The 72,089-nt window shown below is 48.8% G+C and overlaps 1 protein-coding gene and 1 long non-coding RNA gene across 9 annotated transcripts; both read left to right on the top strand.

Moving 5' to 3' along the window:
* Positions 1-1,077: 1,077 nt before the first annotated feature.
* LOC116233514 (uncharacterized) lies at positions 1,078-16,955 on the top strand. 7 transcript variants are annotated; one of them, XR_016466226.1, is made up of 7 exons: positions 1,078-3,379; positions 11,159-11,258; positions 12,283-12,393; positions 13,394-13,467; positions 15,205-15,603; positions 16,066-16,252; positions 16,435-16,951. It is a non-coding gene; the product is annotated as an uncharacterized LOC116233514 (long non-coding RNA). The 7 variants fall into 7 exon arrangements; XR_016466230.1 differs by having other exon boundaries at positions 1,086-3,379; positions 15,205-15,504; positions 15,582-15,603; positions 16,066-16,955; XR_016466228.1 differs by having other exon boundaries at positions 1,084-3,379; positions 16,077-16,955.
* Positions 16,956-45,683: 28,728 nt separating this feature from the next.
* Positions 45,684-47,756, top strand: LOC149919537 (uncharacterized). Of its 2 annotated transcripts, none has more exons than XR_016463642.1 (3): positions 45,684-46,459; positions 46,543-46,815; positions 47,106-47,756. XR_016463642.1 is itself a non-coding variant. In XM_090134427.1 (3 exons), exons 1-3 carry the CDS (start codon positions 46,333-46,335, stop codon positions 47,279-47,281), a joined length of 369 nt encoding a protein of 122 aa, XP_089990553.1. In that variant the 5' UTR covers positions 45,684-46,332; the 3' UTR covers positions 47,282-47,756. The 2 variants fall into 2 exon arrangements, 1 of the variants encoding a protein (XP_089990553.1); XM_090134427.1 differs by having other exon boundaries at positions 46,750-46,815.
* Positions 47,757-72,089: the final 24,333 nt, after the last annotated feature.

Here is a 72,089-nt window from a genome sequence, read left to right as displayed (position 1 = left end):
ACCTGTAAGCTGATACTTATGATCAGTGCCCATTTGAAGAGCTTTGGGCTCCAGAAAATCTGTGGAAGGGTCAGAATCCATAATTCCTGATTTTCTGTCCAGTCGCACAGAATCCATTTTCCACTCTTCCTCTTCATTTATTTTACAAAGCCTCCAATTTGAACTCATCTTTCATCCATGATTGCTGACATCTGTTATCCTTTCATAAGTATACCATGTCTACCATAACCAAAGACATTGATCTGTATTGTGCTACGTGGCAAGTAGAAGGTCTTCTCAAGGTCAAACTGACAAGACCATCAATTATGAAAGACCAAAAATAAAGATGAGCTTTATATAGCAAATAGGATTTATTTGGATATCAACTATCACCTCAAAATAGCAGAAGGCATGGTTGCTGAGAGAAAGAGATACAAATATAGTTTAGAAACTTTATATAGTTTTATAAATAACCAGATAAATTTATATATAGACAGTTATTAAATAGGTTTGTCACTATAAGGAACTCTATTTTTCTCTCCATATAGATAGTCACATTTGTGAGACTACGAATTAGTATGAGGTATTCAGAAAATGTGATTGACCTTATCTGAAGCACTTTTATTGCTCATTAGAATGCTGGGCTTTAGTGATTTACGTGGCCTTCCCAAATGTGGCACATAAGCTTTCCAAGTTTTCATTATCACAACACAGTTAAGCATGTTGTATGTGTAGTCCTTACTGTTTGAGTAATGGTTGTTATTTTCACTGAAATAAATATATTCACACATCAAATTACTTGTAAGTGAACAAAAATATCTTGATCAACTAAGCCAAATTCCAAAAAGTGTTTAACCTCACTAAAGTAAAGCAAAAAGTATGCCCTCTAAAATTCCTTATTTGGTATCCTTGAGATAACAGAGCCGACAGACTACTGGGTAAAAGACCTGTTGTACAATGCAAATACATTCAATGAAAAGTGATATATTTATATTTTTCAAAAATAAAAAGAAGCAGAGTAAAACATTTGTTGAACAGCAAAACAAATATGATTTTTATTTTTTTTTTCAAAATGAAAAGAAAAACAACAGCTTGAAAATAGAAGTAATACAATGTGAACAGTAACACCTTTCTTTTTATTGGGTGTTAACAATCTACTTTGTATTAAGAGGAATCTCATCAGACTAACACTGTTTAAGAAACTTTTCATTTGGATGGAGGTTGAGACCAAGAGGGGTACAATTCTTAAAGAAATGTAGTATCTCAGTATTGCAGCTACTCACAAGACAAGTGACAAAAACTGCCACTGACTTGGTGGGAACTGATTCAGTTTTGAGAAATTTTAGGGAACAAATCTCTGACCGATATTGGTGGTTCTGAGTAAGGACATTTTCTATTTTCAGTCTGACTGAGAGTGGACCTAAGCACATTTTGAACACAATAGTACAGTTTCTCACATCAATATTCTTCATATTGCCAAAACAGGTGGAAATAAATAGTAGGAAATGTCCCAGGTGTCGTTTTTTAAAAAAATGTTCTGACAGATGAGTGTTATTTCCCATAGCATGTAGTTTCCCTGTTTGTAGATAGGAAGCTATGAGCAATCAAAAATAAGATAAGCTTTATGTTATATTATTGTCTGTGTGTATGTTACAGAAATAAAAACATCATAAATAAGAAGTGTGTATGATAATCTGTGTCAGGACTCCTGTACACATTATAAAGCAAGAGAAGAAGGGGAGATGAAAGCAATCTTAAACTGTTAATGCCACAGTAGAATCTAGCATCATTAGAATAGGACTTTAAGAAAGATCTCACTCCAACACATCAACAGACCTAAGAAATAACAAGGGTGGAAACCATCATTAATTTTTTTTGTTATTTTTTACTCAAAGTGTAATGAACTATTTTCAAATACAGTAATTGTTTGAGATAATTCACTCCAGATCATCCCAGAGGAAAAGCAGACTCACAGAAAGAAAGTGAACATATTAGAATTTCACCAGTCTGGAGATACCCTTCAGGCTGACCCAGAGCACTACCTGTTCTTTTCTAAAATAGGGTCAAATAATAGGCCTGATACTTCTGAGTGGAGTGGCCTTTCTGCTCAATGAAAGCAATCCTGAGCTGTTTGCTTGACACTCTTATTGACTCAAAAGTTTTCAGTTGTGGATTTTTTTGTGCAAATGTAATGAAGATGCTATCACTGATGGTGATGCTACCAAAGTACTTTCCAAACTGACTGGTTGAGATCTTGTAAAAAAAGTGGCTTTTTACTGTCTCTGATGAGTCTGAAGTAAGAAGAACAGAGTGGGGGGGAAAAAAGAAAAAAGAAAAAAAGAAAAAAAGAAAAGAAACCCTAAATTTAATAATGTTAATCTGGATTACTCTTTGTTTCACTTTATAAACTGTTATACCATTTTTGCTGTTCACATTTGTATCTAAATATGTTGTTCATTCTCTTGCTCCAGGAAACCTTTAGAAATTGCTATGCAATTTCTTCACCGTTGATACAGTGAACTCATCTGGGCATGACCTCCATTACAAATGGAAAGAAGGGGACAGAGAATGTGTGAGAAAGTGTGGATTCAGAATCTTACTCACTTCTTTCTGTTTCCTGCACTGACGGCATCCAATCTTTCTGAAAAAGGGAAACATGAAGTTTAAGTCTACACAAGGAACACTATGATTGTCAGATCTGAATCCCTGGAAAACACAGCATCTCATCCAAGGAACTGCTACACGGCCTCGTGCCTCCATGTACCACCAATCACTTGCCAGTGCTGTGTCATAAAGCTGAAGCCTGTGGCAGAAGAACAAATGCCACATTTTGCTTTTTTTTTTTTCAGAGTTCAATTAACTAAGACCAGCAATCACATAAGACCCCGAAAGTAACTCGGATTTTGTTGAACAGGACTCCAGAAGGGCCAAAAAAAGTAGATAAGGGCAAAACAAATACATGCTTGCCTTCCTGATCTGGGTTGGCTAAAGGCGCTGGAGCAGAGTATGTTGGATGTTTAAGTTAGTTGTGTTATCTTTGGGGAGTAACATCATCGTTGCAAATACAGCTCAGGTAAACAGAGATTCAGGTTGTTCTCTGTTCCCCTCAGAGAGAAGAAGAAGCTCTTGATCGCCGAGGTTGGCTGCTTCGGAGCCGCCCTGGGCAGAAGCACAGCGACTGAACGCAAAATACACGGCAGTTTCGGCCGGTCCCCACATCCAGGGCGCCCGGGATAACGGAGCAGCCCGGCAGCTCTCGCGAGAGCGGCTGACGTGGCGTGAGCGTTGCCAAGGCGACGGCGGGAGATTTGAACGGGCACAAACCCAGAAGAAACCCTTGATCACCGAGGTTGGCTGCTTCGGAGCTGTTCCGGGCAGAATCGTAGCGAATGATCGCGAGGTACAGGGGGGATTTCGGTCGGTTCCCTCATCCAGGGAGCCCCGAGATAACGGAGCAGCCTGGCAGCTCTAGCGAGAGCAGCTGGCGTGAGCGTTGCCAGGACAACGGCTCTGCATCCACGCCCCTTGCCTGGAAAAAGCAGCGATTGCTGCTCACCGGGACGGGGAGGAGGAGTCAGGGTGTGCGAATTACGTGGGCCGGTCAAACGTGGAGAAACCGTAAGCCACCCATTTACGGGACTACACAGTGAGAAAGGTTGTTATTAATGTAAAGAGAGTAAGAAGTGCGGGGGCACCTGTTAACAGCCTGGTAATGGGGCAAGGGTGGGTGTCAGCATTGCTGGCAGCAGGGCAGGGCTGATCAGTCACACCCTGTTAAGGCTACCTGAACAGTGCTAATGAGTCTGCTGGGTGAAACACTGGCTGGATGGCTGGGCCCAAAGAGTCGTGCTCAGTGGAATTAAGTCCATTTGGTGGCTGGCCATGAGTGGTGTCCCCCAGGGCTTGGTGCTGTGGCTACTTCTATTTAACATCTTTATTAATGATCTTGACAAGGAGATTGAGTACGCCATCAGTAAGCTTGCAGATAACACCAAGCTGGGAGGGAGCATTGTTCTGCCAGAGGGACTGGACAGACTGGATCAATGGCCCTGGGTAAACAGTATGAGTTTCATTAGGGCCAAGTGTTGGGTCCTGCATTTTGGTCACAGCAACCTCAGGCAACCCTACAGCCTTGGGGTGTGGCTGGAAAGCTGCTTGATGGCAAGGGACTTTGGTGTACTGATGGACAGTTGGCTGAATATGAGCCAGCAGTGTGCCCAGGATCCTGGCTTGGGTTAGGAATGGTGTAGTGAACAAGAGTAGGGAAAATCCTGCCCCTATACTCAACATCGGTGAGGCCTCACCTCGAGCATTGTTTCAGTTTTGTGCACCTCAGTACGAAAAAGAAATTGAGGTGCTGGAGCAGGTCCAAAGAAGGGCAACAAGGTTTGTGAAGGGCTTGGAGAATATGCCCTATGAGGAGCAACTCAAGGAACTGGGGCTGTTTAGTCTGGGGAAAAGGAGGCTGAGGGGAGACCTTATTGTTCTCTTCCAATATCTGAAAGGTGATTGCAGAGACAGTGGGATTGGTTTCTTCTCACTGATGACAAGTGACAGGACAAGGGGAAATGGTCTTAAGTTGTGCCAGGGGAGGTTTAGGTTGGATATCAGGAAAAACTTATTTACAGAAAGGGTTGTTAAGTACTGGAATAGGCTCCCCAGGGAGGTGGTTGAGTCACCATCCCTGGATGCATTTAAAAACCATTTGGATGTGGTTCTCAGGGACGTGATTTGGCAGTGGGTTGTTAGTTAGGGTTGTGGTTGGACTTGATGATCTTGAAGGTCTTTTCTAACCTGAGTGATTCTGTCTGTGAGAGACTGGCTGGCATCTAAAGGTTTAAATTACATATCTGATTTCCTTTTAGCAGGAATTATCGAATTATACAACACCTTCCATTTGCAGCTGTGAACATTTTCCTTTGCGATGGTTTAGTAGATAAAAAAGAAATCAGGATTTCCTGACATTTTAAAATCTTAAAATATACTTTCATTTCACTTCCAAAAAGTTATGAAATATCTCCATGTGCAGCATATGCTTTTTGAAAGTGGAGCCACAGTCTAAAAGTCAAAGGAACATTATTATGTGGGAAGCCTTACATACTCACTAAGCAAATCTCCATACCTAGGAACGCATGTCTCATTTTTTACATCTAGAAGAAGAAAAGATTGTAAATATAAGCCTATTAGATCTTGATACCATCCACAGTATATTATAAAAGAAAGTTCAAGAGATGAGTAATTGGATTATGTTCTCTACTGGTAATTTATATAGCATCCTTTCCATAGCATAGAAGCATGTTAAATATTTTATAAAACTGAGCTCACTGCATATATTCTTAGAGAAGGACATAACATGGCATGTGATCAGAAAATATTTAAAATACTACTGTGAATAGCCACTGAAAAAGCTTGAGCTCATGCTTGACTTAAGAATGTTGCTTTCATTATGACTAATTTATTTTTGGGTCACCTGTTTTCCAAAAGGCCTGCAGAAACATTCTACATCTGATTTTTTTTTTTTTTTTTGAAGTAATGTCTATGGGTAAGTTTCCTCAAAAAACTCCAAGGTCTCTAATACAGCCACATGTTTCTTTTCTTTATGCAATGATTATTCTTTGTCTCCTTCTGCCATGCAGAGAAAGAAAGGTTTTATTTTAAGATTTTATTTCCAGACTTCTGGAAGCTGATGTGATTCTGTTTAGTCACTCTAGGGAATGATCTCAGTTACATAATGTTTGCTTCTCGTCTCACAGGACACTAATCTCAGGTTTGGAAGCATACCTGATATGGTTGAGGAGAACCTGCCACTTCTCTCACACAGTAGTGCAACAACATAATAAAAGGGAGGGCCTTTTGTTATATAGTCATAGCGCTGTCTAATTTGTGAATATATTCTTTCCTATGCTCAGTTGCTCTCTAGCAGGAAAAGGCACAAACTTTTGGGGCTTTTCCATCTTTTCTTTTACTGATTACAATTCTGTTGCTATGCACACGATGGGAAATATCCTGACTTAGCACTATACTAGCTAATTCAGGTACAGGTTGCAGAGAAAATGTTAATGACAATTAAAAACTGACAAATTATAATAAGCAAATTATATGTGTGTAGTTAGGTTTTGCTGAGCTCCATACTGTTACCATCCTACTGACTGTAGGCTATATATCTTAAAATTAATTTTGTTGTATCTGTAATCTATAAACATTATAGCTTAATGGAATATAGGTGGCTGTTGTTTGGAATCACATTTTGGATCAAAAAAGAGTAATTTAACAGGGAAAACTGTGTCACCATATGTTCAGAGCAAAGATAATGCAAACCACTACAAAGATTTTTATTCCTTGTCAAGGCAAGAATGGGAAATTGTAATGGATCTTTGTTCACAGCTGATTTTATAACCTATCATATTAAATGGCATCACATTCACATGACCTGGCTTTATGTAACAGAGTTATAATAGCTCAACTGACTGAGCACAGAACCTGCATTTTGCTATAGAGGTCAATGTTTAGTCCAACCCAATATTAACTATTCTGAGCAGGTTTTAAATTTTCTTGTTTCTGTGAAATTAAATGTAGATTTCTTCACATTAAAAGGATCTATACACCAAAGTGACCCTCTAATTAAGGCCATGCTGATATTGACTCCTGGAGCGTTGTTTTAATATTTCTATTTTTAGCTATATTTAGTAAATAAGATCTTTGAATCTCTCTGTCAGTACCGCATAATAACTGCTTAATTAGTTAGCCAGTTACAATAAGATATGACAAAAAGTAAAGTCTCAAAGATATCATGTTCCTGTACATTTTGTAAAGACTGAGGGCTAGAGAGTAGAGAAGGACCCAGATTGGTGCCAGTAAGGATGGAGCTTGGTCTCAGCCACAAGTGATCAAACTTGCCCTGCTAAAGCACCCATCAGCTCTCCTTTACAAAAAGTCAGTTTGTGGATAGGTCTAAAACCACAACAGCAAGTACTTTTGCCTGATGTGACAGACAAACAGATACCCCTATTGTAGTGCAGGGCCCAAAGGTCCTGAACACAGTAATCAAGTTGCAGTCTCACTAGCACTGTGTACAAGGGGGCAGTCACTTCCCTAACCCTGCTGGCCACAGTATTTCTGATTCTAGACAATCTGACATTGTTGGCCTTTTTGGTAACCTGAGCCCACTGTTGGCTCATGCTCAGCCAGCTGTCAACCAGCACCTCTAGATCCATTTCTGCCAGACTTAGCAGCCTCTCTTCCCCAAGCCCATACTGCTGTATGGGATTGTTGGGACAGAAGTGCAGCACCCAGCACTGAGTCTTTTTGGTGGCCATGGGACTGGACATGACTCACAGATCTGGCCTATCTAAATCCTTCTGAGGATCCTTCCTACCCTCAAGTATATCAGCAATGTTGACTAAATTAGTATCATCCACAGGCTTACTGAGAAAGAACTCAGTATATTATTGTTCACATTGAATAAAAAGGTTACGCAAAAGTAGCTGCAATGCAGAGCCCTGGGGAATGCAACTGGTGAATGTTTACCCAGAGAACTGTACATCTGTCCCAGCTATGAGAAGCCTGTTTCTCCAGGAGAATACCATGAGAAATGGTGTTGAATGCCTTACTAAAACTGAGACAGACAACACAGCCTTTTCCTCACTTTTTTTTTTTTTTCCCCACGAATCTCTCGTGGAATTTTTGCAGCATACATTAGCTCAACAAACTCTGTTCACATTGATACACTGTCTTTGGATGACCACAGGAACTGCACTAGTTCAGTCTTTAATCATTTTCACATGCTTAGTGTTCTTCCAGGGTCTCCTGGTCAAAAATGCTGCATCACTGCACGTCTTTATCCTCACAGTTTAATAAGTAAATACAAGTGAACACTGAAAATTAAGGTAGGTTTAAAAGGGATGATTTTCCCTACCATATTTTTTCAAGACAATGCTCAGACTAAGTTTCATTCTGAATGATTAAATAGTTATGTGCATGATCCACACAGTAGGTTGGACATCAAGTGACATTAAGGCCTTATCACTGAGGCATAATATTATTAATATGTGCAGAACATGATGTCTGACAGAGAACATTAACCACAGTTAGAGAGTCTGAGAGGCTTTTCAGAGAGAAGTATTTTAACAAATGTTCTTATTGACCATAAAAGAATACTAAAGTGAAAAATAAGTCTGGGCACTCAAGTCAATGAGAAAAGGATTTTTTAAAAGTGCAAAAAGGTCTAAATCTACCATTTTGCTCACATTATATGGCAAAGTACATGCATATAAATTGAAAACTTTACATATTCTAAATGTTAACCTCAGTTATCAGTAGCTGCTTGGATCTAGTAAAGCACATTTTCTTCTCATAGGTGCTCTTGACTTAACATTCACTGTCAGTAACAAACATACCTAAAACCTTGGAAAGAGCTCCAGGCCAAACAAAGGGCTGCATTCATGTCCATCAGACATACCTTTCCCCTCTTGCTTTAAAAACCCTACTAGAAAACAAATTATGAAAAGGAGAGAGAGAAAGAAAAAAAAAGGTTGAAATAGAGGGAGAAGGACCAATGAAAGCTGGTCAGGTCATCTGATACTGCATGCAACATTTTCTTTCTTTTCTGGTCTCACATGAGTAATCTTTAGAATTTGGAGTTTAGGTAGCACAAGTTGTCTAACAAAAGTACAGTTACTTATGAATAATTTGGATTTCAATGTGTATGTGAAGAAAATGGCTCATTGCAAGGCTTTTTGTACTAAAGCCATCTGTGACTCAGTATCATCAAGCATGATATTGGGTCATTGTGTAAAAGCAGCGGTGCATGAAGGGCCATGGAAATGGCATATGAAAAGACACTTCAGGATGCCCTGTAAAGTTCTTGGAAATGGTAATCATATGGTGTTTGAGGAACAGTGATTTGTTTACACATCCGGCTGGTACTGGAATCAGATGTCTCTTCCCTAACTATAGTTTAGTGAGATTTTAGTGCAGTGTACAGATGCTATTAGTGCAAGTCTTTTACTTGGGTATGAGAAAGATATGAGTCATGCAGCCTTTACAAAAGAGAGTAGATGAGCTGTTGATGATACACTTACGTTTATGCTGTGTATGTGATACGTATCCCAGTTTAAAAAAAAAAAAAAAAAGCTGATTTGGCATGGTAGAGTGCCCTTAAATACTATGTTGTACAGTTTTTCATAGTTGTGTCTGCCCATTAGCTTTCATAGATGAATTCTGTAGCCCATTAAAATCACATATAACACTCAATGATTTCTGTATCTCCAAATTTAATCCTGTAAGTTCTTAAGCATTGCAGAGATATTAAACAGATTTGAAACCTGAAATAGATTTTCTACACAAAAAGAATAATTTGCATATAAATAAATATTGTCTCCTTCTTCCATAGCCTCTTTCACATGAATTTGAAGAATGCAGTGAGACTGCATAAATATATTCATGAAAGTTTGACTGCAGATTATATAAAGATTCCTCCATTTTGACATAAATCAAATTAATCCTCTTTGAATCTTCACTGAAATGATGATGCTAGGCTAAATAAATCTCTTTGAATTCTCATTAACCGTTAGTACAGCAGATTCTTTGACTGGTTTATTAGCATGCTTGGTGGCATATGCTTAAAAAGGAGGAAAAAAAAGAGAAGAACTATACAACTTAATGCAGAATAGAACAAAGATGTAGATTTCAGCCTTTGCCTTTTACATATTGCAAAGTACATAGAATAATGATATAACTTCAGCTGCACATAAAGCTCTTCTGAATTGCCATTCAAATTGTTTCTTAACTTTAACATAGTATAAATTAATCAGTCAGTTGCATATAGATTTTCACTGTTCAAACACAAAACTACAGAGAAAGAAAGCTTTAAAATATCTACAGTATAAGGTTAACAAAACAGATATCAAATAAATTCCCTACTTTGTAATGGCAAAACATGCTAATTCAGCTCCAATGATTCTTAGAAAGTAGAACAGTGAAAAAAAGAAAAAAAGATTAAAACAGGCCTTTTTTTCCTATGAAAATCTCAGTGATGATGGTCCTGTTCCCTGTCAGTCACACAGATAGGCTATAGCTATTACCTACTAAAGAAAATATGTAATCTGGATAAAGCACTGCTATATTTAATAGTCAGTCATCCACTGTCAAAACATATAACTTGATGAAATACTACTCTGTTTAACAGAATTCAGAAGAAATAAATGTTTCAAGATTTCAAAGAAAACTGAACGACGATCATCAGCCATTTTACATGTTATGCACCAGCAACACCAGAGCTGCACAAAGCTCTTTTCATTCTGTTTCCATGATCTAATAGTGCTCCACAGAACAAGTTCATTTCCTTGTCTTGTGTCAAAGGAGGGTGGGATTTCTGAGAGGTTCCCATTTACACAAAGGCCCTGCACAGCCTAAATTAGTACATACGATTGGATGTGATGGGGTTCAGCCTGTTAGGCAGAGCCACAGGCATCAAACTCTCTGGTTGCTGTTTTAGGAGAACAGGATACTGTATTATTTAATCCATCATTAAATATGTTCCATGTTAAGTATAATGCCTACTGTCATGTTTCTCAAATTTCACAAGCTAATCAAAGTAGCTGCTTCTTATTACATAACTATACTGCAGTGTAATCCTAAAGGCAACTTCAGGATGTTTCTTACAGCTTCCCATTATTTATGTAACATCCCAGAAAATTGCTCCAAAGTCATGTCTAAAGAAGGGGAAGATTTATCAGCTCCTCTCAGCCCAAATGGAGGAAAACTTCTCATTGTACGTGTATCTCCACAGAAAACATGAATCCCTAAAATTCACATGGCAGATAAACTTGTGTTGTTTCTCTTAATAGTATATTGAAAAACTGTTGCTATTGTTTTCTTTTTGTGATAACCAGAAGACTCCCCGTCCTCCCTGTTCACAAGAGTGATGCCATAAATGATCTTCTTTGATGGGGTTGGCATCCAGCTCCTTTTCCTTCTGGGGATGCATGTTCTTGTTAAGCTGCTTCTGTCCACTCCTACTTCAAACACGTTTTGTGCTAGTTACATTGGAAGCTGCGATAAGAATCCTAGAATAACTGGATAAAAGTTTTATTTCACAGATTGTTCCATTCCAAATAGATTCTGAAAATTATCTAATAGAGGAGTTCATTTCTTCTTCTCCTTTCTTTTTTGTCCTTAGGGAAAAGTGAGAAACAGCTGCCACACCTAGGGGAACTGTAAGCAGTGCATCAGGCCTCGTGGAAACAAAAAGGAAGCAGTAGATCATCTCAGCAAGAGCAGTAAGTTTTGGTGTCTTTCTTTGACACCACCCCCGCTATCCCAGCCTCCTCTGCCCCTCCCACACTCACACATCTAAAAAGCAGATGGAAAATATTCTGCCAGAAGACATTGAAACACAGTGTTAGAAAGTTACTCTCTTTAGGCTGGGGAAAGTGATAGAGAACTCTGGCAGGCAAATTAAGTTATTCATAGTCAATGGCATTTTGGAAGGAAAAGCAGGAAGGAAGTAGGAGAAGTTATAGGGATTGTACAAGAACCATCTGGGACATTAGAAACAGATGCTCTTCAGCTAGCTACACTTCAGAGGGAGACCGGTGTGGCTAATACTGGGTGAAGGAGGCATTACTGGCCTTCCCAGTTTGTTTTCAGAGCTGAGCATACTCTAACACTGCCATGACATTAGGAATATAACATTGTCACTGTTGCAAAATATAAATTCCACAAACAGATTTTATTTTCCCTAATGGCAATGATGCTCAGATCCTGAAGGTCCTTATTTTACCCAATTTCATGTTTTTTTATACATCCTAGAAAGTCTATGAGACCCTGCTCTCACAAGAACGAAGCTCTTTACAGTCAAAATGAAAGGTATCTTTTTTGATATGACTGCATTGCATATTTTGGAAAAATAGAATATCCTCAGTTGGGAAGGACCCATAAGGATCATTGAGTCCAAATCCTAACTCAACACAGGAGCAGCCAAATTGCAAACTATATGTCTGGGAGCATTACCCAAACACTCCTTGAACTCAAGGCTCAGGGCAATGACTATTGTCCTGTGAAGATTGTGCCAGGGCCCAACCACTCTCTAGTGAGGAACCTTACCCTACCAGCCAACCTGACCCTTCCTTTGGGCCTTGTTGCTGTCAGAGAGCTCAGCGTTGCCCTCTGCTCCCTGTGAGAAGCTGCAGCCACCATGAGGCCCTCACTCCTGTGCTCTGAGCTGAGCAAACCTAGGGACTCCAGCCATTTTATAACAACTTATAGAAATTAATCCAATTCCATCCTCTAACTCTTGCACAGGAAAAGAAGGAAGAATGAAGAACGATGTGTGAGGGAAAACGGATGCAGCAATGTTCTTGTGAACATACTGAGATACCATGGTGACAAGCACAGGAGGTCAACCTGGAAAGGGTATTTTCCTTTCTGTTATTTCTTTTGAGTTTTAGACATATGATGTAGGCAAATATCTAATGTATTTTCCATTAATTAACAAATTCTACCATGTATGTTTTATACCAAAGATAAAATAGAGATTGAATTTGTCCACATGAATATATAGATGTACAGAGGTGTACAGACATAGATAGATACTAGAAAAATCAGGCAAAAGCATCTCTTCTTTCCATCCTATCACCAATATTTTGAATTTGATTCCATTAACAGTCATATTTTTACTGCCCAGAATTATAATGGACTAGCATTGTACTTAGAGCAGAATAAATACAAAAATCAACACTGTACAAAATTCATCAGAAGCATTTACATTTATATCTTCCATCTCTGTTTCCAAAAACAGTACAATCTGCTATGGGTTCTTCACTTTCTTGTCCAGCTTATGGAAATAAATTATACGACACATGTTGTAGAAATATTCCAAGCACTGTAATTTTCCCATTATTGCAGTTTCACATTGCAGGAAAATAACTTTTTCTTGGAATTTACAGATAAAATAGCACCTGCTACAGTAACCTAAGGACTTGAAGGAATTGTTACACAATTAATCCTTTTGATTCTTATTGTAGAAATCAGTGAAGTGCATCAGTATCCTGCGGCATGTTGTCTCACATTGTTTTCAGCATGCAAATTTTTTAGACCAGGGATCAGACTTTTGGATATAAATCACCTGGGAAATATAGTATAACAATGAAAAGAAAGAAAGAATGAAAAATAATAAAAAAGAAAATAGTAACCAACATAAAGAACCAGAAAGGAATCAGTATGGAAAAGATAAATGGATGTCAGAAGGAATGTTAGGCATGTCTGCCTGTGTGCAGTGACTAGATCTCTTGTTTAAACTTTTTTTTTTTTTTTTTTACTTCCTAAGTTTTTGCCTGAGGCACACCAAATTTTTCTCCTGACTGACTGTAATAAATGTATTTGTCTTGAATGTGTGTTTTTCTTGAGCAAGCAGCATACACATGCAGCCCAGAAGACCAACTGAATCCTTGGCTGCATCAAGAGAAGAATGGCTAGCAGGGAGAGCAGGTAACTCCCCCTCCACTCTGCCCTCATGAGACCTAATTTGGAGTACTGTGTCCAGGCCTGGGGCCTTCAAACCTGGAAGGGTATGAAACAGTTGGAGTGGGTCCTGAGAAGGGCCATGAAGATGATCAGAGGGCTGAAGCGCCTCTCTGACAAAGAAAAGTTGAGGGAGCTGGGCTTGTTCAGCCTGGAGAAGAGAATCTCCTTGCAGTCTTCCTGTACTTAAAAGAAGCTTGTAATCAGGAGGGGACCAAATTTTTACATAGTTTGATAGTGATAGTAGTGGGAATGATTTTAAACTAAAAGAGGGGAGATTTACGTTAGATGTTAGAGAAATTTTTTACTGAGAGGGTGATGAGGTGCTGGCACAGGCTGCCTAGAGAAGCTGTGAATGCCCCATCCCTGGAGGTGTTCAAGGCCAGGTTGGATGGGGAACTGGGCAGTCTGATCTAATGCTTGATGTAGTGGTTGGCTACCCTGCCCACGTCAGGGGGTTGGAACAGGATGATCTTTAAAGTTTTTTCCAATCCAAATGGTTCTACGATGCTATGATATGTGGCATAACCCAGGAAAGCCATTGAAATCATCATTCCAAAATGGTGTTCCATTAACATGAAATACTGAAAAGCATTTTTTGTTGTCTATTGCTAATTTGCACAAATAATTAAATAAATAAATGCACAAATAAAAACAACAGAACAGAATCTCTAAAAACTGCCTAAAATACATCTTATCAGTATACATTTAATACAAATCCTAAATAAACATTTTGTGTAGGAAAAAATAATACATTTAACACTAAAAAATTACTAAGTCCGCAAGGATTTGAAGTAAGAGTAAGTAGTTTTGTCATGTGAATGCAATTAGATATTAATATAGGAGTAAACATCCTAATAATCTTTTTAGATGAGTACTTGGGAAATGGAAGTCACATTTTTAAATTTTTTTTTAATGAAACTTTAATTGCTTGCCTGTCCATTCTATTAAAACAATTTTAGTGCTTACACGTATAGGAGACACGCAGTATGCAAGCCCAGTTAGAGGCTGAATTACAGTTACATTATGTGATTAGTAGAAGGTATTTATAAATCCTATTAATTCTTAATCTGTATGCACATCCAGTGTTACTGACAATTCATGCTTGGAGCTTGTGAAGCAGTCTTTCATCATGTATTTATGCTAGAACATGGCTGCCATTCTCTGTGCAGAGAACACTCCAAAGTCAATCTTTAAACATGTTAACATTATTCTCCTTCCCTCAAAAATGTAATTTTCAGCTAACTAGCATAAATTGCTTACAATGTTTGCAGTAGCATTATTTTGTGTAGGGGTGAACAGAAACATCTGGGTAGATTTCCCAGCTAGACTTCATCCAAAGGGGATAAAAAGGACAGATCTGTGCTTTTGCTTTCCATTTACCAAAACTAGTTATTTTCAAAATCTTTCCCATGAGAGATAAGAAGAAATTCTGCCAAGCTGTGACAGGAAGATTGGCCTCCAGGGAAAGAACTTTGGGAGATGGTGCTCAAGATAAAGCTAGACAAAAAGTCTGTTGAGGATTGAAGGAAAAAATTGCTCAGGGCAAAAAGACAGGATAAGCAGATGGTCCATGTGCTTAGGATGCCCAGAGCAGGTGCTTGTAGTAGGGGCTGAGTAAGAATTTCTACTTGAACGCCTCTTCTTACATCACACCAAGCAGTCTCATAAACACTAACATATTTTTTATTACATGGACGGCAGAAGGCAGCAGCCCCATTCCAGACAGCACCAACCCCACAACGTCACGGACACATTATCAGAGGCAGTCACCAGCTCCAGAAACCACCCTATACTATCAAAGCCATGTCACAAGAACACAAAATTGGGGTGGCTGCGTTCCAGAATGAACTTGGCGTCATAGCAACCTGGAATGAAAACCAGAAGGGAAGCGAGCAAGAGATCACCACCAGGATACAAGAGTAAGCAAGGACTGTGGCGGATAAAAGAAGACGATGAAGATGGATGGAAGCTGCTGCTCCCCTGCCTCACACTTAAACACAGGCAAAAGCATAGCAAGATAGGGACACAGCAGAATATCAAAACACTCCTGTACTTACTCGCTTTTCTCTCCTGAAAAGAGGGCCACGCACCCCACAATAGGTAAGTAACACCCATATTAAAATCCACGTTAATCGTACCATGCAAGGTAAAAAAAAAAAAAAAAAAAAAAACTTCAGTTACACAAAAAAGGATAAGCACTGGTTTGCAGAGCCTCTGCCCTGCAAAGGGTGCTGACACTGGACATACAGAATGTAGAAGAAAATTAAAACAACAGCTATAGAAATGGCTGAAGAGCCACGAAAGGGAGGGCAGCACAGAAATGCAGGGCACTTGGTTACTCCTTCATTCCTTCCCATCTGCCTTGCAGATGGGCATCTGCACAAGATGGAGCCCGAGTAAGAAACACGCCTATCCTCAGATCTTTGAGAGGTCAATATGCTCCACACAGAAAAAATATGTCAGAAAAACCTATAAGAATTCTAGATATAAGGGACCCTTGCAGATCCCCAAAATTTCCCTACCCTCACCCCACTGTTTCATAACACACTGGTGATCCTCTAGCCTAACTACAGGTGCTGGCATTGGACCTGAAGTTTCCAACACACGACGAGGGAAATGGCTGGCACATGAGCAAGCAGGAGAGCAGAGCCACACAGGCGAGGGCATCACAGGGAAGCAGGGCACTTGGCTGCTCCTTCATTCCTTCCCAACTGCCTTGCAGATGGGCATCTTCAAAGACGGTGCCAGAGTAAGAAAGAAACATACCTATCCTCAACACTTTGAGAGGTCTCCGCGCTCCACACAGAAAAGCTATGTCAGAAAAAACCTGTAACATTCTAGTTCTTAAGGGACCCTGGTAGATCCCCGAGATGCCCCTGCCCTCAACCCACCGCTCCATAACACTTGGCTGATTTTCTTGCGTTACTGCAGGTGCTGGCATTGGACCTGAAATTTTCAACACACGCCGAGGGAAATGGCAGTCACATGAGCAAGCAGGTGAACAGGGCCATGCAGGAGAGGGCAGCACAGGGAAGCAGGGCACTTTGCTGCTCCTTCATTCCCTCCCATCTGCCTTGCAGATGGACACCTGCACAAGATGGAGCCAGAGTTAGAAACACGCCTATCCTCAGCCCTTTGAGAGGTCTCCATGCTCCACACAGAAAAGATATGTCAGACAATACCTCTAACAATTCTGGTTCTTAGGAGACCCTCATAGATCCCCGAGATGCCCCTGCCCTCACCCCAATGTTTCATACCACACTGTTCATCCTCTTGCCTTCCTGCAGGTGCTGGCATTGGACCTGAAGTTTTCAACACACGCCGAGTGAAATGGCAGCCACATGAGCAAGCAGGTGTGCAGGGCCATGCAAGGGAGGGCAGCACAGGGATGCAGGGCACTTGGCTGCTCCTTCATTCCTTCCCATCTGCCTTGCAGATGGGCACCTGCACAAGATGGAGCCAGAGTTAGAAACACGCCTATCCTCAGCCCTTTGAGTGATCTCCATGCTCCACACAGAAAAGATATATCTGAAAAAACCTGTTACAATTCTAGTTCTTATGCGATACTTGTAGATCCCCAAGATGCCCCTGCCCTCAACCCACCGTTTCATACCACTTGGCTGATTTTCTTGCCTTCCTGCAGGTGCTGGCATTGGACCTGAAGTTTTCAACACACGCCGAGGGAAATGGCTGGCACATGAGAAGCAGGTGAGCAGGGCCACGCAGGGGAGGGCAGCACAGGGATGCAGGGCACTTGGCTGCTCCTTCATTCCTTCCCTTCTGCCTTGCAGATGGGCATCTTCAGAGACAGATCCTGAATAAGAAGGAAACACGCCTATCCTCAACCCTTTGAGAGGTCTCCATACTCCACACAGAAAAGATATGTCAGACAAAACCTGTTACATTTCTTGTTCTTAAGGGATCCTGCTAGATCCCCGAGATACACCTGCCCTTACCCCACCGTTTCATACCTCTTGACTGATTTTATTGCCTTACTGCAGGTGCTGGCATTGGACCTGAAATTTTCAACACACGCCGAGGGAAATGGCTGGCCCATGAGCAAGCAGGTGAGCAGGGCCATGCAAGGGAGGGCAGCACAGGGATGCAGGGCACTTGGCTGCTCCTTCATTCCTTCCCATCTGCCTTGCAGATGGGCACCTGCACAAGATGTAGCCAGAGATAGAAAGACGCCTATCCTCAGCCCTTTGAGAGGTCTCCATGCTCCACACAGAAAAGATATGTCAGACAATACCTATAACAATTCTCGTTCTTAGGAGACCCTCATAGATCCCCGAGATAGATGCCCCTGCCCTCACCCCTATGTTTCATACCACACTGTTCATCGTCTTGCCTTCCTGCAGGTGCTGGCATTGGACCTGAAGTTTTCAACACACGACGAGTGAAATGGCAGCCACATGAGCAAGCAGGTGAGCAGGGCCACGCTGGGGAGAGCAGTACAGGGATGCAGGGCACTTGGCTGCTCCTTCATTCCTTCCCATCTATCTTGCAGATGGGCACCTGCACAAGATGGAGCCAGAGTTAGAAACACGCAAATCCTCAGCCCTTTGAGAGATCTCCATTCTCCAAACAGAAAAGATATGTCAGAAAAAACCTGTAACAATTCTAGTTCTTAGGAGACCCTCATAGATCCCCGAGATACACCTGCCCTCACCCCAATGTTTCATACCACATTGCTGATTTTCTTGCCTTCCTGCAGATGCTGGCATTGGACCTGAAGTTTTCAACACACGCCGAGGGAAATGGCTGGCACATGAGAAGCAGGTGAGCAGGGCGACGCAGGCGAGGGCAGCACAGGGATGCAGGGCACTTGGCTGCTCCTTCATTCCTTCCCATCTGCCTTGCAGATGGGCACCTGCACAAGATGGAGCCAGAGTTAGAAAGACGCCTATCCTCAGCCCTTTGAGAGATCTCCATGCTCCACACAGAAAAGATATGTCAGACAATACCTATAACAATTCTCGTTCTTAGGAGACCCTCATAAATCCCCGAGATGCCCCTGCCCTCACCCCAATGTTTCATACCACACTGTTCATCCTCTTGCCTTCCTGCAGGTGCTGGCATTGGACCTGAAGTTTTCAACACACGCCGAGGGAAATGGCTGGCCCATGAGCAAGCAGGTGAGCAGGGCCATGCAAGGGAGGGCAGCACAGGGATGCAGGGCACTTGGCTGCTCCTTCATTCCTTCCCATCTGCCTTGCAGATGGGCATCTTCAGAGACAGATCCTGAATAAGAAGGAAACACGCCTATGCTCAACCTTTTGAGAGGTCTCCATGCTCCACACAGAAAAGATATGTCAGACAAAACCTGTAACAATTCTAGTTCTTAAGGGACCCTGCTAGATCCTCGAGATACACCTGCCCTCACCCCACCGTTTCATACATCTTGACTGATTTTATTGCCTTCCTGCAGGTGCTGGCATTGGACCTGAAATTTTCAACACACGCCGAGGGAAATGGCTGGCCCATGAGCAAGCAGGTGAGCAGGGCCATGCAAGGCAGGGCAGCACAGGGATGCAGGGCACTTGGCTGCTCCTTCATTCCTTCCCATCTGCCTTGCAGATGGGCACCTGCACAAGATGGAGCCAGAGTTAGAAACACGCCTATCCTCAGCCCTTTGAGAGATCTCCATGCTCCACACAGAAAAGATATGTCAGAAAAAACCTGTAACAATTCTAGTTCTTAAGGGACCCTGCTAGATCCCCGAGATACACCTGCCCTCACCCCAATGTTTCATACCACACAGTTCATCCTCTTGCCTTCCTACAGGTGCTGGCATAGGACCTGAAATTTTCAACACACGCCGAGGGAAATGGCTGGCACATGAGAAGCAGGTGAGCAGGGCCACGCAGGCGAGGGCAGCACAGGGATGCAGGGCACTTGGCTGCTCCTTCATTCCTTCCCATCTGCCTTGCAGATGGGCACCTGTACAAGATGGAGCCAGAGTTAGAAACACGCCTATCCTCAGCCCTTTGAGAGGTCTCCATGCTCCACACAGAAAAGATATGTCAGACAAAACCTGTTAAAATTCTTGTTCTTAAGGGACCCTGCTAGATCCCCAAGATACACCTGCCCTCACCACACCATTTCATACCACCTGACTGATTTTCTTGCCTTACTGCAGGTGCTGGCATTGGACCTGAAGTTTTCAACACACGCCGAGGGAAATGGCTGGCCCATGAGGAAGCAGGTAAGCAGGGCCATGCAAGGGAGGGCAGCACAGGGATGCAGGGCACTTGGCTGCTCCTTCATTCCTTCCCATCTGCCTTGCAGATGGGCACTAGCACAAGTTAGAGCCAGAGTTAGAAACACGCCTATCCTCAGCCCTTTGAGAGGTCTCCATGCTCCACACAGAAAAGATATGTCAGACAATACCTATAACAATTCTGGTTCTTAGGTGACCCTCATAGATCCCCGAGATGCCCCTGCCCTCACCCCATTGTTTCATACCACACTGTTCATTCTCTTGCCTTACTGCAGGTGCTGGCATTGGACCTGAAATATTCAACACACGACGAGGGAAATGGCAGCCACATGAGCAAGCAGGTGAGCAGGGCCATGCAAGGGAGGGCAGCACAGGGATGCAGGGCACTTGGCTGCTCCTTCATTCCTTCCCATCTGCCTTGCAGATGGGCACCTGCACAAGATGGAGCCAGAGTTAGAAAGACGCCTATCCTCAGCCCTTTGAGAGATCTCCATGCTCCACACAGAAAAGATATGTCAGACAATACCTATAACAATTCTCGTTCTTAGGAGACCCTCATAGATCCCCTAGATGCCCCTGCCCTCACCCCTATGTTTCATACCACACTGTTCATCGTCTTGCCTTCCTGCAGGTGCTGGCATTGGACCTGAAGTTTTCAACACACGACGAGTGAAATGGCAGCCACATGAGCAAGCAGGTGAGCAGGGCCACGCTGGGGAGAGCAGTACAGGGATGCAGGGCACTTGGCTGCTCCTTCATTTCTTCCCATCTATCTTGCAGATGGGCACCTGCACAAGATGGAGCCAGAGTTAGAAACACGCAAATCCTCAGCCCTTTGAGAGATCTCCATTCTCCAAACAGAAAAGATATGTCAGAAAAAACCTGTAACAATTCTAGTTCTTAGGAGACCCTCATAGATCCCCGAGATACACCTGCCCTCACCCCAATGTTTCATACCACATTGCTGATCCTCTTGCCTTCCTGCAGGTGCTGGCATTGGAGCTGAAGTTTTCAACACACGCCTAGGGAAATGGCAGCCACATGAGCAAACAGGTGAGCATGGCCATGCAAGGGAGGGCAGCACAGGGAAGCAGGGCACTTGGCTGCTCCTTCATTCCTTCCCATCTGCCTTGCAGATGGGCACCTGCACAAGATGGAGCTAGAGGTAGAAACACGCCTATCCTCAGCCCTTTGAGAGGTCTCCATGCTCCAAACAGAAAAGATATGTCAGACAAAACCTGTTAAAATTCTTGTTCTTAAGGTACCCTGCTAGATCCCCAAGATACACCTGCCCTCACCACACCATTTCATACCACCTGACTGATTTTCTTGCCTTACTGCAGGTGCTGGCATTGGACCTGAAGTTTTCAACACACGCCGAGGGAAATGGCTGGCCCATGAGCAAGCAGGTAAGCAGGGCCATGCAAGGGAGGGCAGCACAGGGATGCAGGGCACTTGGCTGCTCCTTCATTCCTTCCCATCTGCCTTGCAGATGGGCACCTGTACAAGATGGAGCCAGAGTTAGAAACACGCCTATCCTCAGCCCTTTGAGAGATCTCCATGTTCCACACAGAAAAGATATGTCAGAAAATACCTCTAACAATTTTCGTTCTTAGGAGACCCTCATAGATCCCCGAGATGCCCCTGCCCTCACCCCATTGTTTCATACCACACTGTTCATCCTCTTGCCTTCCTACAGGTGCTGGCATAGGACCTGAAGTTTTCAACACACGCCGAGGGAAATGGCAGCCACATGAGCAAGCAGGTGAGCAGGGCCATGCAAGGGAGGGCAGCACAGGGAAGCAGGGCACATGGCTGCTCCTTCATTCCTTCCCATCTGCCTTGCAGATGCGCATCTTCAGAGACAGATCCTGAATAAGAAGGAAACACGCCTATGCTCAACCCTTTGATAGGTCTCCATGCTTCACAGAGAAAAGATATGTCAGACAAAACCTGTAACAATTCTAGTTCTTAAGGGACCCTGCTAGATCCCCGAGATACACCTGCCCTCACCCCACCGTTTCATACCTCTTGACTGATTTTATTGCCTTCCTGCAGGTGCTGGCATTGGACCTGAAATTTTCAACACACGCCGAGGGAAATGGCTGGCCCATGAGCAAGCAGGTGAGCAGGGCCATGCAAGGGAGGGCAGCACAGGGAAGCAGGGCACTTGGCTGCTCCTTCATTCCTTCCCTTCTGCCTAGCAGATGGCCATCTTCAGAGACAGATCCTGAATAAGAAGGAAACACGCCTATCCTCAACCCTTTGAGAGGTCTCCATACTCCACACAGAAAAGATATGTCAGACAAAACCTGTTACAATTCTTGTTCTTAAGGGATCCTGCTAGATCCCCGATATACACCTGCCCTTACCCCACCGTTTCATACCTCTTGACTGATTTTATTGCCTTATAGCAGGTGCTGGCATTGGACCTGAAATTTTCAACACACGCCGAGGGAAATGGCTGGCCCATGAGCAAGCAGGTGAGCAGGGCCATGCAAGGGAGGGCAGCACAGGGATGCAGGGCACTTGGCAGCTCCTTCATTCCTTCCCATCTGCCTTGCAGATGGGCACCTGCACAAGATGGAGCCAGAGTTAGAAAGACGCCTATCCTCAGCCCTTTGAGAGATCTCCATGCTCCACACAGAAAAGATATGTCAGACAATACCTATAACAATTCTCGTTCTTAGGAGACCCTCATAGATCCCCTAGATCCCCCTGCCCTCACCCCTATGTTTCATACCACACTGTTCATCGTCTTGCCTTCCTGCAGGTGCTGGCATTGGACCTGAAGTTTTCAACACACGACGAGTGAAATGGCAGCCACATGAGCAAGCAGGTGAGCAGGGCCACGCTGGGGAGAGCAGTACAGGGATGCAGGGCACTTGGCTGCTCCTTCATTTCTTCCCATCTATCTTGCAGATGGGCACCTGCACAAGATGGAGCCAGAGTTAGAAACACGCAAATCCTCAGCCCTTTGAGAGATCTCCATTCTCCAAACAGAAAAGATATGTCAGAAAAAACCTGTAACAATTCTAGTTCTTAGGAGACCCTCATAGATCCCCGAGATACACCTGCCCTCACCCCAATGTTTCATACCACATTGCTGATCCTCTTGCCTTCCTGCAGGTGCTGGCATTGGAGCTGAAGTTTTCAACACACGCCGAGGGAAATGGCAGCCACATGAGCAAACAGGTGAGCATGGCCATGCAAGGGAGGGCAGCACAGGGAAGCAGGGCACTTGGCTGCTCCTTCATTCCTTCCCATCTGCCTTGCAGATGGGCACCTGCACAAGATGGAGCTAGAGGTAGAAACACGCCTATCCTCAGCCCTTTGAGAGGTCTCCATGCTCCAAACAGAAAAGATATGTCAGACAAAACCTGTTAAAATTCTTGTTCTTAAGGTACCCTGCTAGATCCCCAAGATACACCTGCCCTCACCACACCATTTCATACCACCTGACTGATTTTCTTGCCTTACTGCAGGTGCTGGCATTGGACCTGAAGTTTTCAACACACGCCGAGGGAAATGGCTGGCCCATGAGCAAGCAGGTAAGCAGGGCCATGCAAGGGAGGGCAGCACAGGGATGCAGGGCACTTGGCTGCACCTTCATTCCTTCCCATCTGCCTTGCAGATGGGCACTAGCACAAGTTAGAGCCAGAGTTAGAAACACGCCTATCCTCAGCCCTTTGAGAGGTCTCCATGCTCCACACAGAAAAGATATGTCAGACAATACCTATAACAGCTCGGGCTCTTAGGTGACCCTCATAGATCCCCGAGATGCCCCTGCCCTCACCCCAATGTTTCATACCACACTGTTCATCCTCTTGCCTTCCTGCAGGTGCTGGCATTGGACCTGAAATATTCAACAAACGACGAGGGAAATGGCAGCCACATGAGCAAGCAGGTGAGCAGGGCCATGCAAGGGAGGGCAGCACAGGGAACCAGGGCACATGGCTGCTCCTTCATTCCTTCCCATCTGCCTTGCAGATGGGCATCTTCAGAGACAGATCCTGAATAAGAAGGAAACACGCCTATGCTCAACCCTTTGATAGGTCTCCATGCTTCACACAGAAAAGATATGTCAGAAAAAACCTGTAACAATTCTAGTTCTTAAGGGACCCTGCTAGATCCCCGAGATACACCTGCCCTCACCCCACAGTTTCATACCACATTGCTCATCCTCTTGCCTTCCTGCAGGTGCTGGCATTGGACCTGAAGTTTTCAACACACAACGAGGGAAATGGCAGCCACATGAGCAAGCAGGTGAGCAGGGCCAAGCAGGCGAGGGCAGCACAGGGATGCAGGGCACTTGGCTGCTCCTTCATTCCTTCCCATCTGCCTTGCAGATGGGCACCTGTACAAGATGGAGCCAGAGTTAGAAACACGCCTATCGTCAGCCCTTTGAGAGGTCTCCATGTTCCACACAGAAAAGATATGTCAGAAAATACCTCTAACAATTTTCGTTCTTAGGAGACCCTCATAGATCCCCGAGATGCCCCTGCCCTCACCCCAATGTTTCATACCACACAGTTCATCCTCTTGCCTTCCTACAGGTGCTGGCATAGGACCTGAAGTTTTCAACACACGCCGAGGGAAATGGCTGGCCCATGAGCAAGCAGGTGAGCAGGGCCGTGCAAGGGAGGGCAGCACAGGGAATTAAGGCACTTGGCTGCTCCTTCATTCCTTCCCATCTGCCTTGCAGATGGGCACCTACACAAGATGGAGCCAGCGTTAGAAACACGCCCATTCTCAGCCCTTTGAGAGGTCTCCATGCTCCACGCAGAAAAGATATGTCAGAAAAAACCTGTAACAATTCTAGTTCTTAAGGGACCCTGCTAGATCCCCAAGATGCCCCTGCCCTCAACCCACCGTTTCATACCACTTGGCTGATTTTCTTGCCTTCCTGCAGGTGCTGGCATTGGACCTGAAGTTTTCAACACACGCCGAGGGAAATGGCTGGCCCATGAGCAAGCAGGTGAGCAGGCCATGCAGGAGAGTGCAGCACAGGGATGCAGGGCACTTGGCTGCTCCTTCATTCCTTCCCATCTGCCTTGCAGATGGGCATCTTCAGAGACAGATCCTGAATAAGAAGGAAACACACCTATCCTCAACCATTTGAGAAGTCTCCATACTCCACAGAGAAAAGATATGTCAGAGAAAACCGGTTACAATTCTTGTTCTTTAGGGATCCTGCTAGATCCCCGAGATACACCTGCCCTCACCCCACAGTTTCATACCACATTGCTGATCCTCTTGCCTTCCTGCAGGTGCTGGCATTGGACCTGAAGTTTTCAACACACGACGAGGGAAATGGCAGCCACATGAGCAAGCAGGTGAGCAGGGCCATGCAAGGGAGGGCAGCACAGGGAAGCAGGGCACATGGCTGCTCCTTCATTCCTTCCCATCTGCCTTGTAGATGGGCATCTTCAGAGACAGATCCTGAATAAGAAGGAAACACGGCTATGCTCAACCCTTTGAGAGGTCTCCATGCTCCACACAGAAAAGATATGTCAGAAAAAACCTGTAACAATTCTAGTTCTTAAGGGACCCTGCTAGATCCCCGAGATACACCTGCCCTCACCCCACAGTTTCATACCACATTGCTGATCCTCTTGCCTTCCTGCAGGTGCTGGCATTGGACCTGAAGTTTTCAACACACAACGAGGGAAATGGCTGGCACATGAGAAGCAGGTGAGCAGGGCCATGCAAGGGAGGGCAGCACAGGGATGCAGGGCACTTGGCTGCTCCTTCATTCCTTCCCATCTGCCTTGCAGATGGGCACCTGCACAAGATGGAGCCAGAGTTAGAAAGACGCCTATCCTCAGCCCTTTGAGAGATCTCCATGCTCCACACAGAAAAGATATGTCAGACAATACCTCTAACAATTCTCGTTCTTAGAAGACCCTCATAGATCCCCGAGATGCCCCTGCCCTCACCCCAATGTTTCATACCACACAGTTCATCCTCTTGCCTTCCTACAGGTGCTGGCATAGGACCTGAAATTTTCAAGACACGCCGAGGGAAATGGCAGCCACATTAGCAAACAGGTGAGCAGGGCCATGCAGGAGAGGGCAGCGCAGGGAAGCAGGGCACTTGGCTGCTCCTTCATTCCTTCCCATCTGCCTTGCAGATGGGCACCTGCACAACATGGAGCTAGACGTAGAAACACGCCTATCCTCAGCCCTTTGAGAGGTCTCCATGCTCCACACAGAAAAGATATGTCAGACAAAACCTGTTAAAATTCTTGTTCTTAAGGGACCCTGCTAGATCCCCAAGATACACCTGCCCTCACCACACCATTTCATACCACCTGACTGATTTTCTTGCCTTACTGCAGGTGCTGGCATTGGACCTGAAGTTTTCAACACACGCCGAGGGAAATGGCTGGCCCATGAGCAAGCAGGTGAGCAGGGCCATGCAGGAGAGTGCAGCACAGGGATGCAGGGCACTTGGCTGCTCCTTCATTCCTTCCCATCTGCCTTGCAGATGGGCACCTGCACAAAATGGAGCCAGAGTTAGAAAGACGCCTATCCTCAGCCCTTTGAGAGATCTCCATTCTCCACACAGAAAAGATATATCTGAAAAAACCTGTTACAATTCTAGTTCTTAAGCGATCCTTGTAGATCCCCAAGATGCCCCTGCCCTCAACCCACCGTTTCATACCACTTGGCTGATTTTCTTGCCTTCCTGCAGGTGCTGGCATTGGACCTGAAATTTTCAACACACGACGAGGGAAATGGCAGCCACATGAGCAAGCAGGTGAGCAGGGCCACGCAAGGGAGGGCAGCACAGGGATGCAGGGCACTTGGCTGCTCCTTCATTCCTTCCCATCTGCCTTGCAGATGGGCACCTGCACAAGATGGAGCCATAGTTAGAAACACGCCTATCCTCAGCCCTCTGAGACATCTCCATGCTCCACACAGAAAAGATATGTCAGACAATACCTGTAACAATTCTCGTTCTTAGAAGACCCTCATAGATCCCCGAGATGCCCCTGCGCTCACCCCAATGTTTCATACCACACAGTTCATCCCCTTGCCTTCCTACAGGTGCTGGCATAGGACCTGAAATTTTCAACACACGCCGAGGGAAATGGCTGGCCCATGAGCAAGCAGGTGAGCAGGGCCGTGCAAGGGAGGGCAGCACAGGGAAGCAAGGCACTTGGCTGCTCCTTCATTCCTTCCCATCTGCCTTGCAGATGGGCACCTACACAAGATGGAGCCAGCGTTAGAAACACGCCCATTCTCAGCCCTTTGAGAGGTCTCCATGCTCCACGCAGGAAAGATATGTCAGAAAAAACCTGTAACAATTCTAGTTCTTAAGGGACCCTGCTAGATCCCCAAGATGCCCCTGCCCTCAACCCACCGTTTCATACCACTTGGCTGATTTTCTTGCCTTCCTGCAGGTGCTGGCATTGGACCTGAAGTTTTCAACACACGCCGAGGGAAATGGCTGGCCCATGAGCAAGCAGGTGAGCAGGGCCATGCAGGAGAGTGCAGCACAGGGATGCAGGGCACTTGGCTGCTCCTTCATTCCTTCCCATCTGCCTTGCAGATGGGCATCTTCAGAGACAGATCCTGAATAAGAAGGAAACACACCTATCCTCAACCATTTGAGAAGTCTCCATACTCCACAGAGAAAAGATATGTCAGACAAAACCTGTTACAATTCTTGTTCTTAAGGGATCCTGCTAGATCCTCGAGATACACCTGCCCTCACCCCACAGTTTCATACCACATTGCTGATCCTCTTGCCTTCCTGCAGGTGCTGGCATTGGACCTGAAGTTTTCAACACACGACGAGTGAAATGGCAGCCACATGAGCAAGCAGGTGAGCAGGGCCATGCAAGGGAGGGCAGCACAGGTAAGCAGGGCACATGGCTGCTCCTTCATTCCTTCCCATCTGCCTTGTAGATGGGCATCTTCAGAGACAGATCCTGAATAAGAAGGAAACACGGCTATGCTCAACCCTTTGAGAGGTCTCCATGCTCCACACAGAAAAGATATGTCAGAAAAAACCTGTAACAATTCTAGTTCTTAAGGGACCCTGCTAGATCCCCGAGATACACCTGCCCTCACCCCACAGTTTCATACCACATTGCTGATCCTCTTGCCTTCCTGCAGGTGCTGGCATTGGACCTGAAGTTTTCAACACACGCCGAGGGAAATGGCTGGCACATGAGAAGCAGGTGAGCAGGGCCATGCAAGGGAGGGCAGCACAGGGATGCAGGGCACTTGGCTGCTCCTTCATTCCTTCACATCTGCCTTGCAGATGGGCACCTGCACAAGATGGAGCCAGAGTTAGAAAGACGCCTATCCTCAGCCCTTTGAGAGATCTCCATGCTCCACACAGAAAAGATATGTCAGACAATACCTCTAACAATTCTCGTTCTTAGAAGACCCTCATAGATCCCCGAGATGCCCCTGCCCTCACCCCAATGTTTCATACCACACAGTTCATCCTCTTGCCTTCCTACAGGTGCTGGCATAGGACCTGAAATTTTCAAGACACGCCGAGGGAAATGGCAGCCACATTAGCAAACAGGTGAGCAGGGCCATGCAGGAGAGGGCAGCGCAGGGAAGCAGGGCACTTGGCTGCTCCTTCATTCCTTCCCATCTGCCTTGCAGATGGGCACCTGCACAACATGGAGCTAGAGGTAGAAACACGCCTATCCTCAGCCCTTTGAGAGGTCTCCATGCTCCACACAGAAAAGATATGTCAGACAAAACCTGTTAAAATTCTTGTTCTTAAGGGACCCTGCTAGATCCCCAAGATACACCTGCCCTCACCACACCATTTCATACCACCTGACTGATTTTCTTGCCTTACTGCAGGTGCTGGCATTGGACCTGAAGTTTTCAACACACGCCGAGGGAAATGGCTGGCCCATGAGCAAGCAGGTGAGCAGGGCCATGCAGGAGAGTGCAGCACAGGGATGCAGGGCACTTGGCTGCTCCTTCATTCCTTCCCATCTGCCTTGCAGATGGGCACCTGCACAAGATGGAGCCAGAGTTAGAAAGACGCCTATCCTCAGCCCTTTGAGAGATCTCCATTCTCCACACAGAAAAGATATATCTGAAAAAACCTGTTACAATTCTAGTTCTTAAGCGATCCTTGTAGATCCCCAAGATGCCCCTGCCCTCAACCCACCGTTTCATACCACTTGGCTGATTTTCTTGCCTTCCTGCAGGTGCTGGCATTGGACCTGAAATTTTCAACACACGACGAGGGAAATGGCAGCCACATGAGCAAGCAGGTGAGCAGGGCCACGCAAGGGAGGGCAGCACAGGGATGCAGGGCACTTGGCTGCTCCTTCATTCCTTCCCATCTGCCTTGCAGATGGGCACCTGCACAAGATGGAGCCATAGTTAGAAACACGCCTATCCTCAGCCCTCTGAGAGATCTCCATGCTCCACACAGAAAAGATATGTCAGACAATACCTGTAACAATTCTCGTTCTTAGAAGACCCTCATAGATCCCCGAGATGCCCCTGCCCTCACCCCAATGTTTCATACCACACTGTTCATCCTCTTGCCTTCCTGCAGGTGCTGGAATTGGACCTGAAGTTTTCAACACACGACGAGTGAAATGGCAGCCATATGAGCAAGCAGGTGAGCAGGGCCATGCAAGGGAGGGCAGCACAGGGATGCAGGGCACTTGGCTGCTCCTTCATTCCTTCCCATCTGCCTTGCAGATGGGCATCTTCAGAGACAGATCCTGAATAAGAAGTAAACACGCTTATGCTCAACCTTTGAGAGGTCACCATGCTCCACACAGAAAAGATATGTCAGAAAAAACCTGTAACAATTCTAGTTCATAAGGGACCCTGCTAGATCCCCGAGATACACCTGCCCTCATCCCACAGTTTCATACCACATTGCTGATTCTCTTGCCTTCCTGCAGGTGCTGGCATTGGACCTGAAGTTTTCAACACACTCCGAGGGAAATGGCTGGCACATGAGAAGCAGGTGAGCAGGGCCACGAAGGCGAGGGCAGCACAGGGATGCAGGGCACTTGGCTGCTCCGTCATTCCTTCCCTTCTGCCTTGCAGATGGGCACCTGCACAAGATGGAGCCAGAGTTAGAAAGACGCCTATCCTCAGCCCTTTGAGAGATCTCCATGCTCCACACAGAAAAGATATGTCAGACAATACCTATAACAATTCTCGTTCTTAGGAGACCCTCATAAATCCCCGAGATGCCCCTGCCCTCACCCCAATGTTTCATACCACACTGTTCATCCTCTTGCCTTCCTGCAGGTGCTGGCATTGGACCTGAAGTTTTCAACACACGACGAGGGAAATGGCTGGCCCATGAGCAAGCAGGTGAGCAGGGCCATGCAAGGGAGGGCAGCACAGGGATGCAGGGCACTTGGCTGCTCCTTCATTCCTTCCCATCTGCCTTGCAGATGGGCATCTTCAGAGACAGATCCTGAATAAGAAGGAAACACGCCTATGCTCAACCATTTGAGAGGTCTCCATGCTCCACACAGAAAAGATATGTCAGAAAAAACCTGTAACAATTCTAGTTCTTAAGCGATCCTTGTAGATCCCCAAGATGCCCCTGCCCTCACCCCACAGTTTCATACCACATTGCTGATCCTCTTGCCTTCCTGCAGGTGCTGGCATTGGACCTGAAGTTTTCAACACACGCCGAGGGAAATGGCTGGCACATGAGAAGCAGGTGAGCAGGGCCACGCAGGCGAGGGCAGCACAGGGATGCAGGGCACTTGGCTGCTCCTTCATTCCTTCCCATCTGCCTTGCAGATGGGCACCTGCACAAGATGGAGCCAGAGTTAGAAAGACGCCTATCCTCAGCCCTTTGAGAGGTCTCCATGCTCCACACAGAAAAGATATGTCAGACAAAACCTGTTAAAATTCTTGTTCTTAAGGGACCCTGCTAGATCCCCAAGATACACCTGCCCTCACCACACCATTTCATACCACCTGACTGATTTTCTTGCCTTACTGCAGGTGCTGGCATTGGACCTGAAGTTTTCAACACACGCCGAGGGAAATGGCTGGCCCATGAGCAAGCAGGTGAGCAGGGCCATGCAGGAGAGTGCAGCACAGGGATGCAGGGCACTTGGCTGCTCCTTCATTCCTTCCCATCTGCCTTGCAGATGGGCACCTGCACAAAATGGAGCCAGAGTTAGAAAGACGCCTATCCTCAGCCCTTTGAGAGATCTCCATTCTCCACACAGAAAAGATATATCTGAAAAAACCTGTTACAATTCTAGTTCTTAAGCGATCCTTGTAGATCCCCAAGATGCCCCTGCCCTCAACCCACCGTTTCATACCACTTGGCTGATTTTCTTGCCTTCCTGCAGGTGCTGGCATTGGACCTGAAATTTTCAACACACGACGAGGGAAATGGCAGCCACATGAGCAAGCAGGTGAGCAGGGCCACGCAAGGGAGGGCAGCACAGGGATGCAGGGCACTTGGCTGCTCCTTCATTCCTTCCCATCTGCCTTGCAGATGGGCACCTGCACAAGATGGAGCCATAGTTAGAAACACGCCTATCCTCAGCCCTCTGAGACATCTCCATGCTCCACACAGAAAAGATATGTCAGACAATACCTGTAACAATTCTCGTTCTTAGAAGACCCTCATAGATCCCCGAGATGCCCCTGCGCTCACCCCAATGTTTCATACCACACAGTTCATCCCCTTGCCTTCCTACAGGTGCTGGCATAGGACCTGAAATTTTCAACACACGCCGAGGGAAATGGCTGGCCCATGAGCAAGCAGGTGAGCAGGGCCGTGCAAGGGAGGGCAGCACAGGGAAGCAAGGCACTTGGCTGCTCCTTCATTCCTTCCCGTCTGCCTTGCAGATGGGCACCTACACAAGATGGAGCCAGCGTTAGAAACACGCCCATTCTCAGCCCTTTGAGAGGTCTCCATGCTCCACGCAGGAAAGATATGTCAGAAAAAACCTGTAACAATTCTAGTTCTTAAGGGACCCTGCTAGATCCCCAAGATGCCCCTGCCCTCAACCCACCGTTTCATACCACTTGGCTGATTTTCTTGCCTTCCTGCAGGTGCTGGCATTGGACCTGAAGTTTTCAACACACGCCGAGGGAAATGGCTGGCCCATGAGCAAGCAGGTGAGCAGGGCCATGCAGGAGAGTGCAGCACAGGGATGCAGGGCACTTGGCTGCTCCTTCATTCCTTCCCATCTGCCTTGCAGATGGGCATCTTCAGAGACAGATCCTGAATAAGAAGGAAACACACCTATCCTCAACCATTTGAGAAGTCTCCATACTCCACAGAGAAAAGATATGTCAGACAAAACCTGTTACAATTCTTGTTCTTAAGGGATCCTGCTAGATCCTCGAGATACACCTGCCCTCACCCCACAGTTTCATACCACATTGCTGATCCTCTTGCCTTCCTGCAGGTGCTGGCATTGGACCTGAAGTTTTCAACACACGCCGAGGGAAATGGCTGGCACATGAGAAGCAGGTGAGCAGGGCCATGCAAGGGAGGGCAGCACAGGGATGCAGGGCACTTGGCTGCTCCTTCATTCCTTCCCATCTGCCTTGCAGATGGGCACCTGCACAAGATGGAGCCAGAGTTAGAAAGACGCCTATCCTCAGCCCTTTGAGAGATCTCCATGCTCCACACAGAAAAGATATGTCAGACAATACCTCTAACAATTCTCGTTCTTAGAAGACCCTCATAGATCCCCGAGATGCCCCTGCCCTCACCCCAATGTTTCATACCACACAGTTCATCCTCTTGCCTTCCTACAGGTGCTGGCATAGGACCTGAAATTTTCAAGACACGCCGAGGGAAATGGCAGCCACATTAGCAAACAGGTGAGCAGGGCCATGCAGGAGAGGGCAGCGCAGGGAAGCAGGGCACTTGGCTGCTCCTTCATTCCTTCCCATCTGCCTTGCAGATGGGCACCTGCACAACATGGAGCTAGAGGTAGAAACACGCCTATCCTCAGCCCTTTGAGAGGTCTCCATGCTCCACACAGAAAAGATATGTCAGACAAAACCTGTTAAAATTCTTGTTCTTAAGGGACCCTGCTAGATCCCCAAGATACACCTGCCCTCACCACACCATTTCATACCACCTGACTGATTTTCTTGCCTTACTGCAGGTGCTGGCATTGGACCTGAAGTTTTCAACACACGCCGAGGGAAATGGCTGGCCCATGAGCAAGCAGGTGAGCAGGGCCATGCAGGAGAGTGCAGCACAGGGATGCAGGGCACTTGGCTGCTCCTTCATTCCTTCCCATCTGCCTTGCAGATGGGCACCTGCACAAGATGGAGCCAGAGTTAGAAAGACGCCTATCCTCAGCCCTTTGAGAGATCTCCATTCTCCACACAGAAAAGATATATCTGAAAAAACCTGTTACAATTCTAGTTCTTAAGCGATCCTTGTAGATCCCCAAGATGCCCCTGCCCTCAACCCACCGTTTCATACCACTTGGCTGATTTTCTTGCCTTCCTGCAGGTGCTGGCATTGGACCTGAAATTTTCAACACACGACGAGGGAAATGGCAGCCACATGAGCAAGCAGGTGAGCAGGGCCACGCAAGGGAGGGCAGCACAGGGATGCAGGGCACTTGGCTGCTCCTTCATTCCTTCCCATCTGCCTTGCAGATGGGCACCTGCACAAGATGGAGCCATAGTTAGAAACACGCCTATCCTCAGCCCTCTGAGAGATCTCCATGCTCCACACAGAAAAGATATGTCAGACAATACCTGTAACAATTCTCGTTCTTAGAAGACCCTCATAGATCCCCGAGATGCCCCTGCCCTCACCCCAATGTTTCATACCACACTGTTCATCCTCTTGCCTTCCTGCAGGTGCTGGAATTGGACCTGAAGTTTTCAACACACGACGAGTGAAATGGCAGCCATATGAGCAAGCAGGTGAGCAGGGCCATGCAAGGGAGGGCAGCACAGGGATGCAGGGCACTTGGCTGCTCCTTCATTCCTTCCCATCTGCCTTGCAGATGGGCATCTTCAGAGACAGATCCTGAATAAGAAGTAAACACGCTTATGCTCAACCTTTGAGAGGTCACCATGCTCCACACAGAAAAGATATGTCAGAAAAAACCTGTAACAATTCTAGTTCATAAGGGACCCTGCTAGATCCCCGAGATACACCTGCCCTCACCCCACAGTTTCATACCACATTGCTGATTCTCTTGCCTTCCTGCAGGTGCTGGCATTGGACCTGAAGTTTTCAACACACTCCGAGGGAAATGGCTGGCACATGAGAAGCAGGTGAGCAGGGCCATGCAGGAGAGTGCAGCACAGGGATGCAGGGCACTTGGCTGCTCCGTCATTCCTTCCCTTCTGCCTTGCAGATGGGCACCTGCACAAGATGGAGCCAGAGTTAGAAAGACGCCTATCCTCAGCCCTCTGAGAGATCTCCATGCTCCACACAGAAAAGATATGTCAGACAATACCTGTAACAATTCTCGTTCTTAGAAGACCCTCATAGATCCCCGAGATGCCCCTGCCCTCACCCCAATGTTTCATACCACACTGTTCATCCTCTTGCCTTCCTGCAGGTGCTGGAATTGGACCTGAAGTTTTCAACACACGACGAGTGAAATGGCAGCCATATGAGCAAGCAGGTGAGCAGGGCCATGCAAGGGAGGGCAGCACAGGGATGCAGGGCACTTGGCTGCTCCTTCATTCCTTCCCATCTGCCTTGCAGATGGGCATCTTCAGAGACAGATCCTGAATAAGAAGTAAACACGCTTATGCTCAACCTTTGAGAGGTCACCATGCTCCACACAGAAAAGATATGTCAGAAAAAACCTGTAACAATTCTAGTTCATAAGGGACCCTGCTAGATCCCCGAGATACACCTGCCCTCACCCCACAGTTTCATACCACATTGCTGATTCTCTTGCCTTCCTGCAGGTGCTGGCATTGGACCTGAAGTTTTCAACACACTCCGAGGGAAATGGCTGGCACATGAGAAGCAGGTGAGCAGGGCCATGCAGGAGAGTGCAGCACAGGGATGCAGGGCACTTGGCTGCTCCGTCATTCCTTCCCTTCTGCCTTGCAGATGGGCACCTGCACAAGATGGAGCCAGAGTTAGAAAGACGCCTATCCTCAGCCCTTTGAGAGATCTCCATGCTCCACACAGAAAAGATATGTCAGACAATACCTATAACAATTCTCGTTCTTAGGAGACCCTCATAAATCCCCGAGATGCCCCTGCCCTCACCCCAATGTTTCATACCACACTGTTCATCCTCTTGCCTTCCTGCAGGTGCTGGCATTGGACCTGAAGTTTTCAACACACGACGAGGGAAATGGCTGGCCCATGAGCAAGCAGGTGAGCAGGGCCATGCAAGGGAGGGCAGCACAGGGATGCAGGGCACTTGGCTGCTCCTTCATTCCTTCCCATCTGCCTTGCAGATGGGCATCTTCAGAGACAGATCCTGAATAAGAAGGAAACACGCCTATGCTCAACCATTTGAGAGGTCTCCATGCTCCACACAGAAAAGATATGTCAGAAAAAACCTGTAACAATTCTAGTTCTTAAGCGATCCTTGTAGATCCCCAAGATGCCCCTGCCCTCACCCCACAGTTTCATACCACATTGCTGATCCTCTTGCCTTCCTGCAGGTGCTGGCATTGGACCTGAAGTTTTCAACACACGCCGAGGGAAATGGCTGGCACATGAGAAGCAGGTGAGCAGGGCCACGCAGGCGAGGGCAGCACAGGGATGCAGGGCACTTGGCTGCTCCTTCATTCCTTCCCATCTGCCTTGCAGATGGGCACCTGCACAAGATGGAGCCAGAGTTAGAAAGACGCCTATCCTCAGCCCTTTGAGAGATCTCCATGCTCCACACAGAAAAGATATGTCAGACAATACCTATAACAATTCTGGTTCTTAGGAGACCCTCGTAGATCCCCTAGATGCCCCTGCCCTCACCCCAATGTTTCATACCAGACTGTTCATCCTCTTGCCTTCCTGCAGGTGCTGGCATTGGACCTGATGTTTTCAACACACGACGTGTGAAATGGCAGCCACATGAGCAAGCACGTGAGCAGGGCCACGCTGGAGAGAGCAGTACAGGGATGCAGGGCACTTGGCTGCTCCTTCATTCCTTCCCATCTATCTTGCAGATGGGCACCTGCACAAGATGGAGCCAGAGTTAGAAAGACGCCTATCCTCAGCCCTTTGAGAGATCTCCATTCTCCACACAGAAAAGATATATCTGAAAAAACCTGTTACAATTCTAGTTCTTAAGCGATCCTTGTAGATCCCCAAGATGCCCCTACCCTCAACCCACCGTTTCATACCACTTGGCTGATTTTCTTGCCTTCCTGCAGGTGCTAGCATTGGACCTGAAATTTTCAACACACGACGAGGGAAATGGCAGCCACATGAGCAAGCAGGTGAGCAGGGCCATGCAAGGGAGGGCAGCACAGGGAAGCAGGGCACATGGCTGCTCCTTCATTCCTTCCCTTCTGCCTTGCAGATGGGCATCTTCAGAGACAGATCCTGAATAAGAAGGAAACACGCCTATGCTCAAACCTTTGAGAGGTCTCCATGCTTCACACAGAAAAGATATGTCAGAAAAAAACCTGTAACAATTCTAGTTCTTAAGGGACCCTGCTAGATCCCCGAGATACACCTGCCCTCACCCCACAGTTTCATACCACATTGCTGATCCTCTTGCCTTCCTGCAGGTGCTGGCATTGGACCTGAAGATTTCAACACACGCCGAGGGAAATGGCTGGCCCATGAGCAAGCAGGTGAGCAGGGCCACGCAGGCGAGGGCAGCACAGGGATGCAGGGCACTTGGCTGCTCCTTCATTCCTTCCCATCTGCCTTGCAGATGGGCACCTGTACAAGATGGAGCCAGAGTTAGAAACACGCCTATCCTCAGCCCTTTGAGAGGTCTCCATGCTCCACACAGAAAAGATATGTCAGACAATACCTCTAACAACTCTCGTTCTTAGAAGACCCTCATAGATCCCCGAGATGCCCCTGCCCTCACCCAGATGTTTCATACCACACAGTTCATCCTCTTGCCTTCCTGCAGGTGCTGGCATAGGACCTGAAGTTTTCAACACACGCTGAGGGAAATAGCTGGCACATGAGAAGCAGGTGAGGAGGGCCACACAGGCGAGGGCAGCACAGGGAAGCAGGGCACATGGCTGCTCCTTCATTCCTTCCCATCTATCTTGCAGATGGGCACCTGCACAAGATGGAGCCAGCGTTAGAAACACGCCTATCCTCAGCCCTTTGAGAGGTCTCCATGCTCCACACAGAAAAGATATGTCAGAAAAAACCTGTAACAATTCTAGTTCTTAAGGGACCCTGCTAGATCCCCGAGATGCCTGCTGCCCTCAATCCACCGTTTCATACCACTTGGCTGATCTTCTTGCCTTCCTGCAGATGCTGGCATTGGACCTGAAGTTTTCAACACACGCCGAGGGAAATGGCTGGCCCATGAGCAAGCAGGTGAGCAGGGCCATGCAGGAGAGTGCAGCACAGGGATGCAGGGCACTTGGCTGCTCCTTCATTCCTTCCCATCTGCCTTGCAGATGGGCACCTGCACAAGATGGAGCCAGAGTTAGAAAGACGCCTATCCTCAGCCCTTTGAGAGATCTCCATGCTCCACACAGAAAAGATATATCTGAAAAAACCTGTTACAATTCTAGTTCTTAAGCGATCCTTGTAGATCCCCAAGATGCCCCTGCCCTCAACCCACCGTTTCATACCACTTGGCTGATTTTCTTGCCTTCCTGCAGGTGCTGGCATTGGACCTGAAATTTTCAACACACGACGAGGGAAATGGCAGCCACATGAGCAAGCAGGTGAGCAGGGCCACGCAAGGGAGGGCAGCACAGGGATGCAGGGCACTTGGCTGCTCCTTCATTCCTTCCCATCTGCCTTGCAGATGGGCACCTGCACAAGATGGGGCCATAGTTAGAAACACGCCTATCCTCAGCCCTCTGAAAGATCTCCATGCTCCACACAGAAAAGATATGTCAGACAATACCTGTAACAATTCTCGTTCTTAGAAGACCCTCATAGATCCTTGAGATGCCCCTGCCCTCACCCCAATGTTTCATACCACACAGTTCATCCTCTTGCCTTCCTACAGGTGCTGGCATAGGACCTGAAATTTTCAACACACGCCGAGGGAAACGGCTGGCCCATGAGCAAGCAGGTGAGCAGGGCCATGCAAGGGAGGGCAGCACAGGGAAGCAAGGCACTTGGCTGATCCTTCATTCCTTCCCATCTGCCTTGCAGATGGGCACCTACACAAGATGGAGCCAGCGTTAGAAACACGCCTATAATCAGCCCTTTGAGAGGTCTCCATGCTTTACACAGAAAAGATATGTCAGACAAAACCTGTTAAAATTCTTGTTCTTAAGGGACCCTGCTAGATCCCCAAGATACACCTGCCCTCACCACACCATTTCATACCACCTGACTGATTTTCTTGCCTTACTGCAGGTGCTGGCATTGGACCTGAAGTTTTCAACACACAACGAGGGAAATGGCTGGCCCATGAGCAAGCAGGTAAGCAGGGCCATGCAAGGGAGGGCAGCACAGGGATGCAGGGCACTTGGCTGCTCCTTCATTCCTTCCCATCTGCCTTGCAGATGGGCACTAGCACAAGTTAGAGCCAGAGTTAGAAACACGCCTATCCTCAGCCCTTTGAGAGGTCTCCATGCTCCACACAGAAAAGATATGTCAGACAATACCTATAACAATTCTGGTTCTTAGGAGACCCTCATAGATCCCCGAGATGCCCCTGCCCTCACCCCAATGTTTCATACCACACTGTTCATCCTCTTGCCTTCCTGCAGGTGCTGGAATTGGACCTGAAGTTTTCAACACACGACGAGTGAAATGGCAGCCATATGAGCAAGCAGGTGAGCAGGGCCATGCAAGGGAGGGCAGCACAGGGATGCAGGGCACTTGGCTGCTCCTTCATTCCTTCCCATCTGCCTTGCAGATGGGCATCTTCAGAGACAGATCCTGAATAAGAAGTAAACACGCTTATGCTCAACCTTTGAGAGGTCACCATGCTCCACACAGAAAAGATATGTCAGAAAAAACCTGTAACAATTCTAGTTCTTAAGGGACCCTGCTAGATCCCCGAGATACACCTGCCCTCACCCCACAGTTTCATACCACATTGCTGATTCTCTTGCCTTCCTGCAGGTGCTGGCATTGGACCTGAAGTTTTCAACACACAACGAGGGAAATGGCTGGCACATGAGAAGCAGGTGAGCAGGGCCACGCAGGCGAGGGCAGCACAGGGATGCAGGGCACTTGGCTGCTCCGTCATTCCTTCCCATCTGCCTTGCAGATGGGCACCTGCACAAGATGGGGCCATAGTTAGAAACACGCCTATCCTCAGCCCTCTGAAAGATCTCCATGCTCCACACAGAAAAGATATGTCAGACAATACCTGTAACAATTCTCGTTCTTAGAAGACCCTCATAGATCCTTGAGATGCCCCTGCCCTCACCCCAATGTTTCATACCACACAGTTCATCCTCTTGCCTTCCTACAGGTGCTGGCATAGGACCTGAAATTTTCAACACACGCCGAGGGAAACGGCTGGCCCATGAGCAAGCAGGTGAGCAGGGCCATGCAAGGGAGGGCAGCACAGGGAAGCAAGGCACTTGGCTGATCCTTCATTCCTTCCCATCTGCCTTGCAGATGGGCACCTACACAAGATGGAGCCAGCGTTAGAAACACGCCTATAATCAGCCCTTTGAGAGGTCTCCATGCTTTACACAGAAAAGATATGTCAGACAAAACCTGTTAAAATTCTTGTTCTTAAGGGACCCTGCTAGATCCCCAAGATACACCTGCCCTCACCACACCATTTCATACCACCTGACTGATTTTCTTGCCTTACTGCAGGTGCTGGCATTGGACCTGAAGTTTTCAACACACAACGAGGGAAATGGCTGGCCCATGAGCAAGCAGGTAAGCAGGGCCATGCAAGGGAGGGCAGCACAGGGATGCAGGGCACTTGGCTGCTCCTTCATTCCTTCCCATCTGCCTTGCAGATGGGCACTAGCACAAGTTAGAGCCAGAGTTAGAAACACGCCTATCCTCAGCCCTTTGAGAGGTCTCCATGCTCCACACAGAAAAGATATGTCAGACAATACCTATAACAATTCTGGTTCTTAGGAGACCCTCATAGATCCCCGAGATGCCCCTGCCCTCACCCCAATGTTTCATACCACACTGTTCATCCTCTTGCCTTCCTGCAGGTGCTGGAATTGGACCTGAAGTTTTCAACACACGACGAGTGAAATGGCAGCCATATGAGCAAGCAGGTGAGCAGGGCCATGCAAGGGAGGGCAGCACAGGGATGCAGGGCACTTGGCTGCTCCTTCATTCCTTCCCATCTGCCTTGCAGATGGGCATCTTCAGAGACAGATCCTGAATAAGAAGTAAACACGCTTATGCTCAACCTTTGAGAGGTCACCATGCTCCACACAGAAAAGATATGTCAGAAAAAACCTGTAACAATTCTAGTTCTTAAGGGACCCTGCTAGATCCCCGAGATACACCTGCCCTCACCCCACAGTTTCATACCACATTGCTGATTCTCTTGCCTTCCTGCAGGTGCTGGCATTGGACCTGAAGTTTTCAACACACAACGAGGGAAATGGCTGGCACATGAGAAGCAGGTGAGCAGGGCCACGCAGGCGAGGGCAGCACAGGGATGCAGGGCACTTGGCTGCTCCGTCATTCCTTCCCATCTGCCTTGCAGATGGGCACCTGCACAAGATGGAGCCAGAGTTAGAAAGACACCTATCCTCAGCCCGTTGAGAGATCTCCATGCTCCACACAGAAAAGATATGTCAGACAATACCTATAACAATTCTCGTTCTTAGGAGACCCTCATAAATCCCCGAGATGCCCCTGCCCTCACCCCAATGTTTCATACCACACTGTTCATCCTCTTGCCTTCCTGCAGGTGCTGGCATTGGACCTGAAGTTTTCAACACACGACGAGGGAAATGGCTGGCCCATGAGCAAGCGGGTGAGCAGGGCCATGCAAGGGAGGGCAGCACAGGGATGCAGGGCACTTGGCTGCTCCTTCATTCCTTCCCATCTGCCTTGCAGATGGGCATCTTCAGAGACAGATCCTGAATAAGAAGGAAACACGCCTATGCTCAACCATTTGAGAGGTCTCCATGCTCCACACAGAAAAGATATGTCAGACAAAACCTGTAACAATTCTAGTTCTTAAGGGACCCTGCTAGATCCTCGAGATACACCTGCCCTCACCCCACCGTTTCATACCTCTTGACTGATTTTATTGCCTTCCTGCAGGTGCTGGCATTGGACCTGAAATTTTCAACACACGCCGAGGGAAATGGCTGGCCCATGAGCAAGCAGGTGAGTAGGGCCATGCAAGGGAGGGCAGCACAGGGATGCAGGGCACTTGGCTGCTCCTTCATTCCTTCCCATCTGCCTTGCAGATGGGCACCTGCACAAGATGGAGCCAGAGTTAGAAAGACGCCTATCCTCAGCCCTTTGAGAGATCTCCATGCTCCACACAGAAAAGATATGTGAGACAATACCTCTAACAATTCTCGTTCTTAGAAGACCCTCATAGATCCCCGAGATGCCCCTGCCCTCACCCCAATGTTTCATACCACACAGTTCATCCTCTTGCCTTCCTACAGGTGCTGGCATAGGACCTGAAATTTTCAACACACGCCGAGGGAAATGGCTGGCCCATGAGCAAGCAGGTGAGCAGGGCCACGCAGGCGAGGGCAGCACAGGGATGCAGGGCACTTGGCTGCTCCTTCATTCCTTCCCATCTGCCTTGCAGATGGGCACCTGTACAAGATGGAGCCAGAGTTAGAAACACGCCTATCCTCAGCCCTTTGAGAGGTCTCCATGCTCCACACAGAAAAGATATGTCAGAAAATACCTCTAACAATTTTCGTTCTTAGGAGACCCTCATAGATCCCCGAGATGCCCCTGCCCTCACCCCAATGTTTCATACCACACAGTTCATCCTCTTGCCTTCCTACAGGTGCTGGCATAGGACCTGAAGTTTTCAACACACGCCGAGGGAAATGGCTGGCCCAGGAGCAAGCAGGTGAGCAGGGACATGCAAGGGAGGGCAGCACAGGGAAGCAAGGCACTTGGCTGCTCCTTCATTCCTTCCCATCTATCTTGCAGATGGGCACCTGCACAAGATGGAGCTAGAGGTAGAAACACGCCTATCCTTAGCCCTTTGAGAGATCTCCATGCTCCACACAGAAAAGATATATCTGAAAAAACCTGTTACAATTCTAGTTCTTAAGTGATCCTTGTAGATCCCCAAGATGCCCCTGCCCTCAATCCACCGTTTCATACCACTTGGCTGATTTTCATGCCTTCCTGCAGGTGCTGGCATTGGACCTGAAATTTTCAACACACGACGAGGGAAATGGCAGCCACATGAGCAAGTAGGTGAGCAGGGCCATGCAAGGGAGGGCAGCACAGGGAAGCAGGGCACATGGCTGCTCCTTCATTCCTTCCCATCTGCCTTGCAGATGGGCATCTTCAGAGACAGATCCTGAATAAGAAGGAAACACGCCTATGCTCAACCCTTTGATAGGTCTCCATGCTTCACACAGAAAAGATATGTCAGAAAAAAACTGTAACAATTCTAGTTCTTAAGGGACCCTGCTAGATCCCCGAGATACACCTGCCCTCACCCCACAGTTTCATACCACATTGCTGATCCTCTTGCCTTCCTGCAGGTGCTGGCATTGGACCTGAAGTTTTCAACACACGACGAGGGAAATGGCTGGCACATGAGAAGCAGGTGAGCAGGGCCACGCAGGCGAGGGCAGCACAGGGATGCAGGGCACTTGGCTGCTCCTTCATTCCTTCCCATCTGCCTTGCAGATGGGCACCTGCACAACATGGAGCTAGAGGTAGAAACACGCCTATCCTCAGCCCTTTGAGAGGTCTCCATGCTCCACACAGAAAAGATATGTCAGACAATACCTATAACAATTCTGGTACTTAAGGGACCCTGCTAGATCCCCAAGATACACCTGCCCTCACCACACCATTTCATACCACCTGACTGATTTTCTTGCCTTACTGCAGGTGCTGGCATTGGACCTGATGTTTTCAACACACGCCGAGGGAAATGGCTGGCCCATGAGCAAGCAGGTGAGCAGGGCCATGCAGGAGAGTGCAGCACAGGGATGCAGGGCACTTGGCTGCTCCTTCATTCCTTCCCATCTGCCTTGCAGATGGGCATCTTCAGAGACAGATCCTGAATAAGAAGGAAACACGCCTATGCTCAACCCTTTGAGAGATCTCCATGCTCCACACAGAAAAGATGTGTCAGACAATACCTATAACAATTCTCGTTCTTAGGAGACCCTCATAGATCCCCGAGATGCCCCTGCCCTCACCCCTATGTTTCATACCACACTGTTCATCCTCTTGCCTTCCTGCAGGTGCTGGCATTGGACCTGAAGTTTTCAACACACGCCGAGGGAAATGTCTGGCCCATGAGCAAGCAGGTGAGCAGGGCCATGCAGGAGAGTGCAGCACAGGGATGCAGGGCACTTGGCTGCTCCTTCATTCCTTCCCATCTGCCTTGCAGATGGGCACCTGCAAAAGATGGAGCCAGAGTTAGAAACACGCCTATCCTCAGCCCTTTGAGAGGTCTCCATGCTCCACACAGAAAAGATATGTCAGACAATACCTATAACAATTCTCGTTCTTAGGAGACCCTCATAAATCCCCGAGATGCCCATGCACTCACCCCTATGTTTCATACTACACTGTTCATCCTCTTGCCTTCCTGCAGGTGCTGGCATTGGACCTGAAGTTTTCAACACACGACGAGGGAAATGGCTGGCCCATGAGCAAGCAGGTGAGCAGGGCCATGCAAGGGAGTGCAGCACAGGGATGCAGGGCACTTGGCTGCTCCTTCATTCCTTCCCATCTGCCTTGCAGATGGGCACCTGCACAAGATGGAGCCAGAGTTAGAAAGACGCCTATCCTCAGCCCTTTGAGAGATCTCCATTCTACACAGAGAAAAGATATGTCAGAAAAAACCTGTTACAATTCTAGTTCTTAAGCGATCCTTGTAGATCCCCAAGATGCCCCTGCCCTCAACCCAACGTTTCATACCACTTGGCTGATTTTCTTGCCTTCCTGCAGGTGCTGGCATTGGACCTGAAATTTTCAACACACGACGAGGGAAATGGCAGCCACATGAGCAAGCAGGTGAGCAGGGCCATGCAAGTGAGGGCAGCACAGGGAAGCAGGGCACATGGCTGCTCCTTCATTCCCTCCCATCTGCCTTGCAGATGGGCATCTTCAGAGACAGATCCTGAATAAGAAGGAAACACGCCTATGCTCAACCCTTTGAGTGGTCTCCATGCTCAACACAGAAAAGATATGTCAGAAAAAACCTGTTACAATTCTTGTTCTTAAGGGACCCTGCTAGATCCCCGAGATACACCTGCCCTCACCCCACAGTTTCATACCACATTGCTGATCCTCTTGCCTTCCTGCAGGTGCTGGCATTGGACCTGAAGTTTTCAACACACGACGAGGGAAATGGCTGGCACATGAGAAGCAGGTGAGCAGGGCCACGCAGGCGAGGGCAGCACAGGGATGCAGGGCACTTGGCTGCTCCTTCATTCCTTCCCATCTGCCTTGCAGATGGGCACCTGCACAACATGGAGCTAGAGGTAGAAACACGCCTATCCTCAGCCCTTTGAGAGGTCTCCATGCTCCACACAGAAAAGATATGTCAGACAATACCTATAACAATTCTGGTACTTAAGGGACCCTGCTAGATCCCCAAGATACACCTGCCCTCACCACACCATTTCATACCACCTGACTGATTTTCTTGCCTTACTGCAGGTGCTGGCATTGGACCTGATGTTTTCAACACACGCCGAGGGAAATGGCTGGCCCATGAGCAAGCAGGTGAGCAGGGCCATGCAGGAGAGTGCAGCACAGGGATGCAGGGCACTTGGCTGCTCCTTCATTCCTTCCCATCTGCCTTGCAGATGGGCATCTTCAGAGACAGATCCTGAATAAGAAGGAAACACGCCTATGCTCAACCCTTTGAGAGATCTCCATGCTCCACACAGAAAAGATATGTCAGACAATACCTATAACAATTCTCGTTCTTAGGAGACCCTCATAGATCCCCGAGATGCCCCTGCCCTCACCCCTATGTTTCATACCACACTGTTCATCCTCTTGCCTTCCTGCAGGTGCTGGCATTGGACCTGAAGTTTTCAACACACGCCGAGGGAAATGGCTGGCCCATGAGCAAGCAGGTGAGCAGGGCCATGCAGGAGAGTGCAGCACAGGGATGCAGGGCACTTGGCTGCTCCTTCATTCCTTCCCATCTGCCTTGCAGATGGGCACCTGCAAAAGATGGAGCCAGAGTTAGAAACACGCCTATCCTCAGCCCTTTGAGAGGTCTCCATGCTCCACACAGAAAAGATATGTCAGACAATACCTATAACAATTCTCGTTCTTAGGAGACCCTCATAAATCCCCGAGATGCCCATGCACTCACCCCTATGTTTCATACTACACTGTTCATCCTCTTGCCTTCCTGCAGGTGCTGGCATTGGACCTGAAGTTTTCAACACACGACGAGGGAAATGGCTGGCCCATGAGCAAGCAGGTGAGCAGGGCCATGCAAGGGAGTGCAGCACAGGGATGCAGGGCACTTGGCTGCTCCTTCATTCCTTCCCATCTGCCTTGCAGATGGGCACCTGCACAAGATGGAGCCAGAGTTAGAAAGACGCCTATCCTCAGCCCTTTGAGAGATCTCCATTCTACACAGAGAAAAGATATGTCAGAAAAAACCTGTTAAAATTCTAGTTCTTAAGCGATCCTTGTAGATCCCCAAGATGCCCCTGCCCTCAACCCAACGTTTCATACCACTTGGCTGATTTTCTTGCCTTCCTGCAGGTGCTGGCATTGGACCTGATATTTTCAACACACGACGAGGGAAATGGCAGCCACATGAGCAAGCAGGTGAGCAGGGCCATGCAAGTGAGGGCAGCACAGGGAAGCAGGGCACATGGCTGCTCCTTCATTCCCTCCCATCTGCCTTGCAGATGGGCATCTTCAGAGACAGATCCTGAATAAGAAGGAAACACGCCTATGCTCAACCCTTTGAGAGGTCTCCATGCTCAACACAGAAAAGATATGTCAGAAAAAACCTGTTACAATTCTTGTTCTTAAGGGACCCTGCTAGATCCCCGAGATACACCTGCTCTCACCCCAAAGTTTCATACCACATTGCTGATCCTCTTGCCTTCCTGCAGGTGCTGGCATTGGACCTGAAGTTTTCATCACACTCCGAGGGAAATGGCTGGCACAAGAGAAGCAGGTGAGCAGGGCCACGCAGGGGAGGGCAGCACAGGGATGCAGGGCACTTGGCTGCTCCTTCATTCCTTCCCATCTGCCTTGCAGATGGGCACCTGCACAAGATGGAGCCATAGTTAGAAACACGCCTATCCTCAGCCCTCTGAAAGATCTCCATGCTCCACACAGAAAAGATATGTCAGACAATACCTGTAACAATTCTCGTTCTTAGAAGACCCTCATAGATCCCCGAGATGCCCCTGCCCTCACCCCAATGTTTCATACCACACAGTTCATCCTCTTGCCTTCCTACAGGTGCTGGCATAGGACCTGAAATTTTCAACACACGCCGAGGGAAACGGCTGGCCCATGAGCAAGCAGGTGAGCAGGGCCATGCAAGTGAGGGCAGCACAGGGAAGCAAGGCACTTGGCTGATCCTTCATTCCTTCCCATCTGCCTTGCAGATGGGCACCTACACAAGATGGAGCCAGCGTTAGAAACACGCCTATAATCAGCCCTTTGAGAGGTCTCCATGCTTTACACAGAAAAGATATGTCAGACAAAACCTGTTAAAATTCTTGTTCTTAAGGGACCCTGCTAGATCCCCAAGATACACCTGCCCTCACCACACCATTTCATACCACCTGACTGATTTTCTTGCCTTACTGCAGGTGCTGGCATTGGACCTGAAGTTTTCAACACACAACGAGGGAAATGGCTGGCCCATGAGCAAGCAGGTAAGCAGGGCCATGCAAGGGAGGGCAGCACAGGGATGCAGGGCACTTGGCTGCTCCTTCATTCCTTCCCATCTGCCTTGCAGATGGGCACTAGCACAAGTTAGAGCCAGAGTTAGAAACACGCCTATCCTCAGCCCTTTGAGAGGTCTCCATGCTCCACACAGAAAAGATATGTCAGACAATACCTATAACAATTCTGGTTCTTAGGAGACCCTCATAGATCCCCGAGATGCCCCTGCCCTCACCCCAATGTTTCATACCACACTGTTCATCCTCTTGCCTTCCTGCAGGTGCTGGAATTGGACCTGAAGTTTTCAACACACGACGAGTGAAATGGCAGCCATATGAGCAAGCAGGTGAGCAGGGCCATGCAAGGGAGGGCAGCACAGGGATGCAGGGCACTTGGCTGCTCCTTCATTCCTTCCCATCTGCCTTGCAGATGGGCATCTTCAGAGACAGATCCTGAATAAGAAGTAAACACGCTTATGCTCAACCTTTGAGAGGTCACCATGCTCCACACAGAAAAGATATGTCAGAAAAAACCTGTAACAATTCTAGTTCTTAAGGGACCCTGCTAGATCCCCGAGATACACCTGCCCTCACCCCACAGTTTCATACCACATTGCTGATTCTCTTGCCTTCCTGCAGGTGCTGGCATTGGACCTGAAGTTTTCAACACACTCCGAGGGAAATGGCTGGCACATGAGAAGCAGGTGAGCAGGGCCACGCAGGCGAGGGCAGCACAGGGATGCAGGGCACTTGGCTGCTCCGTCATTCCTTCCCATCTGCCTTGCAGATGGGCACCTGCACAAGATGGAGCCAGAGTTAGAAAGACACCTATCCTCAGCCCGTTGAGAGATCTCCATGCTCCACACAGAAAAGATATGTCAGACAATACCTATAACAATTCTCGTTCTTAGGAGACCCTCATAAATCCCCGAGATGCCCCTGCCCTCACCCCAATGTTTCATACCACACTGTTCATCCTCTTGCCTTCCTGCAGGTGCTGGCATTGGACCTGAAGTTTTCAACACACGACGAGGGAAATGGCTGGCCCATGAGCAAGCAGGTGAGCAGGGCCATGCAAGGGAGGGCAGCACAGGGATGCAGGGCACTTGGCTGCTCCTTCATTCCTTCCCATCTGCCTTGCAGATGGGCATCTTCAGAGACAGATCCTGAATAAGAAGGAAACACGCCTATGCTCAACCATTTGAGAGGTCTCCATGCTCCACACAGAAAAGATATGTCAGACAAAACCTGTAACAATTCTAGTTCTTAAGGGACCCTGCTAGATCCTCGAGATACACCTGCCCTCACCCCACCGTTTCATACCTCTTGACTGATTTTATTGCCTTCCTGCAGGTGCTGGCATTGGACCTGAAATTTTCAACACACGCCGAGGGAAATGGCTGGCCCATGAGCAAGCAGGTGAGTAGGGCCATGCAAGGGAGGGCAGCACAGGGATGCAGGGCACTTGGCTGCTCCTTCATTCCTTCCCATCTGCCTTGCAGATGGGCACCTGCACAAGATGGAGCCAGAGTTAGAAAGACGCCTATCCTCAGCCCTTTGAGAGATCTCCATGCTCCACACAGAAAAGATATGTGAGACAATACCTATAACAATTCTCGTTCTTAGAAGACCCTCATAGATCCCCGAGATGCCCCTGCCCTCACCCCAATGTTTCATACCACACAGTTCATCCTCTTGCCTTCCTACAGGTGCTGGCATAGGACCTGAAATTTTCAACACACGCCGAGGGAAATGGCTGGCACATGAGAAGCAGGTGAGCAGGGCCACGCAGGCGAGGGCAGCACAGGGATGCAGGGCACTTGGCTGCTCCTTCATTCCTTCCCATCTGCCTTGCAGATGGGCACCTGTACAAGATGGAGCCAGAGTTAGAAACACGCCTATCCTCAGCCCTTTGAGAGGTCTCCATGCTCCACACAGAAAAGATATGTCAGAAAATACCTCTAACAATTTTCGTTCTTAGGAGACCCTCATAGATCCCCGAGATGCCCCTGCCCTCACCCCAATGTTTCATACCACACAGTTCATCCTCTTGCCTTCCTACAGGTGCTGGCATAGGACCTGAAGTTTTCAACACACGCCGAGGGAAATGGCTGGCCCATGAGCAAGCAGGTGAGCAGGGACATGCAAGGGAGGGCAGCACAGGGAAGCAAGGCACTTGGCTGCTCCTTCATTCCTTCCCATCTATCTTGCAGATGGGCACCTGCACAAGATGGAGCTAGAGGTAGAAACACGCCTATCCTTAGCCCTTTGAGAGATCTCCATGCTCCACACAGAAAAGATATATCTGAAAAAACCTGTTACAATTCTAGTTCTTAAGTGATCCTTGTAGATCCCCAAGATGCCCCTGCCCTCAATCCACCATTTCATACCACTTGGCTGATTTTCATGCCTTCCTGCAGGTGCTGGCATTGGACCTGAAATTTTCAACACACGACGAGGGAAATGGCAGCCACATGAGCAAGTAGGTGAGCAGGGCCATGCAAGGGAGGGCAGCACAGGGAAGCAGGGCACATGGCTGCTCCTTCATTCCTTCCCATCTGCCTTGCAGATGGGCATCTTCAGAGACAGATCCTGAATAAGAAGGAAACACGCCTATGCTCAACCCTTTGATAGGTCTCCATGCTTCACACAGAAAAGATATGTCAGAAAAAACCTGTAACAATTCTAGTTCTTAAGGGACCCTGCTAGATCCCCGAGATACACCTGCCCTCACCCCACAGTTTCATACCACATTGCAGATCCTCTTGCCTTCCTGCAGGTGCTGGCATTGGACCTGAAGATTTCAACACACGCTGAGGGAAATGGCTGGCCCATGAGCAAGCAGGTGAGCAGGGCCATGCAGGAGAGTGCAGCACAGGGATGCAGGGCACTTGGCTGCTCCTTCATTCCTTCCCATCTATCTTGCAGAAGGGGACCTGCACAAGATGGAGCCAGAGTTAGAAAGACGCCTATCCTCAGCCCTTTGAGAGATCTCCATTCTACACAGAGAAAAGATATGTCAGAAAAAACCTGTTACAATTCTAGTTCTTAAGCGATCCTTGTAGATCCCCAAGATGCCCCTGCCCTCAACCCAACGTTTCATACCACTTGGCTGATTTTCTTGCCTTCCTGCAGGTGCTGGCATTGGACCTGAAATTTTCAACACACGACAACGGAAATGGCAGCCACATGAGCAAGCAGGTGAGCAGGGCCACGCAGGGGAGAGCAGTACAGGGATGCAGGGCACGTGGCTGCTCCTTCATTCCTTCCCATCTATCTTGCAGAAGGGGACCTGCACAAGATGGAGCCAGAGTTAGAAAGACGCCTATCCTCAGCCCTTTGAGAGATCTCCATTCTCCACACAGAAAAGATATATCTGAATAAACCTGTTACAATTCTAGTTCTTAAGCGATCCTTGTAGATCCCCAAGATGCCCCTGCCCTCAACCCACCGTTTCATACCACTTGGCTGATTTTCTTGCCTTCCTGCAGGTGCTGGCATTGGACCTGAAATTTTCAACACACGACGAGGGAAATGGCAGCCACATGAGCAAGCAGGTGAGCAGGGCCATGCAAGTGAGGGCAGCACAGGGAAGCAGGGCACATGGCTGCTCCTTCATTCCCTCCCATCTGCCTTGCAGATGGGCATCTTCAGAGACAGATCCTGAATAAGAAGGAAACACGCCTATGCTCAACCCTTTGAGAGGTCTCCATGCTCAACACAGAAAAGATATGTCAGAAAAAACCTGTTACAATTCTTGTTCTTAAGGAACCCTGCTAGATCCCCGAGATACACCTGCTCTCACCCCAAAGTTTCATACCACATTGCTGATCCTCTTGCCTTCCTGCAGGTGCTGGCATTGGACCTGAAGTTTTCATCACACGCCGAGGGAAATGGCTGGCACAAGAGAAGCAGGTGAGCAGGGCCATGGAGGAGAGTGCAGCACAGGGATGCAGGGCACTTGGCTGCTCCTTCATTCCTTCCCATCTGCCTTGCAGATGGGCACCTGCACAAGATGGAGCCAGAGTTGGAAAGACGCCTATCCTCAGCCCTTTGAGAGATCTCCATGCTCCACACAGAAAAGATATATCTGAAAAAACCTGTCACAATTCTAGTTTTTAAGCGATCCTTGTAGATCCCCAAGATGCCCCTGCCCTCAACCCAACGTTCCATACCACTTGGCTGATTTTCTTGCCTTCCTGCAGGTGCTGGCATTGGACCTGAAATTTTCAACACACGACGAGGGAAATGGCAGCCACATGAGCAAGCAGGTGAGCAGGGCCATGCAAGTGAGGGCAGCACAGGGAAGCAGGGCACATGGCTGCTCCTTCATTCCCTCCCATCTGCCTTGCAGATGGGCATCTTCAGAGACAGATCCTGAATAAGAAGGAAACACGCCTATGCTCAACCCTTTGAGAGGTCTCCATGCTCAACACAGAAAAGATATGTCAGAAAAAACCTGTTACAATTCTTGTTCTTAAGGGACCCTGCTAGATCCCCGAGATACACCTGCTCTCACCCCAAAGTTTCATACCACATTGCTGATCCTCTTGCCTTCCTGCAGGTGCTGGCATTGGACCTGAAGTTTTCATCACACGCCGAGGGAAATGGCTGGCACAAGAGAAGCAGGTGAGCAGGGCCATGGAGGAGAGTGCAGCACAGGGATGCAGGGCACTTGGCTGCTCCTTCATTCCTTCCCATCTGCCTTGCAGATGGGCACCTGCACAAGATGGAGCCAGAGTTGGAAAGACGCCTATCCTCAGCCCTTTGAGAGATCTCCATGCTCCACACAGAAAAGATATATCTGAAAAAACCTGTCACAATTCTAGTTTTTAAGCGATCCTTGTAGATCCCCAAGATGCCCCTGCCCTCAACCCAACGTTCCATACCACTTGGCTGATTTTCTTGCCTTCCTGCAGGTCCTGGCATTGGACCTGAAATTTTCAACACACGACGAGGGAAATGGCAGCCACATGAGCAAGCAGGTGAGCAGGGCCATGCAGGAGAGGGCAGCAAAGGGAAGCAGGGCACATGGCTGCTCCTTCATTCCTTCCCATCTGCCTTGCAGATGGGCATCTTCAGAGACAGATCCTGAATAAGAAGGAAACACGCCTATGCTCAACACTTTGAGAGGTCTCCATACTCCTCACAGAAAAGATATGTCAGAAAAAACCTGTAACAATTCTAGTTCTTAAGGGACCCGGCTAGATCCCCGAGATACACCTGCCCTCACCCCACAGTTTCATACCACACTGCTGATCCTCTTGCCTTCCTGCAGGTGCTGGCATTGGACCTGAAGTTTTCAACACACGCCGAGGGAAATGGCTGGCCCATGAGCAAGCAGGTGAGCAGGGCCACGCAGGCGAGGGCAGCACAGGGATGCAGGGCACTTGGCTGCTCCTTCATTCCTTCCCATCTGCCTTGCTGATGGGCACCTGCACAAGATGGAGCCAGAGTTAGAAACACGCCTATCCTCAGCCCTTTGAGTGATCTCCATGTTCCACACAGAAAAGATATATCTGAAAAAACCTGTTACAATTCTAGTTCTTAAGCGATCCTTGTAGATCCCCAAGATGCCCCTGCCCTCAACCCACCGTTTCATACCACTTGGCTGATTTTCTTGCCTTCCTGCAGGTGCTGGCATTGGACCTGAAATTTTCAACACACGACGAGGGAAATGGCAGCCACATGAGCAAGCAGGTGAGCAGGGCCATGCAAGGGAGGGCAGCACAGGGATGCAGGGCACTTGGCTGCTCCTTCATTCCTTCCCATCTGCCTTGCAGATGGGCACCTGCACAAGATGGAGCCAGAGTTAAAAACACGCCTATCTTCAGCCCTTTGAGAGGTCTCCATGCTCCACACAGAAAAGATATGTCAGACAATACCTATAACAATTCTGGTTCTTAGGAGACCCTCATAGATCCCCGAGATGCCCTGCCCTCACCCCAATGTTTCATACCACACTGTTCATCCTCTTGCCTTCCTGCAGGTGCTGGCATTGGACCTGAAGTTTTCAACACACGACGAGCGAAATGGCTGGCCCATGAGCAAGCAGGTGAGCAGGGCCATGCAGGAGAGTGCAGCACAGGGATGCAGGGCACTTGGCTGCTCCTTCATTCCTTCCCATCTGCCTTGCAGATGGGCACCTGCACAAGATGGAGCCAGAGTTAGAAACACGCCTATCCTCAGCCCTTTGAGTGATCTCCATTCTCCACACAGAAAAGATATATCTGAAAAAACCTGTTACAATTCTAGTTCTTAAGCGATCCTTGTAGATCCCCAAGATGCCCCTGCCCTCACCCCAATGTTTCATACCACACTGTTCATCCTCTTCCTTCCTGCAGGTGCTGGCATTGGACCTGAAATTTTCAACACACGACGAGGGAAATTGCTGGCACATGAGAAGCAGGTGAGCAGGGCCATGCAGGAGAGGGCAGCAAAGGGAAGCAGGGCACATGGCTGCTCCTTCATTCCTTCCCATCTGCCTTGCAGATGGGCATCTTCAGAGACAGATCCTGAATAAGAAGGAAACACGCCTATGCTCAACCCTTTGAGAGGTCTCCATGCTCCACACAGAAAATATATGTCAGAAAAAACCTGTAACAATTCTAGTTCTTAAGGGACCCGGCTAGATCCCCGAGATACACCTGCCCTCACCCCACAGTTTCATACCACATTGCTGATCCTCTTGCCTTCCTGCAGGTGCTGGCATTGGACCTGAAGTTTTCAACACACGACGAGGGAAATGGCTGGCCCATGACAAGCAGGTGAGCAGGGCCACGCAGGCGAGGGCAGCACAGGGATGCAGGGCACTTGGCTGCTCCTTCATTCCTTCCCATCTGCCTTGCAGATGGGCACCTGCACAAGATGGAGCCAGAGTTAGAAACACGCCTATCCTTAGCCCTTTGAGAGATCTCCATTCTCCACACAGAAAAGATATGTCAGAAAAAACCTGTTACAATTCTATTTCTTAAGCTATCCTTTTAGATCCCCAAGATGCCCCTGCCCTCAACCCAACGTTTCATACCACTTGGCTGATTTTCTTGCCTTCCTGCAGGTGCTGGCATTGGACCTGAAATTTTTAACACACGACGAGGGAAATGGCAGCCACATGAGCAAGCAGGTGAGCAGGGCCATGCAAGGGAGTGCAGCACAGGGATGCAGGGCACTTGGCTGCTCCTTCATTCCTTCCCATCTGCCTTGCAGATGGGCACCTGCACAAGATGGAGCCAGAGTTAGAAAGACGCCTATCCTCAGCCCTTTGAGTGATCTCCATGCTCCACACAGAAAAGATATGTCAGACAATACCTATAACAATTCTCGTTCTTAGGAGACCCTCATAGATCCCCGAGATGACCCTGCCCTCACCCCAATGTTTCATACCACACTGTTCATCCTCTTGCCTTCCTGCAGGTGCTGGCATTGGACCTGAAGTTTTCAACACACGCCGAGGGAAATGGCTGGCCCATGAGCAAGCAGGTGAGCAGGGCCATGCAAGGGAGTGCAGCACAGGGATGCAGGGCACTTGGCTGCTCCTTCATTCCTTCCCATCTGCCTTGCAGATGGGCACCTGCACAAGATGGAGCCAGAGTTAGAAAGACGCCTATCCTCAGCCCTTTGAGTGATCTCCATGCTCCACACAGAAAAGATATGTCAGACAATACCTATAACAATTCTCGTTCTTAGGAGACCCTCATAGATCCCCGAGATGACCCTGCCCTCACCCCAATGTTTCATACCACACTGTTCATCCTCTTGCCTTCCTGCAGGTGCTGGCATTGGACCTGAAGTTTTCAACACACGCCGAGGGAAATGGCTGGCCCATGAGCAAGCAGGTGAGCAGGGCCATGCAAGGGAGTGCAGCACAGGGATGCAGGGCACTTGGCTGCTCCTTCATTCCTTCCCATCTGCCTTGCAGATGGGCACCTGCACAAGATGGAGCCAGAGTTAGAAAGACGCCTATCCTCAGCCCTTTGAGAGATCTCCATGCTCCACACAGAAAAGATATATCTGAAAAAACCTGTTACAATTCTAGTTCTTAAGCGATCCTTGTAGATCCCCAAGATGCCCCTGCCCTCAACCCAACGTTTCATACCACTTGGCTGATTTTCTTGCCTTCCTGCAGGTGCTGGCATTGGACCTGAAATTTTCAACACACGACGAGGGAAATGGCAGCCACATGAGCAAGCAGGTGAGCAGGGCCATGCAGGAGATGGCAGCGCAGGGAAGCAGGGCACATGGCTGCTCCTTCATTCCTTCCCATCTGCCTTGCAGATGGGCATCTTCAGAGACAGATCCTGAATAAGAAGGAAACACGCCTATGCTCAACACTTTGAGAGGTCTCCATACTCCTCACAGAAAAGATATGTCAGAAAAAACCTGTAACAATTCTAGTTCTTAAGGGACCCTGCTAGATCCCCGAGATACACCTGCCCTCACCCCACAGTTTCATACCACATTGCTGATCCTCTTGCCTTCCTGCAGGTGCTGGCATTGGACCTGAAGTTTTCAACACACGCCGAGGGAAATAGCTGGCACATGAGAAGCAGGTGAGGAGGGCCACGCAGGCGAGGGCAGCACAGGGATGCAGGGCACTTGGCTGCTCCTTCATTCCTTCCCATCTGCCTTGCAGATGGGCACCTGCACAAGATGGAGCCAGAGTTAGAAACACGCCTATCCTCTGCCCTTTGAGAGGTCTCCATGCTCCACACAGAAAAGATATTTCAGACAATACCTATAACAATTCTGGTTCTTAGGAGACCCTCATAGATCCCCGAGATGCCCCTGCCCTCACCCCAATGTTTCATACCACACTGTTCATCCTCTTGCCTTCCTGCAGGTGCTGGCATTGGACCTGAAGTTTTCAACACACGACGAGCGAAATGGCTGGCCCATGAGCAAGCAGGTGAGCAGGGCCATGCAAGGGAGTGCAGCACAGGGATGCAGGGCACTTGGCTGCTCCTTCATTCCTTCCCATCTGCCTTGCAGATGGGCACCTGCAAAAGATGGAGCCAGAGTTAGAAAGACGCCTATCCTCAGCCCTTTGAGAGATCTCCATGCTCCACACAGAAAAGATATATCTGAAAAAACCTGTTACAATTCTAGTTCTTAAGCGATCCTTGTAGATCCCCAAGATTCCCCTGCCCTCAACCCAACGTTTCCTACCACTTGGCTGATTTTCTTGCCTTCCTGCAGGTGCTGTCATTGGACCTGAAATTTTCAACACACGACGAGGGAAATGGCTGGCCCATGAGCAAGCAGGTGAGCAGGGCCATGCAGGAGATGGCAGCGCAGGGAAGCAGGGCACATGGCTGCTCCTTCATTCCTTCCCATCTGCCTTGCAGATGGGCAACTTCAGAGACAGATCCTGAATAAGAAGGAAACACGCCTATGCTCAACACTTTGAGAGGTCTCCATACTCCTCACAGAAAAGATATGTCAGAAAAAACCTGTAACAATTCTAGTTCTTAAGGGACCCTGCTAGATCCCCGAGATACACCTGCCCTCACCCCACAGTTTCATACCACATTGCTGATCCTCTTGCCTTCCTGCAGGTGCTGGCATTGGACCTGAAGTTTTCAACACACGCCGAGGGAAATAGCTGGCACATGAGAAGCAGGTGAGGAGGGCCACGCAGGCGAGGGCAGCACAGGGATGCAGGGCACTTGGCTGCTCCTTCATTCCTTCCCATCTGCCTTGCAGATGGGCACCTGCACAAGATGGAGCCATAGTTAGAAACACGCCTATCCTCAGCCCTTTGAGAGGTCTCCATGCTCCACACAGAAAAGATATGTCAGACAATACCTATAACAATTCTGGTTCTTAGGAGACCCTCATAGATCCCCGAGATGCCCCTGCCCTCACCCCAATGTTTCATACCACACTGTTCATACTCTTGCCTTCCTGCAGGTGCTGGCATTGGACCTGAAGTTTTCAACACACGACGAGGGAAATGGCAGCCACATGAGCAAGCAGGTGAGCAGGGCCATGCAAGGGAGTGCAGCACAGGGATGCAGGGCACTTGGCTGCTCCTTCATTCCTTCCCATCTGCCTTGCAGATGGGCACCTGCACAAGATGGAGCCAGAGTTAGAAACATGCCTATCCTCTGCCCTTTGAGAGGTCTCCATGCTCTACACAGAAAAGATATGTCAGACAATACCTATAACAATTCTGGTTCTTAGGAGACCCTCATAGATCCCCGAGATGCCCTGCCCTCACCCCAATGTTTCATACCACACTGTTCATACTCTTGCCTTCCTGCAGGTGCTGGCATTGGACCTGAAGTTTTCAACACACGACGAGGGAAATGGCTGGCCCATGAGCAAGCAGGTGAGCAGGGCCATGCAGGAGAGTGCAGCACAGGGATGCAGGGCACTTGGCTGCTCCTTCATTCCTTCCCATCTGCCTTGCAGATGGGCACCTGCACAAGATGGAGCCAGAGTTAGAAACACGCCTATCCTCAGCCCTTTGAGTGATCTCCATTCTCCACACAGAAAAGATATATCTGAAAAAACCTGTTACAATTCTAGTTCTTAAGCGATCCTTGTAGATCCCCAAGATGCCCCTGCCCTCAACCCAACGTTTCATACCACTTGGCTGATTTTCTTGCCTTCCTGCAGGTGCTGGCATTGGACCTGAAATTTTCAACACACGACGAGGGAAATGGCTGGCCCATGAGCAAGCAGGTGAGCAGGGCCATGCAGGAGAGGGCAGCAAAGGAAGCAGGGCACATGGCTGCTCCTTCATTCCTTCCCATCTGCCTTGCAGATGGGCATCTTCAGAGACAGATCCTGAATAAGAAGGAAACACGCCTATGCTCAACCCTTTGAGAGGTCTCCATGCTCCACACAGAAAATATATGTCAGAAAAAACCTGTAACAATTCTAGTTCTTAAGGGACCCTGCTAGATCCCCGAGATACACCTGCCCTCACCCCAATGTTTCATACCACATTGCTGATCCTCTTGCCTTCCTGCAGGTGCTGGCATTGGACCTGAAGTTTTCAACACACGCCGAGGGAAATGGCAGCCACATGAGCAAGCAGGTGAGCAGGGCCATGCAGGAGAGTGCAGCACAGGGATGCAGGGCACTTGGCTGCTCCTTCATTCCTTCCCATCTGCCTTGCAGATGGGCACCTGCACAAGATGGAGCCAGAGTTAGAAACACGCCTATCTTCTGCCCTTTGAGAGGTCTCCATGCTCCACACAGAAAAGATATGTCAGACAATACCTATAACAATTCTGGTTCTTAGGAGACCCTCATAGATCCCCGAGATGCCCCTGCCCTCACCCCTATGTTTCATACCAAACTGTTCATCCTCTTGCCTTCCTGCAGGTGCTGGCATTGGAACTGAAGTTTTCAACACACGACGAGGGAAATGGCTGGCACATGAGCAAGCAGGTGAGCAGGGCCATGCAGGAGAGTGCAGCACAGGGATGCAGGGCACTTGGCTGCTCCTTCATTCCTTCCCATCTGCCTTGCAGATGGGCATCTTCAGAGACAGATCCTGAATAAGAAGGAAACACGCCTATGCTCAACCCTTTGAGAGGTCTCCATGCTCCACACAGAAAAGATATGTCAGAAAAAACCTGTAACAATTCTAGTTCTTAAGGGACCCTGCTAGATCCCCGAGATACACCTGCCCTCACCCCTATGTTTCATACCACACTGTTCATCCTCTTGCCTTCCTGCAGGTGCTGGCATTGGACCTGAAGTTTTCAACACACGACGAGGGAAATGGCTGGCACATGAGCAAGCAGGTGAGCAGGGCCATGCAGGAGAGTGCAGCACAGGGATGCAGGGCACTTGGCTGCTCCTTCATTCCTTCCCATCTGCCTTGCAGATGGGCATCTTCAGAGACAGATCCTGAATAAGAAGGAAACACGCCTATGCACAACCCTTTGAGAGGTCTCCATGCTCCACACAGAAAAGATATGTCAGAAAAAACCTGTAACAATTCTAGTTCTTAAGGGACCCTGCTAGATCCCCGAGATACACCTGCCCTCACCCCACAGTTTCATACCACACTGTTCATCCTCTTGCCTTCCTGCAGGTGCTGGCATTGGACCTGAAGTTTTCAACACACGCCGAGGGAAATGGCTGGCCCATGAGCAAGCAGGTGAGTAGGGCCATGCAGGAGAGTGCAGCACAGGGATGCAGGGCACTTGGCTGCTCCTTCATTCCTTCCCATCTGCCTTGCAGATGGGCACCTGCACAAGATGGAGCCAGAGTTAGAAAGACGCCTATCCTCTGCCCTTTGAGAGGTCTCCATGCTCCACACAGAAAAGATATGTCAGACAATACCTATAACAATTCTCGTTCTTAGGAGACCCTCATAGATCCCCGAGATGCCCCTGCCCTCACCCCACAGTTTCATACCACACTGTTCATCCTCTTGTTTTCCTGCAGGTGCTGGCATTGGACCTGAAGTTTTCAACACACGACGAGGGAAATGGCTGGCACATGAGCAAGCAGGTGAGCAGGGCCATGCAGGAGAGTGCAGCACAGGGATGCAGGGCACTTGGCTGCTCCTTCATTCCTTCCCATCTGCCTTGCAGATGGGCACCTGCACAAGATGGAGCCAGAGTTAGAAACACGCCTATCCTCAGCCCTTTGAGTGATCTCCATGCTCCACACAGAAAAGATATGTCAGACAATACCTATAACAATTCTCGTTCTTAGGAGACCCTCATAGATCCCCGAGATGCCCCTGCCCTCACCCCTATGTTTCATACCACACTGTTCATCCTCTTGCCTTCCTGCAGGTGCTGGCATTGGACCTGAAGTTTTCAACACACGACGAGGGAAATGGCTGGCCCAAGAGCAAGCAGGTGAGCAGGGCCATGCAAGGGAGTGCAGCACAGGGATGCAGGGCACTTGGCTGCTCCTTCATTCCTTCCCATCTGCCTTGCAGATGGGCACCTGCACAAGATGGAGCCAGAGTTAGAAACACGCCTATCTTCTGCCCTTTGAGAGGTCTCCATGCTCCACACAGAAAAGATATGTCAGACAATACCTATAACAATTCTGGTTCTTAGGAGACCCTCATAGATCCCCGAGATGCCCCTGCCCTCACCCCTATGTTTCATACCACACTGTTCATCCTCTTGCCTTCCTGCAGGTGCTGGCATTGGAACTGAAGTTTTCAACACACGACGAGGGAAATGGCTGGCCCATGAGCAAGCAGGTGAGCAGGGCCATGCAAGGGAGTGCAGCACAGGGATGCAGGGCACTTGGCTGCTCCTTCATTCCTTCCCATCTGCCTTGCAGATGGGCACCTGCACAAGATGGAGCCAGAGTTAGAAAGACGCCTATCCTCAGCCCTTTGAGAGATCTCCATGCTCCACACAGAAAAGATATATCTGAAAAAACCTGTTACAATTCTAGTTCTTAAGCGATCCTTGTAGATCCCCAAGATGCCCCTGCCCTCAACCCAACGTTTCATACCACTTGGCTGATTTTCTTGCCTTCCTGCAGGTGCTGGCATTGGACCTGAAATTTTCAACACACGACGAGGGAAATGGCAGCCACATGAGCAAGCAGGTGAGCAGGGCCATGCAGGAGAGGGCAGCAAAGGGAAGCAGGGCACATGGCTGCTCCTTCATTCCTTCCCATCTGCCTTGCAGATGGGCATCTTCAGAGACAGATCCTGAATAAGAAGGAAACACGCCTATGCTCAACACTTTGAGAGGTCTCCATACTCCTCACAGAAAAGATATGTCAGTAAAAACCTGTAACAATTCTAGTTCTTAAGGGACCCTGCTGGATCCCCGAGATACACCTGCCCTCACCCCACAGTTTCATACCACATTGCTGATCCTCTTGCCTTCCTGCAGGTGCTGGCATTGGACCTGAAGTTTTCAACACACGCCGAGGGAAATGGCAGCCACATGAGCAAGCAGGTGAGCAGGGCCACGCAGGCGAGGGCAGCACAGGGATGCAGGGCACTTGGCTGCTCCTTCATTCCTTCCCATCTGCCTTGCAGATGGGCACCTGCACAAGATGGAGCCATAGTTAGAAACACGCCTATCCTCAGCCCTTTGAGAGGTCTCCATGCTCCACACAGAAAAGATATGTCAGACAATACCTATAACAATTCTGGTTCTTAAAAGACCCTCATAGATCCCCGAGATGCCCCTGCCCTCACCCCAATGTTTCATACCACACTGTTCATACTCTTGCCTTCCTGCAGGTGCTGGCATTGGACCTGAAGTTTTCAACACACGCCGAGGGAAATGGCTGGCACATGAGAAGCAGGCGAGCAGGGCCATGCAGTAGAGTGCATTACAGGGATGCAGGGCACTTGGCTAGTCCTTCATTCCTTCCCATCTGCCTTGCAGATGGGCACCTGCACAAGATGGAGCCAGAGTTAGAAACACGCCTATCCTCAGCCCTTTGAGTGATCTCCATGCTCCACACAGAAAAGATATGTCAGACAATACCTATAACAATTCTCGTTCTTAGGAGACCCTCATAGATCCCCGAGATGCCCCTGCCCTCACCCCAGTGTTTTATACCACACTGTTCATACTCTTGCCTTCCTGCAGGTGCTGGCATTGGACCTGAAGTTTTCAACACACGCCGAGGGAAATGGCTGGCCCATGAGCAAGCAGGTGAGCAGGGCCATGCAGGAGAGTGCAGCACAGGGATGCAGGGCACTTGGCTGCTCCTTCATTCCTTCCCATCTGCCTTGCAGATGGGCACCTGCACAAGATGGAGCCAGAGTTAGAAACACGCCTATCCTCAGCCCTTTGAGAGGTCTCCATGCTCCACACAGAAAAGATATGTCAGACAATACCTATAACAATTCTGGTTCTTAGGAGACCCTCATAGATCCCCGAGATGCCCCTGCCCTCACCTCTATGTTTCATACCACACTGTTGATCCTCTTGCCTTCCTGCAGGTGCGGGCATTGGACCTGAAATATTCAACACACGACGAGGGAAATGGCTGGCCCATGAGCAAGCAGGTGAGCAGGGCCATGCAAGGGAGTGCAGCACAGGGATGCAGGGCACTTGACTGCTCCTTCATTCCTTCCCATCTGCCTTGCAGATGGGCACCTGCACAAGATGGAGCCAGAGTTAGAAAGACGCCTATCCTCAGCCCTTTGAGAGATCTCCATGCTCCACACAGAAAAGATATATCTGAAAAAACCTGTTACAATTCTAGTTCTTAAGCGATCCTTGTAGATCCCCAAGATGCCCCTGCCCTCAACCCAACGTTTAATACCACTTGGCTGATTTTCTTGCCTTCCTGCAGGTGCTGGCATTGGACCTGAAATTTTCAACACACGACGAGGGAAATGGCAGCCACATGAGCAAGCAGGTGAGCAGGGCCATGCAGGAGAGGGCAGCAAAGGAAAGCAGGGCACATGGCTGCTCCTTCATTCCTTCCCATCTGCCTTGCAGATGGGCATCTTCAGAGACAGATCCTGAATAAGAAGGAAACACGCCTATGCTCAACACTTTGAGAGGACTCCATACTCCTCACAGAAAAGATATGTCAGACAAAACCTGTAACAATTCTAGTTCTTAAGGGACCCGGCTAGATCCCCGAGATACACCTGCCCTCACCCCACAGTTTCATACCACATTGCTGATCCTCTTGCCTTCCTGCAGGTGCGGGCATTGGACGTGAAGTTTTCAACACACGCCGAGGGAAATAGCTGGCACATGAGAAGGAGGTGAGGAGGGCCACGCAGGCGAGGTCAGCACATAGATGCAGGGCACTTGGCTGCTCCTTCATTCCTTCCCATCTGCCTTGCAGATGGGCACCTGCACAAGATGGAGCCATAGTTAGAAACACGCCTATCCTCAGCCCTTTGAGAGGTCTCCATGCTCCAAACAGAAAAGATATGTCAGACAATACCTATAACAATTCTCGTTCTTAGGAGACCCTCATAGATCCCCGAGATGCCCTGCCCTCACCCCAATGTTTCATACCACACTGTTCATCCTCTTGCCTTCCTGCAGGTGCTGGCATTGGACCTGAAGTTTTCAACACACGCCGAGGGAAATGGCTGGCCCATGAGCAAGCAGGTGAGCAGGGCCATGCAGGAGAGTGCAGCACAGGGATGCAGGGCACTTGGCTGCTCCTTCATTCCTTCCCATCTGCCTTGCAGATGGGCACCTGCACAAGATGGAGCCAGAGTTAGAAAGACGCCTATCCTCAGCCCTTTGAGTGATCTCCATGCTCCACACAGAAAAGATATATCTGAAAAAACCTGTTACAATTCTAGTTCTTAAGCGATCAATGTAGATCCCCAAGATGCCCCTGCCCTCAACCCAACGTTTCCTACCACTTGGCTGATTTTCTTGCCTTCCTGCAGGTGCTGGCATTGGACCTGAAATTTTCAACACACGACGAGGGAAATGGCTGGCACATGAGAAGCAGGTGAGCAGGGCCACGCAGGCAAGGGCAGCACAGGGATGCAGGGCACTTGGCTCCTCCTTCATTCCTTCCCATCTGCCTTGCAGATGGGCATCTTCAGAGACAGATCCTGAATAGTAAGGAAACACGCCTATGCTCAACCCTTTCAGAGATCTCCATTCTCCACACAGAAAAGATATGTCAGAAAAAACCTGTTACAATTCTATTTCTTAAGCTATCCTTGTAGATCCCCAAGATGCCCCTGGCCTCAACCCAACGTTTCATACCACTTGGCTGATTTTCTTGCCTTCCTGCAGGTGCTGGCATTGGACCTGAAATTTTTAACACACGACGAGGGAAATGGCAGCCACATGAGCAAGCAGGTGAGCAGGGCCATGCAAGGGAGTGCAGCACAGGGATGCAGGGCACTTGGCTGCTCCTTCATTCCTTCCCATCTGCCTTGCAGATGGGCACCTGCACAAGATGGAGCCAGAGTTAGAAACACGCCTATCCTCAGCCCTTTGAGTGATCTCCATGCTCCACACAGAAAAGATATGTCAGACAATACCTATAACAATTCTGGTTCTTAGGAGACCCTCATAGATCCCCGAGATGCCCCTGCCCTCACCCCAATGTTTCATACCACACTGTTCATCCTCTTGCCTTACTGCAGGTGCTGGCATTGGACCTGAAGTTTTCAACACACGCCGAGGGAAATGGCTGGCCCATGAGCAAGCAGGTGAGCAGGGCCATGCAGGAGAGTGCAGCACAGGGATGCAGGGCACTTGGCTGCTCCTTCATTCCTTCCCATCTGCCTTGCAGATGGGCACCTGCACAAGATGGAGCCATAGTTAGAAAGACGCCTATCCTCTGCCCTTTGAGAGGTCTCCATGCTCCACACAGAAAAGATATGTCAGACAATACCTATAACAATTCTCGTTCTTAGGAGACCCTCATAGATCCCCGAGATGCCCCTGCCCTCACCCCAATGTTTCATACCACACTGTTCATCCTCTTGCCTTCCTGCAGGTGCTGGCATTGGACCTGAGGTTTTCAACACACGCCGAGGGAAATGGCTGGCCCATGAGCAAGCAGGTGAGCAGGGCCATGCAAGGGAGTGCAGCACAGGGATGCAGGGCACTTGGCTGCTCCTTCATTCCTTCCCATCTGCCTTGCAGATGGGCACCTGCACAAGATGGAGCCAGAGTTAGAAACACGCCTATCTTCTGCCCTTTGAGAGGTCTCCATGCTCCACACAGAAAAGATATGTCAGACAATACCTATAACAATTCTGGTTCTTAGGAGACCCTCATAGATCCCCGAGATGCCCCTGCCCTCACCCCTATGTTTCATACCACACTGTTCATCCTCTTGCCTTCCTGCAGGTGCTGGCATTGGACCTGAAGTTTTCAACACACGACGAGGGAAATGGCTGGCCCATGAGCAAGCAGGTGAGCAGGGCCATGCAAGGGAGTGCAGCACAGGGATGCAGGGCACTTGGCTGCTCCTTCATTCCTTCCCATCTGCCTTGCAGATGGGCACCTGCACAAGATGGAGCCAGAGTTAGAAAGACGCCTATCCTCAGCCCTTTGAGAGATCTCCATGCTCCACACAGAAAAGATATATCTGAAAAAACCTGTTACAATTCTAGTTCTTAAGCGATCCTTGTAGATCCCCAAGATGCCCCTGCCCTCAACCCAACGTTTAATACCACTTGGCTGATTTTCTTGCCTTCCTGCAGGTGCTGGCATTGGACCTGAAATTTTCAACACACGACGAGGGAAATGGCAGCCACATGAGCAAGCAGGTGAGCAGGGCCATGCAGGAGAGGGCAGCAAAGGAAAGCAGGGCACATGGCTGCTCCTTCATTCCTTCCCATCTGCCTTGCAGATGGGCATCTTCAGAGACAGATCCTGAATAAGAAGGAAACACGCCTATGCTCAACACTTTGAGAGGTCTCCATACTCCTCACAGAAAAGATATGTCAGACAAAACCTGTAACAATTCTAGTTCTTAAGGGACCCGGCTAGATCCCCGAGATACACCTGCCCTCACCCCACAGTTTCATACCACATTGCTGATCCTCTTGCCTTCCTGCAGGTGCGGGCATTGGACGTGAAGTTTTCAACACACGCCGAGGGAAATAGCTGGCACATGAAAAGGAGGTGAGGAGGGCCACGCAGGCGAGGTCAGCACATAGATGCAGGGCACTTGGCTGCTCCTTCATTCCTTCCCATCTGCCTTGCAGATGGGCACCTGCACAAGATGGAGCCATAGTTAGAAACACGCCTATCCTCAGCCCTTTGAGAGGTCTCCATGCTCCAAACAGAAAAGATATGTCAGACAATACCTATAACAATTCTCGTTCTTAGGAGACCCTCATAGATCCCCGAGATGCCCTGCCCTCACCCCAATGTTTCATACCACACTGTTCATCCTCTTGCCTTCCTGCAGGTGCTGGCATTGGACCTGAAGTTTTCAACACACGCCGAGGGAAATGGCTGGCCCATGAGCAAGCAGGTGAGCAGGGCCATGCAGGAGAGTGCAGCACAGGGATGCAGGGCACTTGGCTGCTCCTTCATTCCTTCCCATCTGCCTTGCAGATGGGCACCTGCACAAGATGGAGCCAGAGTTAGAAAGACGCCTATCCTCAGCCCTTTGAGTGATCTCCATGCTCCACACAGAAAAGATATATCTGAAAAAACCTGTTACAATTCTAGTTCTTAAGCGATCCTTGTAGATCCCCAAGATGCCCCTGCCCTCAACCAAACGTTTCCTACCACTTGGCTGATTTTCTTGCCTTCCTGCAGGTGCTGGCATTGGACCTGAAGTTTTCAACACACGACGAGGGAAATGGCTGGCACATGAGAAGCAGGTGAGCAGGGCCACGCAGGCAAGGGCAGCACAGGGATGCAGGGCACTTGGCTCCTCCTTCATTCCTTCCCATCTGCCTTGCAGATGGGCATCTTCAGAGACAGATCCTGAATAGTAAGGAAACACGCCTATGCTCAACCCTTTCAGAGATCTCCATTCTCCACACAGAAAAGATATGTCAGAAAAAACCTGTTACAATTCTATTTCTTAAGCTATCCTTGTAGATCCCCAAGATGCCCCTGGCCTCAACCCAACGTTTCATACCACTTGGCTGATTTTCTTGCCTTCCTGCAGGTGCTGGCATTGGACCTGAAATTTTTAACACACGACGAGGGAAATGGCAGCCACATGAGCAAGCAGGTGAGCAGGGCCATGCAAGGGAGTGCAGCACAGGGATGCAGGGCACTTGGCTGCTCCTTCATTCCTTCCCATCTGCCTTGCAGATGGGCACCTGCACAAGATGGAGCCAGAGTTAGAAACACGCCTATCCTCAGCCCTTTGAGTGATCTCCATGCTCCACACAGAAAAGATATGTCAGACAATACCTATAACAATTCTGGTTCTTAGGAGACCCTCATAGATCCCCGAGATGCCCCTGCCCTCACCCCAATGTTTCATACCACACTGTTCATCCTCTTGCCTTCCTGCAGGTGCTGGCATTGGACCTGAAGTTTTCAACACACGCCGAGGGAAATGGCTGGCCCATGAGCAAGCAGGTGAGCAGGGCCATGCAGGAGAGTGCAGCACAGGGATGCAGGGCACTTGGCTGCTCCTTCATTCCTTCCCATCTGCCTTGCAGATGGGCACCTGCACAAGATGGAGCCAGAGTTAGAAACACGCCTATCCTCTGCCCTTTGAGAGGTCTCCATGCTCCACACAGAAAAGATATGTCAGACAATACCTATAACAATTCTCGTTCTTAGGAGACCCTCATAGATCCCCGAGATGCCCCTGCCCTCACCCCTATGTTTCATACCACACTGTTCATCCTCTTGCCTTCCTGCAGGTGCTGGCATTGGACCTGAGGTTTTCAACACACGCCGAGGGAAATGGCTGGCCCATGAGCAAGCAGGTGAGCAGGGCCATGCAAGGGAGTGCAGCACAGGGATGCAGGGCACTTGGCTGCTCCTTCATTCCTTCCCATCTGCCTTGCAGATGGGCACCTGCACAAGATGGTGCCAGAGTTAGAAACACGCCTATCTTCTGCCCTTTGAGAGGTCTCCATGCTCCACACAGAAAAGATATGTCAGACAATACCTATAACAATTCTGGTTCTTAGGAGACCCTCATAGATCCCCGAGATGCCCCTGCCCTCACCCCTATGTTTCATACCACACTGTTCATCCTCTTGCCTTCCTGCAGGTGCTGGCATTGGACCTGAAGTTTTCAACACACGACGAGGGAAATGGCTGGCCCATGAGCAAGCAGGTGAGCAGGGCCATGCAAGGGAGTGCAGCACAGGGATGCAGGGCACTTGGCTGCTCCTTCATTCCTTCCCATCTGCCTTGCAGATGGGCACCTGCACAAGATGGAGCCAGAGTTAGAAAGACGCCTATCCTCAGCCCTTTGAGAGATCTCCATGCTCCACACAGAAAAGATATATCTGAAAAAACCTGTTACAATTCTAGTTCTTAAGCGATCCTTGTAGATCCCCAAGATGCCCCTGCCCTCAACCCAACGTTTCATACCACTTGGCTGATTTTCTTGCCTTCCTGCAGGTGCTGGCATTGGACCTGAAATTTTCAACACACGACGAGGGAAATGGCAGCCACATGAGCAAGCAGGTGAGCAGGGCCATGCAGGAGAGGGCAGCAAAGGGAAGCAGGGCACATGGCTGCTCCTTCATTCCTTCCCATCTGCCTTGCAGATGGGCATCTTCAGAGACAGATCCTGAATAAGAAGGAAACACGCCTATGCTCAACACTTTGAGAGGTCTCCATACTCCTCACAGAAAAGATATGTCAGTAAAAACCTGTAACAGTTCTAGTTCTTAAGGGACCCTGCTAGATCCCCGAGATACACCTGCCCTCACCCCAATGTTTCATACCACATTGCTGATCCTCTTGCCTTCCTGCAGGTGCTGGCATTGGACCTGAAGTTTTCAACACACGACGAGGGAAATGGCTGGCACATGAGAAGCGGGCGAGCAGGGCCATGCAGTAGAGTGCATTACAGGGATGCAGGGCACTTGGCTGCTCCTTCATTCCTTCCCATCTGCCTTGCAGATGGGCACCTGCACAAGATGGAGCCAGAGTTAGAAACACGCCTATCCTCAGCCCTTTGAGAGGTCTCCATGCTCCACACAGAAAAGATATGTCAGACAATACCTATAACAATTCTGGTTCTTAGGAGACCCTCATAGTTCCCCGAGATGCCCCTGCCCTCACCCCTATGTTTCATACCACACTGTTGATCCTCTTGCCTTCCTGCAGGTGCTGGCATTGGACCTGAAATATTCAACACACGACGAGGGAAATGGCTGGCCCATGAGCAAGCAGGTGAGCAGGGCCATGCAAGGGAGTGCAGCACAGGGATGCAGGGCACTTGGCTGCTCCTTCATTCCTTCCCATCTGCCTTGCAGATGGGCACCTGCACAAGATGGAGCCAGAGTTAGAAAGACGCCTATCCTCAGCCCTTTGAGAGATCTCCATGCTCCACACAGAAAAGATATATCTGAAAAAACCTGTTACAATTCTAGTTCTTAAGCGATCCTTGTAGATCCCCAAGATGCCCCTGCCCTCAACCCAACGTTTCATACCACTTGGCTGATTTTCTTGCCTTCCTGCAGGTGCTGGCATTGGACCTGAAATTTTCAACACACGACGAGGGAAATGGCAGCCACATGAGCAAGCAGGTGAGCAGGGCCATGCAGGAGAGGGCAGCAAAGGAAAGCAGGGCACATGGCTGCTCCTTCATTCCTTCCCATCTGCCTTGCAGATGGGCATCTTCAGAGACAGATCCTGAATAAGAAGGAAACACGCCTATGCTCAACACTTTGAGAGGTCTCCATACTCCTCACAGAAAAGATATGTCAGAAAAAACCTGTAACAATTCTAGTTCTTAAGGGACCCGGCTAGATACCCGAGATACACCTGCCCTCACCCCACAGTTTCATACCACATTGCTGATCCTCTTGCCTTCCTGCAGGTGCGGGCATTGGACGTGAAGTTTTCAACACACGCCGAGGGAAATAGCTGGCACATGAGAAGGAGGTGAGGAGGGCCACGCAGGCGAGGTCAGCACATAGATGCAGGGCACTTGGCTGCTCCTTCATTCCTTCCCATCTGCCTTGCAGATGGGCACCTGCACAAGATGGAGCCATAGTTAGAAACACGCCTATCCTCAGCCCTTTGAGAGGTCTCCATGCTCCAAACAGAAAAGATATGTCAGACAATACCTATAACAATTCTGGTTCTTAGGAGACCCTCATAGATCCCCGAGATGCCCTGCCCTCACCCCAATGTTTCATACCACACTGTTCATCCTCTTGCCTTCCTGCAGGTGCTGGCATTGGACCTGAAGTTTTCAACACACGCCGAGGGAAATGGCTGGCCCATGAGCAAGCAGGTGAGCAGGGCCATGCAGGAGAGTGCAGCACAGGGATGCAGGGCACTTGGCTGCTCCTTCATTCCTTCCCATCTGCCTTGCAGATGGGCACCTGCACAAGATGGAGCCAGAGTTAGAAAGACGCCTATCCTCAGCCCTTTGAGTGATCTCCATGCTCCACACAGAAAAGATATATCTGAAAAAACCTGTTACAATTCTAGTTCTTAAGCGATCAATGTAGATCCCCAAGATGCCCCTGCCCTCAACCCAACGTTTCCTACCACTTGGCTGATTTTCTTGCCTTCCTGCAGGTGCTGGCATTGGACCTGAAATTTTCAACACACGACGAGGGAAATGGCTGGCACATGAGAAGCAGGTGAGCAGGGCCACGCAGGCAAGGGCAGCACAGGGATGCAGGGCACTTGGCTCCTCCTTCATTCCTTCCCATCTGCCTTGCAGATGGGCATCTTCTGAGACAGATCCTGAATAGTAAGGAAACACGCCTATGCTCAACCCTTTCAGAGATCTCCATTCTCCACACAGAAAAGATATGTCAGAAAAAACCTGTAACAATTCTAGTTCTTAAGCGATCCTTGTAGATCCCCAAGATGCCCCTACCCTCATCCCACCGTTTCATACCACTTGGCTGATTTTCTTGCATTCCTGCAGGTGCTGGCATTGGACCTGAAATTTTCAACACACGTCGAGGGAAATGGCAGCCACATGAGCAAGCAGGTGAGCAGGGCCATGCAGGGCAGAGCAGTACAGTGATGCAGGGCACTTGGCTGCTCCTTCATTCCTTCCCATCTGCCTTGCAGATGGGCACCTGCACAAGATGGAGCCAGAGTTAGAAACACGCCTATCCTCAGCCCTTTGAGTGATCTCCATGCTCCACACAGAAAAGATATATCTGAAAAAACCTGTTACAATTCTAGTTCTTAAGCGATCAATGTAGATCCCCAAGATGCCCCTGCCCTCAACCCAACGTTTCCTACCACTTGGCTGATTTTCTTGCCTTCCTGCAGGTGCTGGCATTGGACCTGAAATTTTCAACACACGACGAGGGAAATGGCTGGCACATGAGAAGCAGGTGAGCAGGGCCACGCAGGCAAGGGCAGCACAGGGATGCAGGGCACTTGGCTCCTCCTTCATTCCTTCCCATCTGCCTTGCAGATGGGCATCTTCAGAGACAGATCCTGAATAGTAAGGAAACACGCCTATGCTCAACCCTTTCAGAGATCTCCATTCTCCACACAGAAAAGATATGTCAGAAAAAACCTGTTACAATTCTATTTCTTAAGCTATCCTTGTAGATCCCCAAGATGCCCCTGGCCTCAACCCAACGTTTCATACCACTTGGCTGATTTTCTTGCCTTCCTGCAGGTGCTGGCATTGGACCTGAAATTTTTAACACACGACGAGGGAAATGGCAGCCACATGAGCAAGCAGGTGAGCAGGGCCATGCAAGGGAGTGCAGCACAGGGATGCAGGGCACTTGGCTGCTCCTTCATTCCTTCCCATCTGCCTTGCAGATGGGCACCTGCACAAGATGGAGCCAGAGTTAGAAACACGCCTATCCTCAGCCCTTTGAGTGATCTCCATGCTCCACACAGAAAAGATATGTCAGACAATACCTATAACAATTCTGGTTCTTAGGAGACCCTCATAGATCCCCGAGATGCCCCTGCCCTCACCCCAATGTTTCATACCACACTGTTCATCCTCTTGCCTTACTGCAGGTGCTGGCATTGGACCTGAAGTTTTCAACACACGCCGAGGGAAATGGCTGGCCCATGAGCAAGCAGGTGAGCAGGGCCATGCAGGAGAGTGCAGCACAGGGATGCAGGGCACTTGGCTGCTCCTTCATTCCTTCCCATCTGCCTTGCAGATGGGCACCTGCACAAGATGGAGCCATAGTTAGAAAGACGCCTATCCTCTGCCCTTTGAGAGGTCTCCATGCTCCACACAGAAAAGATATGTCAGACAATACCTATAACAATTCTCGTTCTTAGGAGACCCTCATAGATCCCCGAGATGCCCCTGCCCTCACCCCAATGTTTCATACCACACTGTTCATCCTCTTGCCTTCCTGCAGGTGCTGGCATTGGACCTGAGGTTTTCAACACACGCCGAGGGAAATGGCTGGCCCATGAGCAAGCAGGTGAGCAGGGCCATGCAAGGGAGTGCAGCACAGGGATGCAGGGCACTTGGCTGCTCCTTCATTCCTTCCCATCTGCCTTGCAGATGGGCACCTGCACAAGATGGAGCCAGAGTTAGAAACACGCCTATCTTCTGCCCTTTGAGAGGTCTCCATGCTCCACACAGAAAAGATATGTCAGACAATACCTATAACAATTCTGGTTCTTAGGAGACCCTCATAGATCCCCGAGATGCCCCTGCCCTCACCCCTATGTTTCATACCACACTGTTCATCCTCTTGCCTTCCTGCAGGTGCTGGCATTGGACCTGAAGTTTTC

This window comes from Phasianus colchicus, chromosome 1 (assembly GCF_987193195.1).
Source record: "Phasianus colchicus chromosome 1, bPhaCol1.hap1.1, whole genome shotgun sequence".
Lineage (NCBI taxonomy): Eukaryota > Metazoa > Chordata > Aves > Galliformes > Phasianidae > Phasianus > Phasianus colchicus.
The sequence above is the reverse complement of the archived record's forward strand: the minus strand, read 5'-3'. Positions and strand labels throughout refer to the sequence as shown.

Bases quoted from the DNA above. Each gene is read 5' to 3' on its own strand.
- LOC149919537 (XM_090134427.1), top strand. From the start codon at position 46,333: ATGCCCCTGCCCTCACCCCAATGTTTCATACCACACAGTTCATCCTCT. The intron at 46,460-46,749 runs GTGAGCAGGGCC...GCCTTACTGCAG, and splicing joins GCTGGCCCATGAGCAAGCAG to GTGCTGGCATTGGACCTGAA. The intron at 46,816-47,105 runs GTAAGCAGGGCC...GCCTTCCTGCAG, and splicing joins GCTGGCCCATGAGCAAGCAG to GTGCTGGAATTGGACCTGAA.